The sequence below is a fragment of the Curcuma longa genome, chromosome 5 (assembly GCF_044706935.1).
Source record: "Curcuma longa cultivar G26 ecotype Majalengka, Jawa Barat chromosome 5, ITB_CL_G26_1.1, whole genome shotgun sequence".
Classification (NCBI taxonomy): Eukaryota; Viridiplantae; Streptophyta; class Magnoliopsida; order Zingiberales; family Zingiberaceae; genus Curcuma; species Curcuma longa.
This window is the reverse complement of record NC_133865.1, coordinates 14,015,874-14,086,100: the sequence shown is the minus strand read 5'-3', so window position 1 is coordinate 14,086,100 and position 70,227 is coordinate 14,015,874. Positions and strand designations below refer to the sequence as shown.

Sequence of the window (70,227 nt, the reverse complement as noted above, 5' to 3'; positions counted from 1 at the left end):
TATCTATGAGCATGTAAAGATGTGTTTTGGAGGAGTGGGAGCTCCACTTGTAGAGTTGTGAAGGTTTGTGGCTGAGGTTGAAGGTTTCGATGGAGGTCAAAAGGTTATGGCTCTATACTTCCTGAGGGGCACGGCAGTGAATATGAAAGTAAAAGACGATTTCACTTGTCTTAAACGATTTAGTATCGTCGATCGTACAGTGAGATACAGATAAATAAATCTACAGGTACGTAATAAATCCAAGGAGGGAGTACATCTCGTAACTATCAACTCTGCGATTCGAAGATGTGGTAGCGAATAAGGACATTATCCACAAGGTCACAAATAAAATAATAGAAAATATATATTTTCTCACCTGTGAATTCACTGTAGAAATATTTTTTCTTCTTTTATTTTCTCACCTCTATTTTTCCTTCCCTGCCATTAGCCTTAGGAGATAACCCTAGCTAATTCTAACGAATAAAATTATATTCCATTGGTTAGAGAAAGCTAAGGCTCCCTACTACTTTCTACTATTGAGTTCCTCTCGATCCTATTCCTATTGAATTATTTCTTGTTAGCAACTTCCATGATATACCCTAGCTCTACTAGAAATAACATCATCAACTGTGGACCTTTCCCAATAAGAGAAGACAACATGATCCTCAATGAAGAAGAAAAATGAAGGCCAGAACTAACTACTCATGCCTTACCTAACACTAGACAAATTCGTGTCAATAAGTTGGTAAAATTGAAGAGACCTTTTGGTTGAAACATGGAAGAAGGGAACATAGCTGAGCATATATGGACTATAAAAAGGACATAAACAATGCTACTTGTCTAATAATTCAATCACAACATATCAAGCACGAATCTTATACAAGTTAACAAATTCAAATCAATCCAATCATAAAACAATCCAACAACTTAACAAATTCATGTATCTGAAACAATCGAATCAGATTACAACTTAAACCAACACAACAACTTAACAATTTCAATATCTTAAATCAATCCAGTAACATATCAAGCATAACAAATGAATACATTCAATATATCAAATATCTCAAGTTAAACTAATTAAATCACAATACAAACACAAATATCAAATATCTGAATACAAAGATAACATATCAAATATCTTAATACAATGATAGTTTATCAATGTCTAAATACAATCAAACCTATGAAATATATAAAATATCCAACTAGAAGTATCCAATCCTGTAAAAAATATAATCAGATAGGTTAGTATTAAATCAAGGATATGAATCAATTTTGAAAATCCATGTTCATGAGTGATACTTAAATAAAAAAATAAAAATTTACAAATGTTAACATACCTCTCATGTAGCTACTGATCAGGGTCTTGATGGTTGTAAGAGTCCTAAGTCTCTTGTGAGTCAAAGCCATGTGGCGGCTGTGGCGTTTGACTTATGCCAACCATGAATTCGTGCATCTCCCACGCAATGTTCTCGTATCACAACTCGACTTGGTGAGACTCTTGAAATGCTGTCTCTAATGTGGAGAGTCAATTCTTTAATTCTTGATTTTCTTGCTCTAGAGTTTCTACTTGAGTAGATGCAGGGGCGGCTCAAGCTTACGGGTGGCCCTAGGCGAATTTATTTTTAAAAATAATTGTTATTATTTTAAAAAATTTTCAAAGGCCTTGTAGAACAGCTGGATCAAACACGAAATTTCCTAAATCAATAAATCAGGGAAATGATAATACTGGAAGAATAAAGCAAAAGAAAAAAAATTTACCTGATCTGACGCTGATCCGACGCAGGAACCAGGCGCAAAATCGCATTCAGGAACCAGGGCGCAAAATCGCAATCAGGGAAATGGCCAAATGGGGCGGCGACTCCGCGAGACGGCGATTGGCCGACGCAGGAACCAGGCGCAAAATCACAATCAGGAAAAAATCGCAATCAGGGAAATGGCCAAATGGGGCGGCGACTCCGCGAGACGGCGACTGGCGAGACGGCGACTGGCGAGACTCTGCGACTGGCGAGACGGCGACTGGCGAGAAATGGGCTACCGGATCCGACGGCCGACGCCCAACCTTTCGGCTTTCGCTCGCTGCTTCGCGAGAAATGGGGCGGCTAGCCGGCGGTGCTTCGCGAGAAAGGGGGCGGCGAGCCGGCGCTACTTCGCGAGAAATGGGGCGGCGACGGCAAGCCGGCGGTGCTTCGCGAGAAAAAGGGGGCGGCGAGCCGGCGCTGCTTCGCGAGAAATAGGGCGGCGACGGCGAGCCGGCGGTGCTTCGCGAGAACTGAGGCGGCAAGCCGGCACTGCTTCGCGATCGCGAGAAATGGGGAGATCGAAGTCGCGGTGGTTTCGCCAGTCGCGAGAACAGGGGAGATGAAGAGGCGATCGGGATTCGGGCGGGTTTTGAAGAGGAGAATGCGAAGGGACAGCGGATGCGGATCGGGATTTTCCGGGTTAAATCCAATAATCCTACCCTCCTTTAACCCTAAATATCCTAACCAGTGGGCCCCAATTAAAATTGGGCCCTAGGCACAGGCCTTACCGGCCTATGCCTAGAGCCGGGCCTGAGTAGATGATCCACTAGGACGACCCCTAGCTTTAAGGGTCATCACAGTCATAAACGACTCTCGCCTAGGACCCTAGACCATAGTGAGTGTAGCTCTTCTTCCTCCCACCGACCATATCATAATAAATCTCATTTACCTAGTCGGTGGAGAGAGCCTGCATCTCACCTCCCTCTTTATCAGGTTGAGACATCTGTGCAACTCTAGTAGTCATTTGAGTCTATTTAAAAATAAATTCATATAAAATATAAAATTAAAAAAGCTAATCATTTTTAACAGTTAAATAAATTTAAAATTTAAAAACTTACATTTAATGTCTGCGATCGAGGATCGATAAATATGTTATCCTTAGACTTGTGTGTCTTAGTAAAAATCTTCCAATAAGTAGGGGGTCACTATAGCTTATGCTCCTGAAGATTAAAAAATATAATTAAATCAAATTAAATTATTGATAATTAAATAATTCTAATATAAACATATTAATTGTAAACTCACCAAGTCCATGGTATGCTCGACGATGGAATGGAATCCAGTTGTATGCTTTGTGGATTTGGTGCTAGGGCTAGCCAGCTCGATGTTTTTGTTAGCTTGAGCTGTCGCTGAATTTGACTACCATCTTTTTGCAACCCAGATGACTTGTCATACATCCCAAACATCAACTGGGATAAAAGATGATCTTGCACCCTTTCGTTTGCATTTGTAGAGCAGATCCTTGTATAATTTGACACAGGCATTATTAAATGCCTCCTCGTGCCCTAGCTCCCAAGTATACTTTTTCTGTAAAAAAATAATTTAAAAATTAGTATAAATAAATAAAACTCTTGATAATAAAAATGACTTACCAAAAACTCATGGTAGTAAAAGTCTCGCATGCCTCGTCAACCGTGGTGTGAATTATTAATATCCTAATGCACATCTGTATTATTAGTGCACTATGTCTGAGTGTATTATTGGTGTGTAGCGCACAATGTTTAGCGCACTATATCAGTGTGTATTATTGGTACGATCACCAGCTGTAAGGGTGATCTGGTCACTGTATCAGGATTCCTTCTTATCTGTCAAATGTGTATTATTGATCACCAGCTGTAAAGATGATCTGGTCACTGTATCAGAATTTCTTCTTATCACGGAGAATATGTGATGATGGGGCCCAATGTGCACCCAGCATATCTCCCTATATAAGGAGAATCAGTGAACCCCTTACAGAGCACGATCAAGCGACCCTTAAACTCTATTTGGGGACTTGTAAAATTCAGCAAGCTAATAGAATCCATGAGTTTTCCATCTTTTCTCCTTATTTCTCTTAGCTTCCCCTTTCCATCCTCTTTTTGCTTGAACAACTTGGCATCAGAGCTTGTTTCCAAAAGATGATAGCTTAACCCCTCCAAGGTAGGATACGCAAGAGGAAAGGTAATAAGGATAGTTTGTTAATCTTTAAGTTGTTGGTATCATGCAAACTAGGGGAAGCAAAAGAACAGGTCTTAACTTGGCAGCATAGGCAAGGAGGCCTGGTAAGCCCAAGGGCACACCTGTGTGAGCTAACCCTGCTAAAGGTTAATGAACTACTTGAAAACCCTAAATCTTAAGTATCCTTGCCCACTTAAATGACCAGTTACGTTGTTACCAAAGGAACAAAATCTTACTGAGACGCCCTTCTAGCCACTGAAGCCCTTGATCCCCCATCTGTTGGTTTTGCCAAACCTAGTGAATATATTTCCACATCTGCTACTGCAATCTTGAAACAAAATAATACCCAGATACAACTTCTTGTGTCAATTGTTGAAACATTAGAAGACATTAAGACTGACTTAAAAACCATTTTAGAGGTTCAAAGAAAAGAAAAATCCCCTTTAGGTATTCCTGACGAGTTAATAAACAAATTAAAGGGGTTGTCATTAGGTCCTACTGAAAAACCAAAAGAAAGTAGGGGTAAACTTCGTGTATTCAAAGGCCCTTATATAATTTTGAAAGAAGAACAGGATAAACTAAAGAATGGCATCTGGAACTATTCAAGAACATCAACCACCATCACAAACCCCTCTCTTCGAGGATCAAATCCGGGAGTACAGATGCAACTAGCGACGGCTCCATAATACCCAACAAGCCATGAGGAGGTTGGGTAGACGACTTACAGGAGGAACAGATCCCACTTATACCCTGGAGTAGCAAATTGATCCTCAGGTGTAGTTATAACTTTCTATGCAGGAACATGCTTCTATAGTACCAGCTGAGGTACTCTACCACTCAATGAGGGACAATGTGCATCACCGTGTGTACATACATAGATCAGAAGAAGCATTACTTTGTGCTGATAATAATCAGCAAGATAGAATGTTCATTCAACAAGAAAGTCACAACCATCTACAACGCAGTAGAATGCAATATATACATATTGGTATTCTACAAGTACGTATTCAAATACTACATCGACAAGCAGAAGGTACTATGACTCTTATTGTTTTCAGGGATAATCGATGGCTGGTTGATAAGTCAATACTTGCGACTATGGAAGTTGATCTTACTCATAGAAGTCAGTTAGTCTATATTATTCCTGATATTATGATGACCATTGGTGACTTTTTCAGGAATATTCAAATCTCGGTGCTAACCCGAGGATATGAGCAATGGAGGAACAGTGAAGCAAATCTCTTAATCACAAGAGGATTGGTGGGAAGACTGTCTAACACTCCAAATGTAGATTTTGCCTACGAAATACAGGGAGTAGTTGATTACCTAGAAAGCCATAGAGTTCGTACTTTACTAGGATGAAGGTACTCTACAACAGCATTACAGAGGCTTGATTGGGTTATTAGACCCACTAGAATTGAAATCCCAATGCAATCCACTGAAGTGAATTCAATAAATTTACTTGAAGGCAATATAGCCTTAAGTTTTCAAAATTATGTTGCAGCTCGAACCCTAGAACCCTCTATTTTCAACCAACGAGATGAAGAAATTCAAGAGGATGTACCCAGGTTATCACATTCTCTTGTAGTATTTCTTGAAATAAATAAACCTTCTAATTCTTTGCAACTTGTAACACCCGGATTATTTCTCCCTATTTTTAAGATTTTTAATTAGATTTAAAATTATAATAAAAGTCCTTTAGTTAAATGATAGAAGGGAGTTTGATAAAATCAAATAGAAGGAAAAGATTCGTCTCGTGAAGACGAATCAAACAAAATTGGTTTTGGTCAAATCGGAGGTTGTTTGGTTAGTAAACCATATGAACCAAGATTTAACCCGGGTTGCTACAGTAAACCATAGGTTTCGGTTTGATTGCTCCGGTTCGGCCAAATTCGTCCGGTTCAGCCAAATCCCAGCTTCTATTTCCTCCGCCGCCCTATTCTTCTGCACAGACACCGACTCCTTCCTCACGCAGACCCCGCCCACGTCCGCCGCGCCCGTTTCTGCCGGCGAGAAACTCGGAACGGACCGAGGAAGAGGGCTTTAAAGGAGAAGGAAACCCTAGCCGAAGCCGCTGCCACCAGGACGCCCTTCGCCGCCCGCCGCGTGGAGAAGCAGAGCAGCCGCCGCCTTCTCCCTCCTTCTTCCGTCGTCGACCTTGCGGTTTCCCCTCTGCCTAACGCCGGGCCGCCACGAGAAGAACCCCAAGCCACTGCCTGTTGTGGAGAAGATGTCGAACGTCGCCGAACCGTGACCTCCGATCGCCGCCTCTGTTCCACGCCCGCTTCTGCCTGTTCTTGTGGAGAAGACGAACAGCCATGAGCCGCTCCGCCGCTGCCTGCGTTCAGCCACCGCTCCGCCGCTGCCTTCGTCGACCCGAACTTCGCTTTCCCCCTCCGCGCGAACGAAGCAACTAGCAAGCTAAGTAAATTAATTAGTTTAAGTAATTAGTTAATTAATTGATAGTTAATCAGATGATTAATTGAGTTAATTGGATAAGTTTGATTAATTAAGATTATTAGATAATCAATTGACTAGCTTATCAAGTAAGGTTTGATTTTATAATGGATAGTTGATAACTCACTTAGTTTAATTAGAGGATTGATCTGTTTAAGTACATATTAATTAGTAATTAATGGGTTGATCAGTAATTAATTAGTAATAAGTAGTTTTTATGAATTTATTGATTAATTGGTTTAAATAGCAAGTATATGGTTAAGTTAGATAATGAATAGTAGTTAGTTAATTAGGGTTAATCAAGTTAATATTGAGGCTTTATCAGTTTAATTAGATAAATTGAAAATGATTAGTTAGATTGAGATAGGATTAACTCTTTACCCGGTTGAGTGATAAGACCAGGATAATTTTGTCATTACGGTTAAGTTATAGTTATGGTTTTTGCTAGGTCACGAGGAGAAAGCACTAAGAGCACTTCGGATAATATCTTCGATTTCACAAACTCTAGCGCTAATAACCTTTTTGCTAATAACCTTTTTGAGTAAATAAGGTAAGTGCATCTCTCACCTGCAGTATGAGTAGTTCCGTTGTTTTATGTTTTTCCATAGTATGATTTTATTAAAGTATATGCATGATTTTTGTTAAAGCATATGTAAATGGTAGAATTGCATGATATAAGAAGTATAAGAAAGGTATTTTACTTTTAAGAGGCGGGTATCGGGCACAAGGTTCGCCCATAAGAAATGCAAGGCATAAAGGATTCCGGGCACAAGGTTCGCCCACAAGGAAGGAATCCAGGGCACAAGGTTCGCCCACAATGAATTCCGGGCACAAGGTTCGCCCACAAGGAAAGGAATTCAAGGCACAAGGTTCGCCTATATAAGAGATGTCTACATTGATACCTCGCTGGGCCCAAAGAAGGATGTTTATTTATTTTCACTTATATATAGTATAAGTTTTCCCCCATCATTTACCAGCATTTTCTTTCATATAATAGCATATGTTATGACGAAGTTTTCTATGATTTTTGTGAGTTAGATGATGTACTTACTAAGCATTGCTTATAGTTTGCATTCCTCATATTGCAGATAAATGAAAGGAAAAGTTTTAGGAAAGAGGAGGCAGCTGGAAAAGTGTTTGATGTGTGGTGTCGGCGGAACCGCGGAATAAGATCAAGAATTATATAAATGTTTACTTTACGTCTAAGAAGTTTATTTTTATTTCTTTTGCTTCCGCATGCTAGAAAAAAAAATTGATCTGAGTTATTTTCATTTAATAAGTAAAAGTAATGAGAAAGTTTAAGTACGTAACATCTCCCTATTAGTAAGAAAGAGGGGGGTGTTACAGTTTTCGACAATCAGAGGTTGTAAGAAAATATCTATCTTCTCTTTCGGATTCGTTGGACCTAGAATAAGCATAGTTAGAAACATAAATTCGTCTTTCATGCACATCCATGGTGGTAAATTATAGAGTGTTAATATAACTGGCCAAGATGAATATTGCTGTCCTGACTGACCAAATGATTGAAATCCATTTGCAGAAAGTCCCAATCTCACATTATATGGTTCCATCGCAAAGGTAGGAAATATCGTATCAAGATGCTTCCATGCAGAGGAGCCACAAGGATGACACATTATATCTCCTTCATGCACATGCTCATGATCATGTGGAAAGCTGTGGCGGTAGATGCATACACGCGTTGAAGTCTAGCAGTTAAGGAAAAATAATACATAATCTTCCATGCAATATTTTTTTCTTCCCTAGTATGCGACTACGATGCTTATAACGAGGTGACTATAGATTTTGCATTCAATCAATTCACTATTTTCATTCCAATATATCATGCAGTTGTTTATACACCAATCAATCTTCTCTACAGGCAAACCTAAACCTCTCATCAATTTCTTTGTACTGTTTCTGAAACAACTCTGATATCAATTAACAAATGTCATCATAACATTGTTTTGAGAAATGATGATCTGCCTTGATGTTTAATAACCTTGCAGTAGCTGATAGTTGAGAATGACCAGATTGAATACTTTCCCACACTCTCTTTTCACTAGCTTTTAACATGTCATATAATTGCTGAATTTTAGATGTTGGTATTTCATCTACATTGGATGGATCAATTACATTTATCGTGTCATAAATCATTGATTGCATCACATTCTCATTAGATATTGATTCCCCTAAAGCAGTTGTATCAGATGAAGAAACAATTGAAGTTCCAATTAGATCAAACATATAAGGCTCCCTATGACAATATCAATTGTAGTAGTTTGGAACAAAATAATTTCTACATATATGTACTTTCATGGTATCCTCATCACAAAAAGCTTTATTTCTACATTTACAATGATTACATGGACAACGTAACTCTATACTATTCATGCATTCTGGATGACTCTTAGCAAAGTTCACAACTCTTCAACTTCAACATAAAATTCAGCTCGGATAAATCTATTTTTCAATCTATTATACATCCAAGCTTTATTCATATACATTGTAACCTTGTGCAATAATAAATTTTCATTGAATACAAATAATATGTTAAACTAAACATGCATTGAATAATATGTAAAACTAAACACGCATTAAAAATGTAAAAAATATATTTGATCAGTATTTTCAATTCATTCTAAGTAGCTATATAATTATTTACTATTGATATTTGATGTAAAAAAAATTTATTTTATTCATAAGTTCTGCTTTGGTATCATACTAATATCTATATATTCTAGATGCTTTGATATGCAGTTAAATACCATACGCTCCTTATCCTTTATTTCTTTTCCCGTGGTAGGGTACGCACTAGCATCCAAAAAAGATAGGTATTTTACAAAATCATATCTTTCTTGAGTTGGACTGTCATTGTTGCTAATATGATAAATTATGGAAATGAGCTAAAATAAGATTTATTATTATAGTTTCAAGTTATAGTTTCAGTTCTAAAAGAAAGAGTCAATATTGTAGATTCAAGATACAATTTCAGTTTCAATTCTAGTTTCAATATGTAATTATTAACTAGTCATTTATGTATATCATCTAAACTTCATGCAATAGTAAATCCTTGTGGTTATATAATATTACACTAGCAATAGTATTTGATAAACTTCAATATACACGGTTAAACAATGAATTAAGATGTCATTTTTGATAAAAAAAATAAAATAGAATGTATGTTTAATTATTTAAAAATAAAGAAGTGTCCTTATAATTTTTGTCCAATATTATTTAGTTTAAACATTTTAATTTTTTTTACATTCATAATAAATTGATTACTAATGATTGTGTACTATAAATCAATTAAAAATCTATATAATTTAAACCTAATTTCTTACACAATAATCATCCTAATAAAGACCTGATACAATTGTAGATTACAACTACCAAAAAAATACATGATAAATTTATATAATTTAAACCTAATCTCACCAATAATCATCCTGATTAATTTATCCAGAAAAAAAAATCTAATTTTCTATTTCCTTCTTGCTATAACTATAGATAAAATAAACTTGTATTTCTTTCTTACTACAAGAGGTGGCAAGCTCGACAGATCAACCCCGTGGCTGACCGATCCCTTTTCACTATAGGAGGCGACGAGCTCGACCGACCGACCCCGTTGTCATGTTGATCCCGTGGCCAGCCAACCCCATGATCGGCCGACCGCGAGACCATGGCCATGCCGAGAGGAAAGGCCGTCGACATCTAGAATTAGTAAAAATTAACAACTTCACACAGCCTAGAACTAGAAGAATCAGTTCCAGATGTCGACGGCCTTTTCTATCGGCACGGCCACGGTCTCGGGGTCAGAACTGGACCATCATTGTCTAGAACTGGATTCGTCTGGACCGTCGACGAATTCTTCTTTTAAAAAAAATTTCCCAGCATCGTTGCATGGATTCTTCACTCGACCATTGCTGTCACTTCTCAAATTGTTTCTTTGCACATCTTCGCAGTACCACTAGAAAAGCGCAGCTCACCTCTGTTCCACCCTCTCGTCTCACTACCGTTAAATTTAAAATAAAAAAAAAAAAAAAGGCAAAATGATCTAGGCAGGCAATATGCCATGAAACCACTTGCTGTTGAAAAATGTAAGAATTTTAACAGCGATTTGATAATGCAAGGAAAATAATAAACAAGTCAATTCTTATCTGCAATGCGGGTTCTGATTTAAAGAAATCGATCACTGAAACACAAATAGCTAAATTTAGAAACTAGATCTCGAAGGAACCATTGCCTTGAGACATGCTATCAACCTGACGGTTCAAGAACAATCATCGTATCAATTTCACAAAGTATGCTCCACGTCAGATGTAGCTGCACAAACAACCTGCGGTTTTATCTCACGGGAAAAAAAAAAGTTTAAGATTACGGAGTTCAATCATGCACGAAGGACTTTATCTTTGTTTACGTAATTAATAATCTGAAGGACCCCATTATCTGTAAATTGATGGTATCATGAGACTATTTCCAGCATCTTTTAGACTCAGGCTGTTGCGCCATTGCTCTTGTAATTCTGCGAATGAGCTTCAGTATGCCACATCATGAAAGTATGATCTTGATACGTGTAAAGGTTGATTGAATCACATACTTTTTCTCGAGTCAAAAGACCAATCTATCTTCTACTCCCGCTCATTGTAATTGAATTCAGGTTCCAGATCTAGTTTTCTCTTTAAATGTGTCCTATCAGCACTGCACATACGATGATATTTTTCAGCAACGTTTATTTCTAGAGTTTGTTTAAACACACAAAAAATAAGAGCAAAAAGAGAGTAAGCTTGCTTACTGCTTGAAGAAAAAAGAAATTCTTGTTTAAGATACGAACAAAATGTTTACGGGAAAAAATTATTACCTGTTCAAAGTGGGCCTGGGAGGTGGGCGAGAACCAAAAAGAACTCCTGCATCAATCGACATGGGCATACTTTCACTCTGACCACTGATTCCGTCCATATGTCTAGCCTCCTTAGCATGCTCGCTAGCCTTATCTAGCTGGTATACAGTCCCCTCCAATCCATCATGATTGACAGTGATCCTCCTCATCTTCCGTTGGGGAGATAAGACAACGGGACCATCCTGCGAATTGAACTCTGAGGTCTTGTGAGTTTGTGAGTCTCCCTTTGGGGGAGGCCTTGGAAGCAAAGATGGCTTAGTTGGCGCAGGTACTGATGCAAAGTACCTGTTTCAAACACGAGGGAGTAAAAGCTCAGTCACATTATATCTTTATTGTATCCTGCTCTAACAATTATACCACAAACACCTGTGCTCCAATGCCTGTTGTGCTGTTATTCTTGCCTTTGGATCATAAGTGAACATCTTTGCTAACAAATCCAAGGCATCATCACTAGCCATGGAGGCAAGGCCTCTTGGCAAAGGATGAAGTCCAGGAGGCGTGGTCTCTTGGCAAAGGAAGACTTAGCACGACGAAGCTGAGGAAAACGTCTCAAGCTAGTGCAAGGAAGGGCACGAGGCTTGTGGAAGGCGTTTGAAGGCTTGTGTCAAGGCTAAGGGCTGAAGAAGAAGCTGAAAAGGGAGTTTCAGCTTTATCAGTCGACTGACCAGTTCACCAGTCGACTGACTGACCAGTCGACTGATCATTTCACCAGTTGACTGATCAGTTTGCCAGTCGACTGATGATTGATCAGTAGCACACCGAAGCGGACAGAAAGATCAGTCGAGTGAGCAGTCAACTGATAGACTACCGTTGGATAACAACTGGCACATTAAATGCGTATTAAAGAGCCGTTTGAAGCCCATCAGTCGACTGGCATTAGGAGCAGTCGACTGATGCACGGAATTCTAGAAAAATACAGTTTGACGATTGGAGAAGGTGTGATTCATTCTTCTATCTTCTTGCACGAACTCCACTGTAAACTTGATTCCTCTTCCTCTAAACTTCACTATCAATCTTGTACAAGGAAGAGATCGATTTGTAAAGGTTTCTCCGCCTTCAAAGTGCTCTTTGAAAAGGAGAAGTTTCATAGTGGAAAGGTGCTTGCTGTGTGTGGATCCTTGGATTAGTCACCTCGTTGAGGTGGATAACAAGTAAATCGAACGGGTTAGCGATTGTTCTTTCTTTTGTATATTGTATTTTGCTTCCGCTAACTATCTTGCAGAGAAAGATCGAGAAATCGCTATTCACCCCCCTCTAGCAAACGCCTCGATCCCAACAATGATGTGTACGAGGCCCGACGTATCGTGTGCTCTGAGTGTCACGAGCAGATACTGATCAGATCCATAAATAGATCATTGGGCGGCTGTCAAAATAATTATTAAAGTACTTACGAGAAAATAATCATTTGTTTTGGTACATGGAGAAAGTGATATAGTTACACGCGGGTATACAGATACCAGCTACCAGACAGACAAGGATGTTTTCAAGTCTCGGTCTGGATACGAATTCACTTTAAATTATGGCGCAATAAGTTGAAAGTGTTTCAAATAAGATAACATTGCAGCTTGTGAAGTAGCAAACTAAGCAGTTTGGATCGGGAAGTTCATTACTGAACTTAGAATGGTTCTAACCATTGTTGAAGCTTTACTTGCTTGCTGCGACAACAATGGAGCAACACGCAAGCGATGAAACCTAGGTCTCATCGTCGATCCAAATACGTGCTTCGGCAAAATCAATAGATCAAAAGATCATCCATAGAAAAAAATAAAATCGAGAAGATTCCCATCGAAAGGAACCTTGTGGGTCCTTTAACTTCTACCTCAAAGTAATTTTGAGGAACAAATTGAGGCGATTAGTATTGAATACTAGAGCGATTGGCCTTAGGCTAAGTGGGAGTCTGCTAGATTTGAGAGGTGTCCTAAGGCAATCGCCTTACGGTTATACTATTTATTGGATAAATAGTAATTCACTATTTGAGTGCACATTCCATATGTATTTGATTGGATCTTAAATTCAAATACTGAATGTCTGCAATACGATTCATAGCGTGAGAGAATTTGTGATTGGATCACAACTTGTGGGCATATCTATATGTGTAATTATGAATGTATTAGAATTATCCCTAGTCAAGTAATTGATAAGCATGGACGTCATCGATTCTGTCGAGGTTAGCACGTTTTGAACTCCTTGGTTAGCCAAGAAGTTGATCTCACTATTGTCGACATTAGATCTTGAGAGTTAAACGTGGATGCTAGTTAAAGGTAATCAGTTCATTGGAGTGACTTGCTTTGAGACTTCATATGGTTCGATATATATATGTCAATGAAGATCTCAGTGTAGCTTAAGTGCGAGTTTCCTTTGACTTGCGGTATTTAAGTCACCTTGATCACAAAGGCTTATACTTTGACGTTTTAAGCAAGCATCTCCAAGGAGGTGTGAACCCGAGATGATTGGGTATAAGACGAAGTTCCCGAAGGTATTTGAATAGCCCACAGAAGATTCACCGCTCCTTCGGAAAGGAGACGTATACCTTGCGGCCGCTTGTCAAGATTGTTACTAAAAGTCTTTGGCCAAAGCATTACATGTTAAGAGTACGAGACTCTTGGACACATGTACAAGTAACTTGAATCCATAGGACAAGAAAGCAGCTTGGGCTGGGTATGACCTAGTCAGCCTAGTAGGGACCGACATATAAACTATGTCCTGAACCAAGCGGGTATAAGACGGTGAAAGGAATAAGACACGATTCAGTATAGCTGCTGAAAGGTTTAGAACTGTTCTGGAATCAATCGTTGATTTTTCGATCAATTGGGGATCATGATATACTACTAGGTGTCACTCATGATCGTTCCATAATTAATGGTTAATTACGGACGACCAACCAAGCCGGGAACCTATTGGGTCACATGCACAACAAGTTCTCCGAAGGACTTAAAACGAGTTTGAGAATTGAATTCTCAGAATGAGAGAAATAAAGTCTGGTTGAACCAGACAATGGAAAAAATGATGGAACTCGTCTTACGAAGACGAAACTAACGAAACTGATTTCGTTCAAATCAGAGCTCGTTTGGTTAGTGAACCAAATATTCAGTTTTAAACTGAATTGAACCAACTTGGTTTGGTTCGCGATGGAAGAGATTTTGGCAGAATGGATGTGATGAGGAGATTCGTCTTGCGAAGACGAATTGAACAAAACTAGTTTGGGTCAAATCGGAGATCGTTTGGTTATTGAATCAAACGAACAAAAAGTGAACCGATTCACTATAATGATCCGGTCCAATTCAACCCAAATTAGGGTTATTGAACCAAAGAAACCTAGGGTTTAATTAAGAAATACTAATGTTTTAATTAGAAAAACTGTTACTCCTCTTTTATAAATCATCGTGCGATTACCCTAGCCAAAAATTGTTCATCGTCTTCAAGCTCGCTAGGGGGTGCTGCCAAAACCTAATCTTTCGCCGCTTCTTGCCTCTGTTCATCCTCCCTGCTTGGGCACAGCGCTGAGGGCACGGCGCTGAGAGGACGGAGTTGTGGGCGTGGTGCTGTGGATCTACTCATACGGTGTGGCTTCCGACGATTCCTTGGCGGATTCCAGAAATCTCGCAGTGTGGCTTCCGACGATTCCTTGACGGCTTCCAGCGATTTCACGATAGGGATTTCGGCGATTTTGTGGTCGTCGGAGAGGAAGCTGCTTCCCTTGCTTGTGGTCGCCGGAGAGGAAGCTGCTGCCCTTGCTCGTGATCGCCAGAGAGGAGGCTGTTGCCTTTATTTATGGTTGCCGGAGAGGAGGTTGCTGCCCTTGCTCGTGGTCGCCGGAGAGGAGGCTGCTGCCCTTGCTCGTGGTCGCCGGAGAGGAGGCTGCAGACTTTGCTCGTTGTCGCCAGAGAGGAGGCTGCTGCCCTTGCTCATGGTCGTCGGAGAGGAGGCTACTGCCTTTGCTCGTGGTCACCGAAGAGCAGACTGCTGCTTTTGCTCCTTGTCATCGGAGAGAGTCACTGCCGGAGCAAACACGATGTGAAATGTTCACTGTGTTGTAATACAGAAATATCGTTGATGTTTTTCTTGTAAAGAGCTGTCTAGATGTGATCGGTCAATCCGAGTCATATAACAACCATGTGTAAATTTCTCGGAAGCTTGTAAAGTTTCCAGAAATTATTCCATCGTGATCGGAAAAGATTTTTGGTCATTTATCCATTATTGGCGGTCAAAGGTTGACCACCGAAAACTACACCGGGAATACAATTCTCGATGATAGTCAGAAAGCCTCGGAACGATCGTGACAAACGTTGTTGCGTGGTTTTCGAAAATGGCTTCTCTTGATTCGATTGTCATTGGTCATCAGCTAGTACCGAAGACGATGACGTAATTCGTAGCTTCCGAAGCTGTCCAAACGAGAGCTTGGCGTGGATCACCAGTAGAGGCGGGACTCCAACGAGGATCGCTCGATTGATTCAACACCGTTCAAACGTCATCCACGAGGTACGGTTTAGAATAATTTCTTATTCTGTAAATTTTAATTTTCTGTCATGCCTTGTACTTGTTATTTCCTATTTATGCATGCGTGTGTTGTGATAATAATTAGTTTTAATTATCTATAAATTTCTGCTGCGCACGTTTGAGAAACGTGAGAAAACGCGCATTGCACCGGGACAATCCCAACATAGGCAACCACCCAATCACACTACATCAACACTACACCTAATCCCTGAAATGTTGCATCGGAATAAAGTATGAATCCGTCCTCACTGGAAGGAATCACTAGAATCGGGGCACTCACTAACCGCTGCTTAAGCTTTTGGAAGCTAGTCTCACAAGCCTTTGACCAAACGAATTTCACCTTTTTTTGGTCGGACGAATCAGTGGTGTAGCAATATGAGAGAAACCCTCTACAAATCTCCGGTAATATCCAGCCAAACCAAGAAAACTATGAACCTTCTGAATTGTCTTTTGTTGCTCCCAACTAGTAATAGCCTCGATTTTCTGAGGGTCGACAAAAATACCTCTGCTAGATACAACATGTCTAAAAAATCCCACAGAAGATAATCAGAAAGCACACTTGCTGAATTTCGTATACAACTCACGACGTAATGTCTCTAATATAATACGAAGATGCTGCTCATGCTCCTCCTCTGATCGAGAATATATCAGAATGTTATCGATAAAGACTATAATGAATCGGTCCAAATACTCCAAGAAAATCTGATTCATCAGAACCGTAAACGTGGCTGGAGCATTGGTGAGTCCGAATGACATCACTAAAAACTCATAGTGTCTGTAACAAGTGCGGAAAGCTATCTTCTGTACATCCTCGTCTCTTTTTGACTAACAGCAAAAAGAATATAAGCACAAGGAGGTAAAAATAAATAAGAGGCAGGGCAAATTTCCAATAAGAAGCCGTATGTGTTAATGAAATTGATATTGGCACATGCTCCCCCTAAAACCCTACTTTCCCTACAACAAGCACCAACAATGAATTTGTGGCACCTAAGGTATAGGTCTTGAGCAATCCTATAGACCATAAAGATGCTCCTAGAGCATGCATCAAACAATAGAGGTTAAAGAATACGCAATTTAGCAAAAAAAAAAAAATCAAAATAGTAATTTTTCAGCCACATCAATCGACTGGTCTCTGAATTAGTCGACTGATGTCTGATAAATAGATTTTTAGACCCGAATTTTGAAAATTCATAAGTAATTCAATTTTCGTTGAAAAATCATGAAATTTCATACCGTCATTACTTAAGGCAGACATAACAAGGGAAAAATATTTTTAAAATATTTTGTCTATGAAAATAAGATTTTGATACAAAGTTTCAAAACTATGAAACTCTTAAGTTAACAAGAACTTTGTATCAGTATGCATGAGAGCTATGCGTTCCTTCAAATAGACATGTCTAGATTGCTTACATGGCATCATGAAATGTGTCTAAATCGTAGAATTCAATTATGATTTAATATATGTCTCAAAATGACAAGTCCAAAAAGGAAACGCCCCCTAAATCCATAACCTACTCTTATTCAAACACAAAAAATATCAACACATATATATTAAGGCAAATTGACTAAGAAGTAAAGTCATAACATAACAGGAAGAAATAAAGTCATACATCATACGAGTTCAAATCATCCTCACATAAATATCTATGTTCGAGACAAATAATAAATTTTCGTTTAAAGCACACAATCTCGACATAACACGAGTCTATCCCAAACTATGCATCATCATCAGTAGGAGGTGGAGGAGCCTTATATGACATGTGCATCCTCTGCATCATATCATACATCTACTGCTGCTGTTGATACGCCTCGTTCTGTCTCTGTGCAGCAGTTGTCCACTCCTGACGAAGGCCCTGAACCTCCCCAAAATAGCCTTGGAGATCCTGATGATAGGCCTGAACGCCCTGATAGTAGTCCTGAAACTCCTGGTGATAGGTCTGGACATAATCAATGCAAGCGCTTGCCAAAGTCATGAAATCTCTACTATACCATCCCCTCAAGGTGAGTGATACGCTCGTCTAGGCCACTGGCATGGGACGCATCAGCCGCAGGAGGAGGAGCAGCAGTAGGGGCAGCAGGTGCATCGGCAGCCTCATTCTCCTCAGACTCGGAAGAATCAGCCTCACGTGCAGCTCCACGTGCAACATCGCGAGTCCAAGCCATAGCACCATCATGGTATATAATTTTTGCCAGCTTCAAGTGTCTCAGGCCTAGCTGATCATAGTCCTTTGATAAAGGGCGAATGGTCTCTACTGAAATATCGACACCCCTAGATGCAAGGAACTGAGTAATGATTGACCAAATGGCATATAAATCTTGCTATGAGAAGGACCCGAGAAATAGAGGATGGATGAATAGACATGAAGGGCAATGTCGATATCTAGATATTGCTCTAAAGCATACATCATAACCAAATGTGGGATTCAAATCATTTTCTGGCCTCGTGTCACAATGGGAAGAATGCAATCCAGGATAATCCTATACCAGACATAATTATTTGCAGACCTACTAGTGGCATGAAAGATTTTTCGAAATAGATTTCTAGGGGTACCAAAGTAGTGCTGATGAATTAGGTCAATAGTAACATGGGCGAAAGAGCCAGTAATAGGTCCAACTACTTCAGGAAAACAAATGAATGGGTTCGTCGAAGGTCGTAATTGTAGAAAAGATCAGAGAATTTCAGGATTGAACTCAATTGAAACACCTCCTGCGGTGGACACATATTGGCTCTCAATTATGTCAACAGAACGAAGATTGACATAGAATTTCTTGCAAAGATCAAGGTTGATGTCACTTGTGCAAGTAACTAAGGAATCTAGTTGATAGAATGTGATGAGATCATATAAATGAGGTGTTTTTGCTTGAAAATATGATTTGTTAAGATATCGACAGTCCATGAGATGGAAATCGATCGTCTCAAACATATGTTGAGTGGCCTGAGAGTGAAATCGAGGTTCTTGTATTCCATGAAAATGAGAAGGATTAGGGTATTGGGAAGAATCCTCACCCCGTCAGGGATTGATTCTCCTAGGTGGGCGATTAGCAGTGTGTTTTTGCCTAACTTTAAAAAAAATACAATGCATGATTTTATGATGCAAAAATATGCAACAAAATAAAGGTTAGCTCAGAATAATGACAAAAGATGAAGAAATTAAGAGGAAATATGGTAGCAAAGTTACTTTCTTTCCATGATAGAGAACTAGTCCAAAACACCACTTCAAAACCTAGAAGATGATGAAATAGATGTAGGATTGTGTGGAAAAGGGCTTAGGTAAGCACTAGGATGCAAGAGATGACCAGAGGACACGAAAATAGGGAAGAGGCGATGAGATCGACAAAAGCCTAGGGTTAGCAGTCGACCAACGCATTGAATTTCTTTTATACAAAGACCGCCATCAGTCGACTGATGGTGGGCCAGTCGACTGGCATCAGTCGACTGAGGCCCTCAGCAGTCGACAGACCGATTGAATCAGAAATTCACAAATTTTTTAGTCGAGTGAATTCCTGCCGCAGTCGACTGGGACCAGTCGACTGATATCTGCACCAGTCGACTGGTGCCCTGAAACAGTTTTGTGCAGGTTTCTGATATGAACTTCAGAAATACTTTAAAAATTCTATAAAATTTAGAAAAATCTGAAATTTTACAAGCACATTTATTTTCACGTATATTATTAAAGAAAAATATAATTATGTGAAAAACTAATTATATTTCACAAGTTTGATCTAAACTCTAAAGTTTGGCATAAACTTGCACTTTTGTATTAATTACAAGCCATGTTATGAATTCATTGATGTTGCCAGTGCATATCACTGTGAGTATTTCATTAAAATGGTTTTGAATCATTTAAAATGTCCAACTATGATCGAGGGCAAGATGTCCATTAATTAAACATCTGCTTTTCCTATAGTTGGTCTATGATAAATAAATTGATACTTTTCATGCTTCATAAAGATGCTAACAAGCATAAGTGAGGTATGAGTATCATCCTAGCATCTCACCAATAATTCAAATGCATTAATACACAAATATGGTCTCCCTATGGTCTTGTAAGATGTTAAATTTGTGTTATAGGATCATGCAACACTAAAAATATTTATTCTACAAAGCACATACCTAATCCTCTAGTAAGGGCACGGTCAAGCCCTGGCTCTTCTCTGGAAACGAGGCACGACCGTGCCTCATTGGCACGACTTCAAGATGGAATTTATTGGGATTTGAGACACGATCGTGCCTGGTAGGCACGACCCCAAGCTTGCACGGCTCTAGTAGGGGGCACGACCGTGCCTATAAGGCACGACCCCTAGCAGCAGAAGCTCTGGTGGTGAGGCACGACCCCTCAGGATGATGAGACATGACTTTGTCTTGTCTTGCCTTCGTTTAATTCTCCGTTTCGCCTTTTTTTGATCCATTTCCGTCTTGCAAAAGCAAAAACACAAGAGTAGACCTTCGAACTAGGAAATGAAGAAAACACGCCTAATGCATAGATAAAGGATGCGATAAACTTAGGATAATGACATGAAATGTAGAAAGATGTACAATGAAAGCGTAAAAAACACATATATATCCTACGCGCATCACATATTCTCTTACTTGTATCTGATACAGTTGTCCTGGAGGCTGTTTCTGCTGCTGGGGTGCTCTATGCCTCGGTGGGACCCTCTGCTGTCGTGGCTGTGTAGATCGTCCTCCGGAGTGGTAGTGTCAGTGAGCTCCAGCTGAGCTCTCAGAGTGAAATCCCTGATCATATAACCAGGTTGCTTACAATAATAGTAGACAGTCTGATCTGATAGATAATCCGCTAAATGATGACTACCGGATCCACACCGAAAACACTTCCTCTCCATAACATCCTTCCCCTGATTCCGTTGTGATCCACTCAAAGATCCTGTAGATGGTCGTTTACTCTTCTGCCTTCTCAAAAAATCCCAACAACCTGATCCCTGAGCGTGCCTCTTCTGACCAGTCTTTTGACTAGTACTTTGTGCACTCACATTTTTTGACTTCTCTGTGTCTTTTTCCCGAGCCACTTGCTGTTGAGTCATTTCAATGAGTAAAACTCGGTCCAACGTCTCTCTATAAGAACTAACCAAAAAATCAGACATTCTAACCCAGATATAGGCAGTAAATCCTTGGGTGAACTGAAACATCCGATCACTATTTTGAGCTACTAAATGTGGGCAGAACCCGACAAGTCAAGAGAACTCCGCGTTATACTCCATGACAGAATGATCACCCAGCTTACAATTTAGAAACTAATGGCGCCGCACCAAATAGAAAGCCACTAAGAAGTACTGTGCCTCGAAAACCTCCTTGAATGATCACCATGATATATCCTGCTCTGTGAAAATCATCCTCTGTGTCTTCCACCACATGACAGCCTGATCACGGAGGTAGTAGATAGCTAATTCAGCTTTCTTTGTATCACTACAAGTGATATAGTCAAACTTTCCAACCAGGAACGCACCACCCATGGGCAGATCCCCCATGAAATAGGGTAAATCGATCGTTTACCGACTTTGTCAGCAACGATATCTGGCACTTATCCACAATATTACTAGTAGTAGTCGGCACCGGGTCCGTCAGCGGTATCTCCTGAACTTGAGAACCTTGTTGCACAATTGGAGGATTACGGGTCTACTCTCGACTATCGACAACATCCTCAGAACTCCCCAATTCCACTGGAGTAGCAGGTCGTCTTGGTGGCCGACTATGTCCTCGATTTTGTACAGGGGCCATAAGATAATTAAATAATACCTAATAACACAACTATTATTAATTTCTAGAATTGAATCAGATATAAAAGGTAAATTACAACCACTTGGAGAGATCATGTCGCTGTCCGTCCCATCTCATAGTCTGGATCAAGTAAATCGAAAATACGACAAAAAATCGTCCCAAATAACAATATGACCTCAACTTAGTATGCTCTAAAATCAAAATAATTGATATCAGATAGACCAAAAATCCAACGACAAATCCAGTAAACTAATTATAGACTTTAAAACCATGCTCTGATACCAAAACAATTATCACATCACAAGAAATGGTCGTCCGAAAAATTTCGGCTGCATCTCCCCTGTAACAATTCAACTTTCCTAAATACATTCTAACATAAAGGCCCACACAGTCGTTCAGCATTATAATGCATGAAGTTTAACTACTAAACTATGGGAAATGTGGACCACACGGCCACTCACTAATCCAAACACATGCATATCCATATAACAACACGTATAACTCGAAAAGCATCACAACGATAAACTCTACAAGTCTTCGAAAACATAAACAATGCAGTGCAATCATAACAATGATAACATCCATGAACATAAGTTCAAACTACAGATACACATATAAATCCGAAACCAACAATCCAATACTGTCCAAAAAAAACCATACGAAGTAAAAATAAAACACTCTTGCTATGAGATGATGGGGTAGACTAGCAGACCTCCATGCTTCAAACAACATCCTTATTTGCTACCTGGAGATAAAGAAAGGAAAATCGCAGGGTCTGGGTGGTGAGTATACAATGTAGGATCGATGTGACACAGCTAGAGGGGTGAATAGCATGTCATCGCTTTTCGAACTCGTTCGTTTTTCTATCAGAATACTAGCAGTGGAATATTAGAAAACACACAGGGGAAGCGTTCCGCAAGTATACGGAATGTCGTCAAGTAATAAAAAGATCGAATCCACAGGGACCGTGGAATTACTTACTAGATCTAGCACAATAAGGTGGAGAGAATATTGAGCATGAGTTGTGTGGGGGAGATGGGAGTGATCTAAAGTACTTTATCCTAGAAATCGGAGAAAGGGATCGACTGTGACACTTGTGGTGAAACGATCCTAGGACTTCGGACTCCTCAGAGTATGGATTGATTGACTTGGATCCTCTACCTTTCCTCAATAATTGTTCAATTGTAGGGATGTTAACCAATTTATCCAATTCAACCTCGTCAGGTATCCTCGAATTAATGCATTGGTGTTCTTACGTCACTCGTTGTCGGTTTGAAATGGTTCTAGAAGCCCGGTTCAAGGCATTCCCGTGTCACTCAGGCGCCCCGGAGTACTAAAAGAACCCTATCCCCTGTCACAGGATATCTTTTTACGGATCTCTCCCCAACAACGAATGACCGCTAACTATCCCTCATAAGAATTTAACTACGCATTAAGAAACCCCTCGGAACTCGCCCGGTTCAAGGCATTCCCCGTGTTACGAAGCGCCCCGGTGTACGGCCTAATGATTCCTCAATACATAATCAATTCCTACCCTCATGGATTCACACACACACAATTTATCATCAAGCACAAGCACAAATCCACAAAGCAATAGACAGTTATATCATAGAAAACGGTAGATTAATCAAATCCAAATACAATCATCCATTACATCTGATTCATCCTACATCCTAGAATCTAGGGAATCTACTCCATAGCGTGGAGGTTACAATCCATAGGAAGGAAAGAGTACATCTCAATCACAAGATAAAACAAAGAAATGCAGAAATGAGACTTATCTTCCTCCTTGGACTGCAATCTCGGCGTAGATGGGATGAGGATGGACTGGAGCAGTCGGATCGGTGGATGGATCGTCGAATCTCGCTCCGAAACAGGCGTCGGTGGCTCTAGAACAGCTCCGGTGGCTCTCCAAGGTCTCCCCCCTTTCCTAGGTCTCAATAAGGACCTATTTATAGTGCAGGTCACGAATGCAGCACGCCCCCGTGCACACGGCCGTGCCTGGGAGGCACGGCCCCGTGTGGGCGTCGGGCACAGGAGGAGGCACGGCCGTGCTTTGGGGGCACGGCCGAAGGCAGTCAAGCCTCTGTTCTGGGGCACGGCCGTGCCTCTGGGGCACGGTCCAGACTTGTCTCCCTTCTGTTTGAAGGCACGGCCGTGCCTGTGAGGCACGGCCTAAGCCTGTCTTCTCCTCATTTGCTGGACACGGCCGTGTGTTTGAGACACGGCCAGCTGCTTGGACCCTTCTGTTTTGGCACACGGCCGTGCCTGGTAGGCACGGCCAACAGCAGTGGCTTCCTTCTGGATGGAGACACGGCCGTGCCTGTGAGGCACGGCCATGACTTGGCTGGATTCTGTTTTGAAGCACGGCCGTGTCTGTGAGACACGGCCTCTGGCTGCTGCTGAGGGGAAGTGTTGGCACGGCCGTGCCTGTGAGGCACGGCCCAGGACTTGATGGTCTTCTGTTTGATGCACACGCCCGTGCCCTTTGAAGCACGGCCAGGAGGCTGAGAGACACGGCCGTGCCTATGAGGCACGGCCCTGTCTTGCCTTGTCTTCAATGGGTACTCCGTTTTACCCGTTTTTGCTCCATTTTCCACCCTGAAACATATAAAAGCACGAGCAGATCTCCGAACTAGGAAATGTAAGATATGTGCCTAAATGCATGAATATGGGATGCAATGTACACAAGAATTAAGCAATAAACTCAGAAAGATGTGCAAATAAAGCATAAATACATATATACATCCTACGCACATCACACCCCCAGACTTAAACCTTTGCTTGTCCTCAAGCAAAAACTTAGCGTCTAGATTTAGATAATCAATGCAAGCAAGTTATATATCCTAAGCACAGCAATCTAATCTTATCAAACATGAGTAATGGTAAGCATGAAACTCAAAATCATCAAAACAATGGCCTAGAAGTAGTTCTCCGTGCTAAGTGCAAAAAGTGACCTAAATCCATTTGGTATCAAAATCCTTACTTCTAGTCAAGTCGTCATGCTACCGAATTCCTAAGTGTTCCCGGCCTTAGACACTTACCTGCCACAGGCTTGGTTCATATCTTCCATTGCACAAGGTCTCAAAGGATTACCTCAAGTCAAGGGAATCAAATCATTTATTTCCCCAGTAACCGCTTTTCGGTCTCAAAGGGGTAAATGAAAAGTTTCCACTCTCGATACTGTTCAACCTCCTAGATTAGGTATAAGTGAAAGAGATCCTAAACCCAGGCCAAGGTTTGACTATTCAAGTTATCTTAGCTCACTTCCTACTTATGAAGTTAAGAAAAGATATAGTCCTAGGATATTAACTACAAGCACTAATCATCCTTATCTTAACAAATGCTACTGTTCTTGCAAGAGAGACAAGCATAAGATGACTTGGTGATTTTTGACATGATTATCTACCGTGCATAAAGCAAATACAAATGTGTGAATGCACAACCATTATCAAATACCTATGAAGAAGAAATAGATAGATTGACTTCTATAACATATATACCTGAGACAGAAGTCTCACTTCTTTTCTTCTTTACTTCCTCAAGGTAGAGTTTGCAGTTCCTCTTCCAATGTCCGGTCTCACCGCAGTGGAAGCAAGTTCCTTCCTTAGTCACCCCACCTTTGGCCTTTGATGTAGTAGAGTTGGCCTTGCCTTTAGCTTGGGTCTTACCCTTACCTTTGGGCTTCCATTTGCCTTTGTCTTTATTTACCATTAGTACGTTACTAGTCTTGGTCTTCTTGAAATTGAGTTCAGCAGTTCTGAACATGTTGAGCATCTTAGACAAAGGCTTATCAATTTCATTCATGTTATAGTTTATGACAAATTGACTATACCCTTCCAATAATGATTGCAGAATAAGGTCAGTGGTCAATTCTTGACCCAGTGGAAATCCTAATCTTTCAAAGTTCTCGACATACCAAATCATCTTGAGTACGTGAGTTCATACAGGAGTTCCTTCTTACATCTTGCATGCAAATAGGGCCTTAGACACCTCAAACCGCTCGTGCCTAGCTTGCCCTTGATATAGTTGTTTCAGGTGCTCAACCTATCATGTGCATCCATGTTCTCATATTGCTTCTAAAGCTTATAGTTCATGGTAGCAAGCATTAGGCATGATACATCTAATGCATCATCCTGATGCTTCTTGTAAGCATCTTTCTCCACACAAGTGGCGGTAGTAGCGGGTGCTTTAGGAAGAGGTTACTCTAGGACGTACAGTTTTCGTTCTTGCTTAAGGACGATCCTCAAATTTCTGCTCCGTTGAGCTTGTCCTTCTCAAAAACAGATCGCAAAGAGAGAGTATTTGACATGTTAGATGACACGATCTACAACAGTAAAATGCAAAAATAAATATCATATCTAGATCATTTAATTAGACCTTTAATTAAATGATGCTCCCACTGAATTATAGAGCTTTAGTAGAGGCTAATCATGGATATAGACAAACGTATTTTTTGCCCACACTACTAGCTCTTAACCCAATAGTTACAAATTCATATGGGATAAGATCCACATCATACCTCACCTTGAGTTAGCTTTGGCTAATCACCCAAGACTTAGTATGATTAGGTAGGCAATATTTTACCAATTACATCATATGCAACTCTTGGAAATAAAGGATCGAGATCCACATTATACATCATCTTGAGTTAGCTTTAGTTAATCGTCCAAGACTTAGTATAATTGTTCTCTTACCCAACCTTCCCAACTTTTGGGATATGCCTCTAAGTTTTTCTCAATCTAATTGAGGTAACTTAGTTAAGTCTCACCCAAAGTTTGATAACGAGACATAACAATTGTCCTCTCGCACTCTACCAATATAAAATATCACTTTGCTTTGGTAAACCCAACAACAAATGAGCGAGATAGTAATGAGTACCAAACTTTAATAGGCATATCGAGTTGACTTAATTAAAATAAAGTTATTATCTAACATGCATCACATACACACATAGTATATATCAACATATAAGCTTAAACGTAACATAGTTATGGCCCATATTCTACGATCCTCTCAAGCCAATGAGAAGATTGAATGGTTAACCTAGGGCTAACATCTTCTCCAAGTGCTTCCTTTAGTCATCATGTGTCATCGACATCCTTCTTGTAACTTCATCCTCCAATGGACTTTCCACTCCTAATTTTTAATTAAACTAAAATCAATCAATCTCTGAAGCATCGTGTCCTTTGTGAGTGACCCAATAGGTTCTCGTAATGTTGATAATGTGTCTAACCGCTTTAGACACATAAGCAATGAGCGGCATCTAGCAATGCATCATTGCTACCCAAGTGACGAGAAAGTCGAGATCCAACTAATCTTTCCGTGACTACTATAATTTATGACCTTATCCTTCTATCCTCGATATCTAGATTGATCAATGAGGCATAGACCGTATCATCCTCGATATTAATCTTTGTGTTTCTTGATCCCCAAGTAGACTCACTCAAGCAAATGAGTTCAATATCTCATATTGACTTATTTGAGCATAGTCATGCATTTCGTGGTCCTACTTTATTAAGAGACCGCAAGATATCACTTCTGTTATATAGGAGGGATGGATCTCATCTACATCACTTACATCCCTCTGTATAATTTGTTACATACCCAGTGATCGCCTTATAGTCCATCCTATTACAGGTGACGTTTAACAACACCAAAGTAGATAACTCCTTATGTAGGTAATCGTAGTGACTTCAGATCTAAGGACTATTCATACCAATAGTCACATAAGAAAATTTATGACATTCATATAACGATCCATGAAACTTTCTCATGACGGATCAATTCAGTATACATTCTCTAATGCATACACATGTGTCAACTCAATATCTCATATTCATAACTTGTTAGATCAAGTCATCCAGCTAACCCACATGCTAGTCTCAACGCATTAATATCGTCTCTGAATATTAATGCTGGACTAGAAATGATTAAGAGTAGTGTTCTCTACATCATCTCACTATCAATTCAAACAATTGATATGATGTAGATTAGAACTAGCTACCCAAGGACATTATTATACTTAGTTATTTGGCACAAACAAAAAGTAAATATAATAACCAAAAACCCTTGCCATTATTAATAATAGAATATGATACAAAGTCCCTAGTCAATCATCACATAATTGGCTCTAGGGCTATTACTAACATTTAGTTTATAGATTTCTTGCTTTTCAACTACTATATACCTAGATTAATGCAGTCCCATAGTTCAAAATACCTTATCAATTGTACTTACATAGTGGTTCCTTGATAATAAGTCATCCACCATTGATGTCCGTTGTTGTGTCCATGGGAATGCATTGAGAGCATTGCAAAGAAGATCCCAGTTTTATATTTGTCTCTAATAGTAATGAGCACATGAATATACTCTCTGTATCTTACATGCATTTGAACTGCTTTTTCTCCTTCCTACATCCTAAAGGTACTAGTGTCCAAAGTAAATCCCTCTTTGCATACTTCGCCTCTGTTGTCTATTCATGCATTTCCACTAATCTTTCACATAATTTTTTAGTGTTTTAGTGCTTTCCAATTTTGTTCATCCCTTGCTCAGAAAGTACATTCTCCAATGCTTTTGGATCTGAGGCAAGCTTTTCTTTCTTCTTGGTTAACCAATACAAAGACAATAATTTTTCATTATTATGTAAAGGATGTTTATACCCTTTTGCCTCCAAATTTGTGATGCCGACGTTGATTCTAAAATAGATGAGCATCTTCCTCTTCCCTAAGATAAAGTTGCCCTCAAGCTTTTGTGCTGAAAAATTAGCTTTAGTCAGTTTTTTCATCAGCGGTTAATCCTTTAAGAAATTCCTTACTTTGATGCCCCTTATTAGAACCAATAAGGATGAAGGTTGGATGGCTAGGGGGTTAATAGCACTTGACTTGCGAATAGAATTGTTTACTCTTTGGTACGACTTTAGCAAGGTCTATCCACAACGAAAAGTAAAGGACATGGATACAAATACTAACATGATAGGTTACGAACTTCGGAATCCTTGTTCCTATTCCATAGTCTGTCACTCTCCAAGAGTCACTCCTAAATGCCCACTAACTTTCTCCTTTCCAAATGCTTTCAGAGATGGAGAAACCCTTCTTACAATAAATGAGCACCAGTGATAGCAAATAAGAAGCATAACAAATAAAGCTTAGAATTACAATGAGAGAGCTTACAGATGTAAGAAGTTAAACACAACTAACCTCTCCTTCATTCTCCTTTTACAATGTTCAAGTTATCTTTAGCATCGATTTTCTATTCTGCAGACAATTAGTCGACTGTTTTTGCGATCACTACAATCTCCAATTAGTCAACGGATCTCTATCTCTAAGTCAACTTCACACATCATTAGTTAATTGCTCTCCAAGACAACTGCTTTAGTCAACTTGACTCCATTTCAGTTAACTATTTTATAACTCCTAGATCATATGATCCAGCTTATTTGTGTTAGATCAAATGTCATCTTCTGACTTTCAAACAAAACCATTAGTTAACTGTTGGCTAAATCCAACCCAATTGATTGTCCAATCAACTCGGCCACAAACAAGAACATTTTGTTCTTTGGCCGATCAGCTTGCGTCAACTATTTAATCGACTCAACCACCATTTAACTAAATTCATCCTTCAGTTGACAAAGTCGTTAACTACATCCATTTAAATGGTTGAGTTTTTTCCTAAGTCAAGAGTTATCCTAACCCAAGTTGCAAATATCTCAATTTTCACAACTTCTTAAGAGTTTAACTTTGCAATTTGGCATTCTCCCATGAAACAATCTCCCATCAGTAAGCCCCTCAAATGCATCAATCTTCGGATCGTTCCACATATCATCCTTCACTCTTCACCTACATAATTTGCTTCCTTCCGATTTTTGTCAATGTTATCCCAAAGCATCCTTCTTCAATTTCTAAGTCAAACATAGGTTTAATCAAGTCAAATCTAATTGGATCAAGCAATCAATATAAGTTATGGTTAGATTATGTATCTTTGTTTCTCAAAAAAAAAAACTAGCAATAAATATAACTTTAAACTAATTATTAATAAAAATTCGAATGGTTTTGGTTTTGGGTGTTTATATTAAAACTTAAAACCTTACCAACACAATTTGAATTCTTATTGGTGTTCATATGCAAGTAAGATTATCGTGTATCGAATAAGAGCATTAGTTCTTGCAGGATTGTGCAAAAATTAATCTCATCACTTCCTATGGCTCATATTAAATAATGCTTCTAGAATGTCGAGTATTGTAATTAATTTCCTCACATGATTTGTTCTGTCAACTTGTTAATAATTGGGAGTTGAGCTTGGACTGGCATATTTAAAGCTAGAATATATGTAGGTATAAAGTCAACATATCTTTTAATATCTCCAACTTTATTGTCAACTCCTCTTTATTTTAGCTACTGGTGCAATTTATGCATCACTTCTTCCTCCCTTCTCTTTTTATTGTTTCATAGAGAATTGGAAATATAGGATGTCAGGAAAAGAATCCTTTTTTTATCGAAGTTGTCCATTGGTGCTTCTCTTGCCTTCCCTCCCCTCTAATCCTCATGCTGCCAAATAAAATTGAAAGATAAGACATGGGAAGGTTGATTCGAATGGTACTGAATCAAAATAGGATTACCTCAATCAGTCCATCAAAACAACTAATGCAGTGACACTCATGCATGCATAAAATATTTATCTTACTAAAAATTATTAGCATGTATAAAATAAGATATATTTATCAACACATTCAAATAAAATAGAATGTCAAATATACAATATAAAACACATAAATAATTAATAAACTACCTAGAATAGTTGACGTATATGATGCATATTATTATGTTATTTATCACTTGAAAGAAAACATTTAAATTAACATTTACAAGTCACATGCTACCAAATAGAATAGCTTAAGGTTTTAAGCCAATTTAACCAAATCAAATAAACAAAAGATACATTTTTTATTTTTAGCTATATTTATTAGCTATATATGCCATATGTGATCATTATGTGGTACACTTCTAAATCCACCAAGAGGCCACATTTTAAATCCATGTCCAATATAAAGTATCTTGTATCTCCTCAGGTGACAAAGAAACACAATGAGTTGGTTCTATGTCCAGCCAACAAAGACTATATTATCCATGCAACATATATGACAAAAATGTTAGTAAAAGCCCAAACACCTGGATTATCAAAAAACAATATTATTAAAAGCCCTCTAGGCGCCTTTAGTACTCGAGGCGACATGAGTCTAACTAGGAATAAGAAAAGCATGTGTGCAACAAGCGCAAGGTGCAACAAAGGCATGCTCAATATAGAATCGTTATCTCTCTAGATATGTTTGACATGTTACATGCATGATTTTGGTAGCTAATTTAATCTAGGTTATTCCTCTTTGATCCTTGCAAGCAAAAAAAGTAAAATAATAATAATAATAAATAAAGGATGAGATATCTAAGGGCTCTAAACTTTTTTTATGCAAATGGTAATTGCATATTTGAATTTCTGGTATCCTATAGTTATGTCTAGTAAGATTGATTCTGAAACTTTTAAATGATATTATATGATATTAATGGACAGTTATAATATTATAATCTCTAACTATGTAATTCAAGTTTTTAGTTTAAATGACTTCAAGTAGTACATTACTATGACAATATGATGTTGAACTTATTCTAGGTTAGCTTAGTTACTAACAGAGAATTTTAACTTTTAAGTGTTACATCAAATTTACTCTATAGCTGTACTTAATTATTTTCCATATGTAAATCATATATGGTATTTTGAAATTATGCATCTTTTTTCTGCCTACTCCCTATGACCTCATAGCTCTTAGTTGTGCTTAGCATCTCCTAAAACAGTGGTCAATATCCTTAAGATTGGGTGGTGGAGAGTTTACAAAAAAAAAAAATGCTTCCATTAGAATCAAGAATCCTAAAAAACTCATGGCAAGTAGATTGTTGGCAGCCCTATAAGTTTGTTATTGGTGTATAATGGCATTAGATTTGGTTTCAGTGATGTAGGATGACTAGAAGAGAAGACAATAAAAGAATTGCTGATCCAGGAGAGAGAGAATGAATGAATGACCTAGAACTAAGGTTTCAGGATTCATATGTTTCTTGGAAGAGAGTTCAACCAGGATTGTAGAAAGTATGAGCGCTTGAGAGGAACTTAAGAAGTTGAAAAAGTAAGGTAAGTCGAAGGCGGTTGAAGTGGTTGGAAAATGAAAAATAGATAAAGAAAAAGTGAAGCCATGAGTATTGGGTTATTCTACTGCTTCTATTGATTGATACTGAGCATTAAGTATTGGTGATAAAAGATGAGCTTGAGTGTGGCATGGATGATCCTAAAGAGAGAGCAAAGAAAGAATGAATGAATGACCCAATACTAAGTTTTCAGCATTTGCATGTTTAATTCTAGGAAGAGTTTTATAACTTAAATCCAAGAGTATGAGAGCTTAAGAGGAATGTTAAGTAGGGGAAGTGGATCAAGTAGAAGGTATATTTAGGTGGAAGTGGTTGGAAAATGAAAAATTAACAATAAATAGCAATCAGCTTGTTACCCTACTGTTTCTATTGATCCATATTGAGCATTGAGTGCTAGCGATATAAAGATGAGCTTCAGTGGGTGAAACAAGGTACTTTTGCACTTGCAGCCCAAATTGATCTGGACACTTGATCCGTTTGATCTGTAGCACATGTATCGAGTAAGGTTGAGACTCCAAACCATGCAAATTAGTTCCTTTGGTTTATTGAAATTTGCATTGGTAGACATATAAGTACTATGAGTTAAATTTTACTTATTTGGATATAATCTTAAGTTTTAATTTTGAAGGTTCGGTGCTTATGTGCTTACTCAAGATGCAGATCTAGGTTAATTGAAGTGCTTGAGCTATACCCTATTTTTAGTTAACGTAATCAGGCTCTCGCCTGAGAAATTTTTTATGACTAGTTATGTTCACTGCTATTTCTTTCTAAACATCAATATCACAATTGTTTCAAGTGTATATTTGGTTCCAGTGTTATCAATGCAGGGTCTTGTTTCCATGTGGTTTAGACAATTTTTTTGTTTTTGCTTCCCTTATCTTTTTGTTTACACAGGTTAAATAGAAACAGGATCTAACCTTCCCTATTTTTTCCAAGTATGTTAAGTACTGAGTCAGTTAATGTCTATAACAAAATGTAAATGATTGTATTCGTTCATCTTCGTTGGAAAGAAAAATAGCCCTAATGAGATATATCTCACAAAGCAAATTAACTATCTTATATCTGTCAACACATTAGTACCTCAAAGAAAAAAAGCATTTAATGTATTAGGCAATATCAAAAAAGAAGCTAGTCAAACCTGCATGAAAGGTCGCCTAAGGAGCAGTTCAGCAAATATACAACCTGCAGCCCACACATCTACCCCTGATCCATATTGTTTGGCCCCATACAACAGCTCAGGTGCTCTATACCAACGAGCAAAAACCTACAAAATAAAAGAAATAGTTACTAGTAAATTGATCTATCTTTCAAGAATTTAGACAGTGATAATTGATTAGTACATACAATGAATTAGCAATGATCTCTGAAGTGAACAAGTTTCTACACCAACCTAACACATTTAGCTGGAACTAACCAACAGAAATCTAATAATTTCTTTCTCATGTTGCAGCTCCTATAAATTATGATGGATGTAACAATGTGATATCCTTGCACTTTTCCATTGCAAAAGAGCTAACACCATCTCAAAATGTTAATAGTTGGTTTAAGCAGTATATAACATGGATTAGCATTGATGTTATAAAGTGAACAACTTTTTACACCTATGCACAATACATTCCTGGAACTAACCAAGAGAAATCTAATTATTTCTCTTTCTGGAAGTTGCAGCTCCTATAAATAATGATGAATGTAACAATATTGATACCCTTACAGTCGTCCGTACCAAAGGGCTAACATCATTTCAAAACGTTAACAGTTGGTTTTATTACTTTCAGTCGTTACTATGCCTTTAAGAAGCCACCAGTCATGCAGCCATGGTTTCATTTCGTTCCATGCCAACATGAAAGAAATGTTTGACTCTGCCCTTTCTACACGTGAGAATCTTCAATGCCCCTGCTATGTGAGCAGAATAGTGGTGGGAGGTCAGTCGCGAGCATCTTACTTCCTCACAAGAATCTTCCTCGAGGCATCATTGCTGCTGGGTCTTCCTCATGAGCATCTTTTGTGCGAGCGTCTTCTGTGCAACTACAGCTAGTGCAGATCCAAGCAGACAAAGTAAGGGCTGCAACCACTCCTTTCATTAGTTGCAACCTGCTTCTCCCTCTCCCTCTCCCTCTTTTTTTGCTACTGCTGCTGCCCTTCCTCAACTCCTCATGGCTCTTTCCTCTTCCTCATTGGTGCCACCAGCATCGTGTCAGGACACCAGTACAGTACATATATAATTTTGTTCAGATTGGAGATTGAAATCCTAGCTTGGAATGAAATTTCAAACCTTACATGCAAACAATAAGAATGTGATTAACAATTCAGCAACTTCATATCTACCTCAGCCATTGTGCAAGTCAAAGCTTAAAATCTCAGCTTTGGAACCAGTTTTGGTCCCTGATCAGAACAGTTCAATATTGGTGCTAATCTATGCAGCACATGATTTAGGTCGACACAAGTCAGTCAGTTATGCCGTGAGCTGTAGTGGTGAAGGAAAGACGAAGAATAATATTATAATGGGAATAAAAGGATGAAGAAAAAGAGAAAAGTCTACAACCCTCAGTTAACTTTCTTGTTGCATGATCCAACCTTTGCACACATTAGAAGGATCAGTATTAACTCTCATGTGATTAGCACAAACAAGAGAACATCACCTGCCCAGGACAACTTCTCTCACACCTCTCAAACCTGAACATCAAGGACGATCAACAATACCTTTATCTTGTTTCTCTACCCCAACTCCTTGACCTGAAACCATTGATCCACTATCTGAAACCATTAAACCACTACCAATATGTCCACAATCTTCAGTTTCCTTTGCCGCTTCATGACCCAACTTCCTCACATTAGAAAGGATCACTATCATTTCTCATGAGACTTTGAAGCCAGGGTTAGACATAAAAGTAGTTGATAAGAGGCGGTGTAAGCATATGAGCAACACATCACAATTTGGTGGTTTTAGGCAAGTAAAAAAAAATGATCCTGCATAGTATGGAGCAATATGTATTCTGCTCGCTTAGTTGGTGACATAGGAGGTGCATGTTGTGGGCACCACCACAAATGTTAAAGGCAATTTTATCATAATATGTGAAGGAGCGTTGATAATTTGAACATGTAAGGCTCATTAGATCTTCTGAGACAGGTGTGATTGCCTGATAGAAACTTCAAACTCGTTTGTCTCATTTTCATTAGACCCAAGTTCCATTTGTTTATGGGCTATTTACAATTAAATTTAAAGACAGTATCCTTCGCATTTTCCAATAGAGGTGATATTTTGTTACACATGATAATCGAACTTGGTACTTGGTAGCACATGTAAAAGGTAGGATTTCATGGTTCCTACTCAAAAGCAGAAATAAAGACAAACCTACAGAATAATATGGAAATATTAATGTGAAAATAATACCAAATTCTTTCATCATATCAGCATTTTAGGTTCGACAGTGATCAAAAGCCTTTGTACAAATGAGTAATGTGACCTGATCTGACACAAGCCACTGCATATAAACTACAAATGTCTGTCAAGTACCCTATCTGAATAGGAATTCCATACTAAATATATTATAAACCTGGTGAGTGAGCCTGCGGTCTGGACTTCCGAAAGTGCGTGCTAGACCAAAGTCTGCAAGTTTAAGCTGTCCATCAGAAGCAATAAGCAGGTTGTTGGGTTTCATATCCCTGATGCATCAGAATTGTTGGATTAGATTTTTATACATGAAAATGGAAGGCACCAAGAAGGCAAAATACCTGTGCACAACCCATTTTCTATGGCAGCAGGCAAGTCCTTTTAGTATCATCTGAAGATATGATTTTATGTCAGCTGGAGACAGGACAATGTTTCTATCACGAATAACAGCTTCCAAGTCACTCTCCATGAACTCAAATACAAGGTGCAAGTTACCCTTGTGAGGGAAAGCATCAATTAACTCAATGATATTAGGATCTTTAATCTCTTTAAGCAATTTAATCTCCCTAAGTGCGGTGAAGTTTACACCTTCCTTATACTTTCCTAGACGAATCTTCTTAATTGCAACTGTTTGACCGGTCTGTAAAAATCAATGAGTGTTAGTTCACTACATTCTTACTGATACATTTTAACATAGAACAGACTCATATAAAATCGTACACTCTAACAAAGCTAAAACTATAGTTCTGAATGTTAAACCCTTTGTTTTTGAATACTCATGTATGTATATCAATCAACATCCTCTTGTCTCCAACTGAATTTTTGTGCTATAAAATGATGATTTTTTTGAACATGTAGTTCCTTAACAATACATAGGAGCAACATTGATCATCAAAACAAGAACTTCGAAGAAATATGTGTTTACCATCATACAATAATTGGCAAACAAAAAGAAACTGAAACTGATCTGTTTTAAATCCACATCTATAGTCTTGATAACGGTAATTTTATATAGCTTATGAATAAGAAGTTTATCCAAAAAATACATGAGCCGTTCAGAAAAGAAAGACAAAAAGCACTAGATGATACATGTTTTTCTCTTGCCTTAACTACTCTATGGCGCCTCATCTCATCTTAGTGGATGCTTAGGCACATAAGGTGTGATGACAACAATGATTTACTGTAATCAGTTGAAAACTTTAGGATGAGAAATTAGGACATTCAATCAGTGAAGCAAGCAACAGATAATAAAGTTTGTGAAAACAAGTTGCAGCTAGCAAGAAGGAGATGGAGAGGAAGAGAAAGTGGTGAATTCGAGTCCATAGTACAAATATTCACCCCATCCAGTGGAAAGTGGTGAATTTCCAATTTGCTTAGCTTCCAGACATCTCTTTAGGCTCATTCACTACCCATTTAATATAACTTTACTTGTGAAAGAATGTCTGCACCCTTCTTTAAATTTTAGAGTATGTTCTTTGCAACTCTCTAGCAAGGCTGCTTCACGTTATGATATCATGTTTCCTCCAAAAAGTGAGAAAACTCTAAATGGATTGTGGTATGTGTTCATATAGAGAAGGCATATCCTTACACTGAAAATGTGCATACAGTAAGAAAAGAGATCTATGATAGCAAAAAATACAAATAGCTGTCTTAGAAAAATCTCTGCTTTAAGCGCCCAAATTAAACCTTGCATTTGAAAAATGACCTTGCACAGCCCTATTTCACCATCTCTCTAATCCTCACTTCAAGAAATCGAAAAGTTTTAAAATACACATCTAGAGGCCAAAAAAATACTAAGTCATCATGCATTGAAATTCCTTTAAAAACTCATGTTTTGATGTTTGGGTAATATAATTATGGAGATTTGCAATCTCTTATTTATGTATTTAGACTCAACTAAGAAATTTTCAGCAACACATCAGGAAAAATCATTTTAGGTGGACAAAGAAAAGCAAAGGGACCTAATGAAGGCCTATAGCCCTGAACTGGAAAGAATTTGGAGACTCGAGGTCTTGCAAACCTAGAAGACAACCTACCATTCAAGGTGCTATTTGAGAAATGAAAATTTGTCTCACTTTCAAAAAGGCAGGCCTGCAGGTTCAGCTTTATGTACAAAAGACTTCTACCAAAAATAATAAGTTCATATCAATAACTTGGATTATTTAGTTAAGCATAGAGGCTAACATGGGTTGTAATCTCTTTTGCATAATAATTGTAAAATAATATGGAATATTGCTTTATTACAAGAGATAAGCCCCTATTTATACACGAATATAAGGACCTATTCTAGGAGAATTATTCTATAAAAAAGAAAAACAGAATATTCATCTCTAACAAAATATTTATCCCTAACAAAATATTTATCCCTAAATATTCTAACACTCCCCCTTAAGCTGGAGAATATAAATCATATGTACCTAGCTTGTTACATATGTAGTCAATTCGAAGACCTCTCAATGACTTGGTGAATATATCTGCTAGTTGATCCTGTGAGTTAACAAAACTAGTAGATATTTCACCAGATATGACTTTTTCTCTGGCAAAATGACAGCCAACTTCAATATGCTTTGTCCTCTCATGAAAAACTGGATTCGAGGCGATATGCATAGCGGCTTGATTGTCACATATAAGTGACATTTGTGTAACCTCTCCAAATCTTAGCTCTTGAAGCAATTGTTTGAGCCATATAAGCTCTTGACTGGCTATGGCCATAGCTCGATATTCTGCCTCTGCACTGGATCTTGACATAACATTCTGCTTTTTGCTTTTCCAAGAAATAAAGTTATCTCCGACAAATATACAAAAACCAAAAGTAGATTCCTATCAATGGGAGATCCTGCCCAATCTGCATCAGAATAGCCCACGACTCGAGTATGTCCTTTGTCTCTGTACAAAAGACTCTTTCCTGGAGCACCTCTGATATATCAGATAGTGCGTGTCACAGCATCCCAATGTTCCTTGCATGGAGAGTTGAGAAACTGACTTACTACACTTACTGCAAAAGAAATATCCGGACGAGTAACAGTAAGGTAGCTTAATCTCCCTACTAATCGTCTGTATCATTCAGAATCTGGAAGAGACTCCCCCTGATTTGGCATGAGCTTGACATTAAGATCCATAGGTGTGTCAACTGTCTTTGAGTTTAACATGTCTGTTTCTTCTAGAATATCCAGTGCATACTTCCTTTGGGATATGATAATCTCATGTTTGGACTGTGCTACCTCTATCCCCAAAAAATATTTAAGTTTGTCGAGATCTTTTGTCTGAAAATGTTTGAAAAGATGTTGTTTCACCTGTGAAATCCTGATCTGTTGAAGGAGCGACAAAACTCTGGACGATCTGCGTAGCACGGGAAGGTCGACCATGTAGACTCCAACATTTATCAATCATGTGTCCTGGTCGGTGGCAATGATCACACCAAGGACGTCCTTTGTCACCCTTACGAGGTGGAAGTCTGTTGTTGTTTCAAGAGACCAAAGTTGATGAGTAGAGAAGCGTACCGAAGACCTGTTTCGCCATCCAAAGCATTCACGCGCTACAGGAATACCGCCGATGAAGCAGCAAAACCAAAGGACAGATTGGGAATCGCGATTGGGAGGGATCGCGATTGGGAGAGATGCTTCTGGCCGCCGATGAAGCAGCATAACCGCAGGATAGATGCGCTCGGTCCTCTGTCGACGGTGAGACAGAGGTGTGATTCAGTCGATGTCGCGATCCAAAGGAAGGAGAGGAAGGCTCCTTCGCGTGGCGCCGTGCTCCAAACGCTGAAATCAGAGGCGCTTGGTCGACGGCGAGACAGAAGCGCAGGATGAGGAAGGAGACGCCGCGATTCGGAGGAAAGAGAGGAAAGCTCCTTCACACGTGGCGGCGGAAAAATAAATAAATAAATAAATAAACCTAATCCTGCTTTGATATCATATAAAATAATATGGAATCTTGCTTTATTACTATTCATACACGAATATAGGGACCTATTCTAGGAGAATTATTCTATAAAAAAGAAAAATAGAATATTCATCCCTAACATAATATTTATCCCTAAATATTCTAACAATAATAATAAACCTATTTTTTACTACATATCGCAGTGAAACCCTCCTCTCACTTCACCATCACCACTCTCCCTCTCATGTGTCCTCTGTTGCTAGATCACTCTCATAAGCTGCAAGTTTGCCACACCCCTTTAACTGTTCTCCAGTCCTGATTTATCTGGGGAAAAAAGTCCCTGTTAAACAAAAGAAGTTGTCAGTAGAAAGGGTAAAAATGTTGTTGATAATGAGTTAAGTGAGATCTTGGCACCTCGTGACCATCCTGGACTGAATATAGCAATAAGAGAAGCCTCCCAATGGGTGAACAGGAGGGAACATGGAACTGATAAAGGGGAACTTAGAAACACAGTCAGAACTAGCTCAAGTGGTATCACGAGTTGCTCTTCCAGCAGGGCGAATGAGAGACACCAAACTAATCTTTGTTCTTCTTCCTAGATTTCCTCCTAGTTCCTTAAAACCAATATCAAACTCAACGTTTGCTCTTCCAGCAGGGTGAATGAGAGACACCAAACTAATCTTTGTTCTTCTTCATACAGTTCCTCTTTGTTCCTTATGGATATCTAAATCTTAGGAACATCAAATCCCTTTGCTACACTCTTACCCATAATAACATTCTCCACCAGGAACCTTAAATCAGAAAGTTCTATTAAAACCAATATCAAACTCAACATTTTTAATTATCTCCTTTGGGCACAAGCATTCAATAACCTGGTTGGCTCTCATGGAAACAACAACCATATCACATCTAACATCTGGATAAGAAAGATGCAGCTTATTCAGCATAGGGAAGATTCTTATTGTCTTTATAAGACTTCTCAATAGCTTTAAACCAAACATAAGCAGAATGTCTATTTCAAATATCAGACAGACATGTTTTTTAATCAAGATGGTATTTTTTTCAATTAAATAATATTTGGTTCCCAGTGAGGTAAATGGGAAGAGTTCACTATATAGCATCTAAAGTGCCAACAACAGAAGTTCCATGTGGTCAAATTTTTGTCTGTCCATGATGATTCCCATACAGCCGATGAGATCACAGATTTTAAATGCCTTGACCTGAGTGCTTCATATGTCCCATGCACCTTACTGCAGCTTCCTTATCTCAATATAAATCAATAGTTAGGTGATATAATTGATGTGGTCCCATAGCCATAATTCAGACCCACCATGTGTCCATTGTGATCACACCTTCTGTCTATCAGCTGCTTGGGCAGGTTTGGATGACCATCTATTGTACAAGTAGCCACCACTTGCAAGTAGGTACAATTTCAACTTCTTGATTATCCATGAAGATCATTGTTAATCAAGAATAGTATGAGCAATCAGGCCACACTTTAGAATGCCTCTAATTCACCCAAATTTATTATCACTCTCTCAACTTCAAGTATTGTTTCTATGTTAAAATCAAGGACTGTGGTTGCTTGATTTTGGAGAGCAACTGCAAGTAGATTTCTATTATTCATCTTTTAATTCTAAAATCTATCTGGATTGCTGATAGTTCTCATATCTCTCAATACCCTTCTATGTATACATCTTCTACCAGACTATGTAGACTATCCTTATGGGGATCTAAGAAGTCCTTAGTGACATGGAAAAGCTTTATGTTACCCTAAAGAGGAAGGTGGATTGGATTTCCGGAATACCAATTGCTAGAATCAAGCTTTACTCACAAAAACTCTATGGAACATACATGCCAAGAAGGACTCCCTCTAGACACAATGGATTAACAGCATCTACCTAAAGGATTGGTCTATTTAGGAATGGGAGTCAAAGAAAGGGGACTCCCCTCTACTCAAATGGATTGCAGAAATTAGAAACCATCGCATGGGTGCTTCTGGAAACGAAGCTGCCTCAATTCAATTACTAACCAATGGGAGGAAAGGAAACGGTTTTCATATGGCAAAAGCATATGAATTCTACATGCCAAAGAAAAGGAGAATTACATATATGACAAACATATGGAGCCCTTAGCTAGTCCCCAAACATGTGTTTATCTTATGACTGGGAGAAAAGGACCAATTGATCACACAGAACAGAATCCTATTTCTGCAGATGGACGGCCAGTGCGAGCTGTGTGAGGAGGACTTGGAAACAAGAGACCACCTATTCTTCGAGTGTGAATTCAACAGCAACATATGGAATCATTTAAAGGGCTGGATGGATAAAAAGGTGTATGAGGATGTTAAAGAGTGCACTCAAATGGATGAAAAAGGAAACCAACAGCACCTCATGGCAGAACAAAGCAAAAAGGATAGCATTGGTTTGTACAGTTTATCAAATATGGAACGTGTGCAACAAAGCAATCTTTGAAGTAGTTCATATATCAAAGAAAAGCATCATACACAAGATACAAACATAGGTTATAAAGTTTTGTTTATGTTATACTTTGAGTCCCAAAGAGTTTTTGAAAAGGGTTAGCTGGCTCAAACTGAGTGGGTCTTTTCTTTTTAATAGTTTGATATGTTACTGATAGAGTCAGGAGATAGAAAGATGTAATTTGAACCTGGGCTAGCCCAAGCATTGTACATGTAATTTTCTTGTGAAATTAAAGTTTACATTTCCTGATCTGCTACATACTTATCACATTTTCTTTACTATTAAGTCTTTATTATATATGTTTTTTTATAATTCTTAGATATGGATGACAAACATGGCCCTAAATCCACTTGTTACATTTTTCTCAGACACAATTGTACTCAAAAAGGTTACTAGTGTCACACTAATCCTACTTTGCACCTGTCTCTACTGATGCCACAATCTTTGAGATTATACCTTATTTCCTAGATTTTGCTACCTACAATGGACAGCATATCATGTTGTTTTTTTCAAAAGCTTAAATCTCTTCTTCTGCAAGTTTGTCTTGTCTTTTTCAGTTGAAGATTTTTAGTTGCACCACAAAGCCCTAAAAATCCCTACTATAAATGAGCTACAAATGAACGTATGCCCAATCATCACAAGAACACAGGAGCTTGTTTCCTTGTTACACGGTGTGCATCCTATTGTGGTTGGACTATAGAGTTAAAAAATTGAGCACAATTCCACTATATATCCTATTGTTAATTATGTTTTCTTCAAAACTTTAAGCCACTTTTTCTGCAAGTTGGTTTCATCTTTATTATTTATCTTTATCATTTGTAAAGATTCCTAAGTTATACCATCAAACCCTCAAAGATTCTCACTATAAATGAGAGAATGTGTGCCCTTTCATCAAATCATCCTTTGTTTATTGGTGTGTATTCTATTATTTTTGTTGGATGAATGGTTGTCAAAATCAGTATTGGTATCACAGTCAAATGGTCAACCTAAATATTAATCATCTCGAGTGGATTAGCAAAATAAGAATTGTTAAGAAAAAACTAAAAAGAATAGTTTCATCTAATAAGATAACAAATTGTTTTCAATCATAATGAGGGTGTATGTTGTATTTACCAAATATTAATTTAACATAAATATTAGAAGAAATAAAGTTAGATTAGAAATACATAATACACTATCATAATATTATAATGTTATATTATTATCAATATCACAATATTGTTATTATTCAATTAAATTATATTTTAGAACTATTAAGTAGTAGAAATATATATTTTCTCTCAATCAATAGTATCATTTCTCAATCAATAGTATTATCTCTCAATCAACATTGAACAAAGAAGAAAGTTGGTCTACTTAGTGGTACAATGCATGCAACAAGAACCTCATTGAAATCCATGGTAAGGAGGCGAGGGTTTTGAGCTACACAAGAACAACTAGGAATAAGGAAGTTAGGGTTTTGAGCTACAATTCACAAGGGAAAATAGGACTATCTCTCTCCTAGATGTCTCAGCTTGTATTCTAGCTAAAGATTGGGAAAGAGTTGACTAAACTAGTCAGCAAATGTCTTAGCTTGTATTCTAGCGAAAGATTGGGAAAGAGTTGACCAAATTGGTCAGCAAATGTCTTAGCTTGTATTCTAACAAAAGATTGGGAAAGAGTAGACTAAACTGGCCAACTTTGCCAAAACCAATTAACCTTGACAAAACGTTAGCATATTCCTTTAGCTCTCAATCAACAACAACTAAATTTTTATCTCACTAAGTGGGGTCGGTTATGGATTCTCCTACGCCATTGGACTCAATCTCCTACTATATCGTCATCTATATTTAAATAAATTTTATTTTATTTTACTATTGCAAACCAAGTCTTTTTTAGTCTCCTTTTTCCTTGATTTATGTGTGTATTTGTCATGGTCTTACATCGCCTAACTTTAGACATTTATCAGTTGCTTAAGTACATGTCAATATGATCTTAAATGCGTCTATTGGATTTTTCCCTCAGTGCAACTCGGCTTTCTCTCTAATAGTCTCATCTCGTATCTTGTATATTCTCATATATTCGCACATCCACCTTGACATCCTTATATTTGTAACTCTCATTTTTTGCTCGTGTGTTTGGTTCATTATCTAACATTCAACTCCATAAAACATAGCAGGTCTAACTGTCATTTTGTTAATATTCCCTTTAACCTTTAGAGAAACCTTACGATCACAAAGAGCACCTAACACCCTCATCCATTTCAACCATCCTCCATTTCAACCAACCTACTTATATTCAATGTAAAGTATCTCCATTAACCACTCCATCGTTTTGTAAAAACGATCCTAAATAATTAAAACTTTCAATTATAAATAACTCATCATCTCATGTGTTAACAATTGTCTTTCTATGTTTACTACTATTAAACTTAAATTTCATATATTATGTTTTTACTTTACAAAGAACTTTTACTCCAATATCTTCTACCAAGATTCAAGCTTCGTATTTACTTTTCCACATGTCTCATCGACCTCTTTCAATTCTTGATCAATTTGATTTATATTTTAGTAGAATCAAACTCATTTTCAAGTAATTTCTTTGAATCTCCATTTTGTTTTACTAGACCATTGATCTATTAAGATGGTTGATTCTCAAGAAAAATAAAATCACCTTTGCGATACCAATTCAAGAAAAATCAAATCACCTTTGTCGATACCAATCCAACTCAGGTAACCCATCGATTTGGACAACCATATGTAAAACTATGGCATATGGAGCAAGAATTAGGATACATGCACAACAGGAAGACACTTTAACTCCATTAATGATGGTTAAACTAAGAAATAGGACAGTGAACCTTTAAAACCTATAGGATAGGATTGTCAGTGTTGTTACTGTTTAACCCTTTTGAAATGTTGACATCTTGAGAAGGTTGAGCTTAGGACATTATACTGAATATCCTACACCAAGCATATCAGATTACATACTATTGATCAATTGGTAATGTCTTAAGTTGACTATTCAGCAACTACTGTGCATCACCATAAACCTAGATAGATCTAAATTCTGAATCTGTTTGTGATAGATTCCTGAAAGTGTAAAGATAACATTATTCCAAAACTAAATTAAATTATGATAAAAAAGAAACTGCAACCTGCTATCTGAAACAATTTCCAAGGATTGACCCAATAAAATAATGGTAATAAATTCATAGTTGAAAATAGAAATAGAAATTTCCATTTATTGTATCAAGTAGTCAAAGTCAGAACTCGGGCTATTTAGTATTTATACCTTCAGCATTCTCATATCAGTGTGAGCTGTGAATGATCAATTCAACTCAAGTTGCAAAGATAAAAAAAATTCCAGAAAAGTTACTAACATATCAAAACAAAAGATATGAAATCTACATGGTATTATTGTGATGGATTACCTATTTTCTCCAGGAGAAAAGGATCGTATGTACACTAAAACATCTAACTAAAGTGATTGGACAGTCAGTAACAGGCTACGTACTAATCTAAGTCACCTACACTTACTGAGGAAACAGAGAGCGTAATAACTTAGAAATGCAAACAAAAACTACCACAAAGTTTGGCGAGCAAGAAAGATTGTCATTTGAGCCTAAATAGCAATTAACATTGGTTTTAAACCCTCAACGAAAGGACCAAAGATTCAGACCTTGACCGCCACAGATCGGCGACCTAATTTAGAAAAGGAACAATCAGAGGGCATGCCTTGGTGTCGATGGCCTTGAAGACGACCCCGTATGTGCCTTCCCCGAGCACCTCGCGCTTGAGGTAGCGGTCAGCGACGCGCTTCGAGAGTGCGGCATCCTCCTCGCAGGGGGAGGCCCCGCCGGCATCCGGGGCCTGAAGCATCGTATTCGTCGCCTAGGCCGATGCCGATGCCGATGCCGCCGTGTTCGCAGCTATACGACGGTCGATTCTATCAGGTGAAACGGATGCGACGACCGTACGAAAGGCGATGCGAGCAGAAGAGAGTGGAGACGGTCTGAGGTCTCTTGCAGCGCTACTTGGAATCAGGAAAGGAAAGGTGAGGAAAAGGGAGGCGGTCGCCACTCTCAGCGCTCCCTGTGAACGATGCCCCTCTTTTCTATCAACGGGCTGATTTCTTCGACCAAGCTCCCTCAAGGATTCATAAATGCACTGATTTTCTTGTAAGATATCCGACCAAAAATATTTTTATTAGATGAAATTTTAGAAGAAAAATATGATAAGAATAAAAGTAAAATATTTTATATTTTACATACTTTTTAATAATGGTCACTTCTTCTGCAAAAAGGTAGATTCCCCACCTTAGCGGTCTCATACGATCAGTCCAGGTATTACCTAGATTCGAACTCTTACCCTCTTCTGTAAATCTGTTGCGTCGTAACCAACTCACCTATGAGGGACCCACACGGTCGGCCCAGGTATTGCCTGGATTCGAACCCTTACCTTCTTCTGTAAGTCTGCTGCGTCGTAACCAACTCACCTATGCCTCAGGGGCTTTTATAATGGTCACTTCAATTCTATTGTACCGTAAATACTAAATATTTATGTTGTTCGATAGTGATTATCTTTCAAGTCAATAAACTCAATTTTACCGGGCTACATTCCACGTTAACAGATTTGATACAAGTGGCCACACTTCACTTCTTGAGTTGGCTCAAATTCTTAAGTGATTGGCAGGATCTCATACTCTCGAGTCCCCAATATGACTCAGCATCTTGAGTTTCATCAACAAACTCAAGTACTCGATATCATGAGTTCTACAGGCCGAGCACCTAATACAACTCAACATCCTGAATCACCTTCATAGTTCAACATTCTAAGTATTTCATGTAGCTCAAAGAGATTGAGCTCCTCGGCTCGACCTCTCGAACTGCTCCAATAGCTACACCCTCCAAAACGTCCCATGCAATTTGCTGCCGAGTCTCTCAAGTACTCCACTCGCCCCTCCAAAGCTCCGTGTTGAACTCTCTCCCTCCAAACATTTTGAGCTTCCTTAAGCCCTTTACGTGGACATATGATCCCTAAGGCTGCGTTTGGTTTAAGAAATACAGAAATACATAGACAGTAGAGACAGGGACGCATTTACAATGGTCTCTGTATCGTGTTTGATTTTGGTAATACAGAAACAGTGGCTGAGGCGCGCAGGGCTCTGTTTTTTGTTGGATTCCGGTCGGATTTCCGCCACAATCCGGTCGGAATCCGGCACCGACCGGAGCGCCGGCGAACTGCGTGTCCAACGCGCCCGGCCCGACGGCCGACAGTGACCGGACGGCGACGTGACGATGCCGGAAGCGGAGATGAGTAGAAATTCTGTCTCCGTCTCCATTTCAGTGTCCCCAGTTTGATAGTGGACAGAAATTCTGTCTGAGACGGAGACAAAAATCCTATTTCTGTCTCTGTCTCTCAAAATCAAACGGGGGCGGAGACAGAAATTCTATTTCTGTCTCTGTATTTGTGTCCCTGTCTCTGAAATCAAACGCAGCCTAAGGAAACCACAAGCTCAAGTCATAAGGAAGTATGGTCCTTACCTCCTGGTAAGGATGGATTGTGACTTGACATTGACCCACAAGGCATAGTCTTGATCAGTAGATATAGATTATAACTTATATGGAATTTACAAGTATGAATTGTGATTGCTCATGACCGTCCCTGGGGCATAGCTGAGTTGGTTACAACGGAATAAAATTGCTGAAGTGGACAAAGGTCGAATCTCAACGAAGCCGAGGTAATACCTTCCTCCATGATCGTGAGATCGACCGTATGGGGGCACTAGAGTGGTGAATTCTACTTTTTACTGAAATGATTGATCATGACCCATATAAAGCTAGACCATATTTGGTCAAGACCTCCTAATACTCAGTTATGTCGTAACCCATGGGTCCTAAGTCTTATAGGCCCTAGGGTTCATGAAATCAATCATATAAAAGAATTAAAACTAGTAACAACAATATGGGGATCTCAACCTAGTATTTCTTCTTCCTTGCATTCATTTTTACTCTCTATTATTTTCATCAACTTCCAGCTCTAGAGATTAACTTAGCATCAGAGGAGTTTGTTAGACAACTCTAGCGCACTCTAACATGTGTTACTCGACGTGGATGCATCTTCATCCATGGAGGAAGCTTCTACATCGGCATCCAATGAGGAGGAAGGTTTTGAGGTGTATCATTTTAGCATTGTTTATAGGAAAACGATTACATCGAACTAGGTCGTCAAGGATAGTAAGCACATGAAGAACAATTCAAAGGAGCTTGAATCGTATATTGGCTAGCAATGTGAGCCTCCAACTAACACTCTAGAAATGGCATTTGGACCCATCACCCTAGGGCAGCTTATCACTATGATAGTGGAGGAGGTTCTCTAGTGATACACACCCCTACCTTCTTTTGAAACCCACACAGATGAGTTAGAGCCCAAGCTAAACAACCTTAGGAATCCATAGTGTAAGATCATACTCACGGTAGAGGAGGGTGAATGGCATGGTTATTAATTTTAAGAGTTGATAGTAATTAAAACAGATAAAGCAATCAATCAATTAGAGTTTACGGCAGCAGTATAAAAATTAAGTAACTTTACAATGAAATAAAAACTAACTTAAACTTGCAACGAAAAGATTAACTATACTTGTTTAATATATGCAAAGTAATAAATACTAAATTAATATTTAATTAAACAAGTACTAAATCAACTTGCAATGGAATTAATATTAAATCAATTTGTAAAAAGATAATTTTTAAATATACTTGCAATGAGACAAACTAAGTAAACATGTAATGCAATAAACTAAGTAAACTTACAATGCAATAATCATATAATAAATTTGTAAAATAATGATCCCTTTAAAATATCTTTTTTTCAGAAAGCTTTTTGGAGGTGGAAAACATCTAACAAGAACCAAATATATTAAGCACAATATAACAAAGTAAGGCAACAATAGAAATGAAAATTACAAGTATGATGTTGTTACGTTGATTAAGCTTGAAGAACACTTGGATGTAGTGTGCCATTAGAATCACGAGGAAGGATTCGAGGATTGAGAATTGTATGTGTTGAAACAGTTGCCTCGACCCTCCTTTTATAGAGTCGTGTTGAATGTTGATGTGACACTTATTCGGTTGCCTTGAAACCTTTTCGGTCTTCTGGACTCTATTGATATGGTGACAAACTTGATCTACTTTGACTCTGAATTAAGATGACTCAATGGCCTTGATAACCAACACTTTGATGGATCAATCTGTGCTCATACTTGACACTTTACTCTTCTTGTGTGCTTAAGATCACATTCATGACATATTTTATGTGCAAGAATTAAGCTGGAGCTCTATTTCAATTTCTCTACATTCATGGCATTAATTCATAAAATATGAACTTGATTTTGTAGGGAATGAAGATAAACCATGGGCTAAGGCTCGAATCAAACCAATTGAACCCAATGCTATGGTCAAGGAAAGGTTGGTTCAATTGAGAATGGTTCACATGAGAGTTGGTTCAAGTATTAAAGGGGTTAATCAAGGAAGAGATCTAGTTCAATTGGATGTGGTTCAACTTGAATGGGCTTGGTTCAATGCTTGAACCAGTTCCTTGAAGCTTTTTCCAAAATTGATTCACAAAGGAAACCAAGGGTCGATCCCTAATCTGTTAGTGTTATCCCTTAGAGCCAATTTTGAAATAATTGATAAAAAAATTTTTATATCATATTTCATTAATAAAAGATAAAGTTTATAGTTATTATATTTACTTCACATCTATACTAGATAAATAAGTATAATAATATTCTACGGTAATATGTTCTAGTCTACAGCGTGGCTCCTATCCCCCAGGGTTAGTACGTCCAAGGCCTATGCACGAGAAGGTGCTCATCCACTAATGGTTTCCTTTTAGAAATTTTTTCGAAGACGGAGAAATACGTCTTACAGTCCAATAATAACAATAAAGTGCAATATTAAAGTAAAATAGAAAATAGAAATAACTAATCATGTAGGTCGTTCTGGAAGTCCTCGAGCATAGCACACCCTTCCTGGAGCTTCCTCGGTCACACAAGTTTGACTCCGTTCACATTCAGCAACACCGCAAGGTAAAAGATTGGTTGAAGAAGAGTTGTCTCGGTGCTCCACATTGAGGCTCCTTATATAGACGCTTCCGGGAGCCTGGATTCTTATCCCGGTGCCCCGATCCGATCTGATCTTTTGGGTCTTTATCGAGGTCGATTCTTATTGATCCGAGTGCCTGGACCATCCAGGGGTGCTTGAACCATCCGAGTCCTTAGAGTAACATCTAGGCACTCAAATCCAGTCAACTCGACTTTAACCGGAGTTGACTACGGGATTGGTTCAGCTACTTTAGTTTGCTCCTCTTATGCTTCTTTAATCTTGCTTCTAGCTCCTGATTCCTACAAGATTAGCATATAAACAAACAAACAATCTAAGCCTACCGGTAGTCTCTCTGACCTACTAGACTTACCTAAGTCTTACCCTGTATGTCTAACCTACTAAGCTTACCCATGCCTAACTTCTAGTTAGGATTAGTCACTTCCATAGGTAGAATTTCTACCTATAAACATCATCACCTATGACTTGTTTGGACTTTTTCTTACATAACCTCCAATTAGGACTAGTCACTACATATGTAGACTTCCCACCTGATAAGCATCCAATCACCCTTAACCTGCTTGGACTTCCCACCTGACAAACATCCAGTCACCCTTGACTTGTCTAGGACTTTTCCTTATCTAACCTCCACTTATGACTTCCTGCATAGCTTCACTCACCAGGATTTCTCCTAGCATTCAATTAGGACTTTCTCTGTCTAGCCTTCAACTAGGACTTTCCTTGCTTGGTCAACCTGACTAGGACTTCTCACTAGTTTTTTAGTCAAATTGATCTGACTAGACTTCACTCACATCCAAATATTAGGTTCTGTTTGGTTCAACCCTTGGTCAAATTGATTAGACATAGATATATGACAAACATCAAAACTCTGAGGATAGACTAATACTCCTTGTACTAACAATTTATAGCCTAAATTTATTTAGATGACATAATTTTTTGTTCAACCAATATAAAATTTTTTTTAAAAAAATTATAACATTAATAGAAGGTGAATTTTAAATAAGTATAGTAGGAGAGTTGAATTTTTTTTTTAGAGTTACAAATAAAACACACAAAAGAGGATAATTATGTATTTTAAAATAAATACACTAAAGAATTAATAAAAAAAATTTGGTATAAAAAATACTAAAGAAATTAATGTACCCATCACAATAAATGTTAAAATTGATAATGATCCAGAAAAAAATTAGTTAACTTAAAATATTATATGAGTATGATAGGTAACTTATTGAAATTAACTATAAGCAATCCTAATATTATATTTGTAGTTGGTATGTATGCAAGATATCAGTCTTGTGAAAAAAAAAAAGCATACTTAATAAGTGTAAAAAGAATACTTAGGTATATTAAAGGTACACTAAATATAGGAATTTGGTACCCTAGGACCAACAACTTTGACTTGGTAGGATATTCTGACTCAAACTATGCTAATTGTAAACTAGACAGAAAAAAATAAGTGATAGTTGTCAACTTTTAGGGTAAAGTTGAGTCAACTAGTATAGTATAAAATAATATTGTGTTGCATTATTGATAATTAGATTTGAGACATGCTAATTTAGAGTTATATCTTAGTGTTTTGATCCTCTTTTGTATCTGAAATTGTATTTCTAGTATATTTTATTAGCTTGAATTTCGTTGTGGTTTTCATCTTAATTCCTATTAATTTGAGGTAATTCATGATTATTTTATTTTACAAGAATTTAGGGTGAGGACAACAACTTGAGGAGGAAAACATCAGATTCAATTTAATCGTGATCTGATTCCATCCTAGAATTGCAATCAAGCCAAAATTTCATATGGGAGAAGCTCAATTACAAGGATTTTAAATCAAGCCAAAAATCCAATTCAAAAAGCTCAAGAAAAAAAAATCCAATTTGAAAAAAATTGGTTCGATTCAACATGATCCGATTCTGCAGTTCGGTTCAACTCGGCTTGGTTCAATAGAGTTTAAAAGGGGAAAATCGGTTCACGAAGACACAACTCGTGCTAGCTAGGTCAACCCTGTTAGTGCAAGAAGTACTAGATCTTGCCTACAGTTTTGATGTTTGACAATACACCTAGGTCTGGTTGTTGTTCACGGTTGGCGACCTGTTAGCCACTGTCGGAGCTTTCTTTCCACAACTAGTGGCTTATGAAATCGTTGGAGCTTGGGCGACTTGTGAAGTTGCTGCCGGGGAAACCATCAACCACTATCAGAGCTTGTCTTTCGTCTGTGTGTTTGTCGGGAGCTTGTGTAGCGATCGAAGTTTGATCCATCTTTGTCAAAAAGATTTCGGCTATTTGCCCCTTTATCGATGGTCAAAGGTTGATAACCGAAAACTACGTCGGGAATACAATTGCCAGTGATAATTAGAATGCCTCTGAAAATTTATCATGACAAGTGTTATTGCGTATTTTTCTATATTAGAGTTTTCTCTCATATTGGTCATTGTTGATCATTAGCTAGTACCGAAGACGGTGACGCAACTTGTGTCTTTGGAAAGCCATCTAGATGAGAGTTTAGTGTAGATCACTAGTAGAGGCAAAGCTTTGATAGAGCCACTCGATTGATATCAATTTCATTGCACGACATCCATCAGGTATACCTAGAATAATTATTATTCTTTAAAAATTTAAAATTTCAATTACGTTACATGTATTCTGTATGCGTGTGTTGCGAGTGTTATAATAATTAGATATAGTTATTATCTTTTTTTCGTTGCACACATTTGTGAAATGTGCAAACACGCACAACGCAGCAGGTTCAAACCTAACACGGACTTTCCCTGCCTAGCCTCCAACTAGAACTTCCCCTGCTTAACCTCCAACTAAGACTTCTCCTACCTAGTCTCCAACTAGGATTTTTTATCTGGTCCAACTGACTATGACTTCTTGCTAATTTTCTAGTCAACTCTGATTTGATTAGACTTCACTCACATTCAAAATCAGGTCCTGTTTGGATCAAGCCTTGGTCAAACTAACCAGATTTAGGTATATTATCAAATATCGAAACCCTAGAAGTAGATTGATGCTCCCTGCACCAACATAAAGATGGTACACAGCCATAATTGGGGCCACGGGTAGATAGTGTATCATGTTGTCCTTAGGCTTTCGTCTCTAATTTGTGCTCAAAAGCTAAAATCTAGCTTTCATCTCTAATTTGTGCTCAAAAGCTAAAATCTCCACCTCCTATCAATAAAAGGCACAAACCATAGTCATTTGAACTAAAATGATGAAATCAATGTAAATGCTAAAAGTTTATGCAAATATGCTCTTGTAATATAGTAAATGCATATAAAATAGAATCGAAAATATGAATATAAATCACTGTTAGTGCAGGAAGCACTAGCAGGTCAAACCTATGTTTTGATTATGGAACTAGGATCAAGTTAAGTATGTGGTTTGGCTAACCAGGTTGAAATGAGTTTACAGAGAACAGGTAAAGTCCTAGTGTGGCTAGGCAAGAAGACTTGGCAGAGTCAACGTGCACCAGGCAAGATCTGGACTTGGGTCAGGAGGACCAAGTTGCAGATGAAATGGACTTGGTCAGGAGGACCAAGTTGCAGAGAAGAATGGACTGATCAGGAGGATCAGTTGCGTTCAAGTCCTGGGGGGCAACGACAGAGCCGAGCAAAAGTCCAACAGGTCAGGAGGACTTGGTTGGCATCAGGTAAATTCTCCCGAGGGGAGTGGGTGAGGACGCGTTCCTACAAGGAACAGTAGGCGCCGGTCTAACCCAGGATCTCACCGGAGATCCGAAGTTAAGACTCGAAGCCGGTTCGGTGAACCGACTTGTTCTTTAACTATTATATTTCGAGCTAACTTGTGGTGCAGGAAAGAAAAGCTCGACGAAAGCTAACTCCGGTCGAAAAACTCTGTTTTTCGGGTCTGGAGTCGACTCAGATAGGTTCTGGAGTCGACTCCAGCCTAATCAGCCTAAATCCGGAAGTCTGCGCGTCAAAGTCGTCGCCAACGGGACTGGAGTCGACTCAGACGGCCTTCTGAGTCGACCCAGGTCAAAAAGTTATCGCCACCGCCGCCACCGCGACTGGAGTCGACCCAGGAGCCGAACCAGAGTCGACTCAGGAGGGATAAGCGACGAAGCGGATTAAACTTTATCTGCCACGTCGGCTGGAGTCGACCCAGATGGCGATCTGAGTCGACTCAGGTCGACTATATAAGGCAGTCGCGAGCAGCAGCCGAGACACAACTTTCTCTCGCAATCAAACGCCTTCCCCGCGACCGTTAAGCTTCCAAACTTCGACGTCGGTGCTGAGCCTGCTTCAAGCTACTTCAACGAACACCGAGACGCCGAATTCACACTCCGGGGAGCGCAAAAAGTCGGTAACAAAAATTGTATTTACATTCCGATAATTTGCGTTGTAATCGAGTTTTGTGTAATTGTTTTTCGATATACTTGCTACCGTAAGGAGCAAGTATCTTAGTGGATTGCCCAAAGTAAATAGTCAAAGACCGTGGGCCTTGGAGTAGCAGCGTTGCGCTGTGAACCAAGTAAAAACAAACCGAGTCATTTACTTTTGTGCATTTAATTAATCGTTTCCGTTTCCGCACTCGAACTGTTTTATCGAAAAAATCGAAAAGCGTGCAAACACGCTATTCACCCCCCCTCTAGTGTGTTTTCCGATCCTACAGTCACCCTGACTCCAGAGGACACAACCTCCTTGACTCAATCACCCTGACTCCAAAGGTATGATATGATAAGAAGAGGAAATCATATGTGGTAGAGTCAAGTCAATAGTCAAGTTTAGGTGGAGATTAAAAGTCAAAATTCGATGAAAGTCAAAGAGCCAATCTTGACCTCATTAGCTTGACTTGAGAAACTTTGACTCCTCCATTTTCCGATGCGGCCACAACCAATTCCAGAGGATAGCCTCCTCAACTCCTTCATCCACTCGGTCATCTCGACTCTAGAGGATACAACCACCTTGACTACTTCATCAACTCGACTTCCTCAATTCCAAAGGACACAACCTCCTCGACTCCTTCATCAACTTAGTCACCCCAACTCTAAAGAACATAGCCTCTTCACTCCTTCATCAACTCGACCACTCAATTCCAGAGGGCACAATCTCCTCAACTCCTTCATCAACTCGGTCACCCCGGTTCCAAAGGACACAATCTCCTCAATTCCTTCATCGACTCGGTCACCCTGACTCTAGAGGGCACAACCTTCTTGACTCCTTCATTGACTCAGTCACCCTGATTCCGATGCTGTCACTACCAATTTCAGAGGATAGTCTCCTCAACTCCTTCATCCACTCAATCACCTCGACTACAGAGGATACAACCTCCTTGACTCTTTCATCAACTCGACTACCCCGATTAATCCAAAGGACAAAGCCTCCTCGACTCCTTCATCTACTCAGTCACCCCAACTCCAAAGGACACAGTCTCCTCAACTCTTCATCAATTCGACTACTTCAATATCAGTTTATTGTTTCCGTTTCTGAAATTCTGAACTTTCTATTTTCTGTTGCTGCAGTTTAAGACTCTGAATTTTGATTGTTAAATTGATCACATTCTTGCATTCCTATTACTTAATCTCTAGCTAATGTTGGTTGTCCTAATTTGTTTAAGGTGTTTCCTAAGTTTTGTTTTAAACTTTCTTGCGCTGAATTGCTTGAACTGAAACTGAATTTTTGTTACTGAAACTCACGGTTTCGTGCCAAACAGCACTGTTCCGTGCCAAGTTATTCATCAGTGGGTTAGGTTTTTACAGTTTAAGTTTTCAACCTTGATGTTGGTAAATTGAATTTGAGCAGCTAGTTGTTTAGCCGAGTTTAACCCTTTTTGCATTAGGATTTGTCATTTCAGATAACTTGAATTTGAGGTTACTGTTGCGTGCCAACCTAAATCTTTAGTTTAGCTAGGTCAAGAACTCTCAATGCATTTTTGGATTTAGCCATCAAGTTCCATTAAATTGAATTGAATTGTTTAATTTTTCTTGCATCAATAGCATTGAAATCCAATTAGATTGCACTTAGGTTTAGATAGTTAGGTTTCTTCTAGTTTTAGTTTATTTTTGCATTTCGGATTAGGAGGTAATTTGATTTAAATTGCATTTCGTTAAACTAACGCATTTCATTCATTTGCTTGCCATTTTCATTTTCATTTCATTCAAAACCCCAAAACCCCCCCTTTATATTCGAAAAACCCAAAAAGAACGACACACCCAAGCTTGAATTAGACGATTCTCTACTAGTCCTTGGAAAAACACGACTCGAGGCCCCTATACTTCATTTATTTGAATTTATTATGGGTTTTCGATAAATTTACAAATTCTAATTTGAAGCCCTATCGTGACACCTAGTTAAGGGCTTTGTCAGCACTCCAGAAGCATCCCTCGGTTTCTCGAATCCATCTAAAACACTAAACCAATTTTCAATATCATTCATAAGATAGTACTCCATCTTACCTTTCCAATAGATAAAATCATTGCCGTCGAAGTAGGGAGGTCGTGCAGTGTTGTAACCCTTTTGAAACGCCATTGATATGTTTCTCGATTGAACGTTGATTCTTACAAAAAGAACCTCGCTCTGATATCACTTGTTGGGACCGATGCGTTCGCTAAAGGGGGGGTGAATAGCGATTCTTCGAGTTTTCTATGAAATCGTTAGCGGAAGTAAAATAACACACGAAAATAAAGCACAATCGCTAACCTGATTTGTTTACTTGGTATCCACCTCAACGAGGTGACTAGTCCAAGGATCCACACACACAGACGACCTTTTCTACTATGAAAAACCTCTTTTTCAAAGAACACTTTGAAGATGGAGAAACCTTCACACAATCAGTCTCTTCCTTTCACAAGATATAAGTGAAGTTTGAGGAAGAAGAGTAGAGTTTTACAAAGTCAGAGTTTTGCTAGAAAGATGAGAAAAATGAATTATTTTTTTACTTCTATTTTTATGTATTTTTGTACATCAATCGACTACTCCAAGGGTCAGCCGACTGATGGGCTTCAACGGCTCTTTAATCTACATTTAATTAGCCAGCTGTCACCCCAACGGTCGTCTATCAGTCGACTGCACCATCACTAGTCGACTGATGGACTCGACTGATCTCTCTGTTTGATCACCAGTCGACTGATGAACAGTACCAGTCGACTGATTCTTCTGAAACCTCTGTGTGTGCTTCTGATCAACCACCAGTCGACTGCATCAACAGTGTCAGTGGACTGATCAAGCTGAAACTCCCCTTTCAGCTTCTTCTTCAGCCCTTAGCCTTGACCCAAACCTTCAAATGTCTTCCACAAGCCTCGTGCCCTTCCTTATACTAGCTTGAGACGTTTTCCTCAGCTTCGTTGTGCTATGTCTTCCTTTGCCAAGCGGCCGCGCCTCCGAGACTTCATCCTTTGCCAAGGCCTCCGAGACTTCATCCTTTGTCAAGAGGTCGCACCTCCAAGACTTCACCAACTGCCAAGACTCCATTCCTGGACTTTCCTGTAGACTCAAACCACATAAGTTAGATCACCAGCATTGCAACTCATTTTAGTCAAATATTAAAATCCAAATCACTTGGAGTAAGATTGCACCAACACAAGCTACTATCTTCTAATAGTTAGCCAAAATCTAAGTTGGATATGTGCCTAAGAGGAAATTCTTTTTGTTTAAATATTTTTTATTATTATAACATGCTTGGACTCGCACTTATTTTTTCACGTGATTAAATTTTTTTTCAAAAATCAAAGTTTACTATTTTTTTTATTATGTCAAAGGGGAAGAGAGATAAATAATTCAAAGTTAAATTCTAAATATTTTTTAGAATAACTCCCGATCAATCTTGTTAAATATTTTTCAAAGTAATTTTGAGTATTATTCAAATGGTTAAGTCTTGCAAAAAAAATTTCAAATAGTTAAGTCATGAAAATTTTTTCAAATGGTTAAGTCTTGAAATTTTTTTTTAAATAGTTAAGTATTGAAAATTTTTTCAAATGGTTAAGTCTTGAAAATTTTATTTTTTTAAAGTATATTTTGGTTAATATAATGAAAAATATAATATGTCAATGTTAATTTTTATAAATTAATTTAATTATTATAAAATATTTGTCAAATCTAAATAGGACATAAATGATTTGTATCAAGTTGATCAAAATTAAACCATATCAAGTTCAAAGGGAGAGAAGAAAGAGATATAATTTTAAAATTATTATTCTTCTTTCAAGCAAAATATAAGTTCAGGGGGAGACCTGAATTGAGGGGGAGTTAAGGACTTTAAATCATTAATACTTGTGATGACTTGCCTTATTTTTTACAAGTTGCAATGTCTTCTTTTATATTATTACAAATATTTTTTATTTAATTTGAAACCTAAGTTGCCATAATAATAAAAAAGAGGAGATTGTTGATATAGAGAGCACCAGATAATCGAATTTAAGTTTTGATAATGACAAAGAGTTCAAGTTAAGTGTGTGAAGTTATTTGATGAGTTAAACTGAGTGTGCAGGTAGCATAGGAAAGCCCTAATTACGAGTAGGCACAGGAAAGCCCTGGTTGCAGTTAGGCGGTGAAAGTCCTAGCTGGAGGATAGACAAGAAGACCTAATCTGGAGGATTAGGTGGAAGACTTGGCTTAGAGGACTGGGCAAGGAAGTCCTGGTCAGGAGAACTAGGTAGGAAGTCTTGGTGGATCAAGTGCACCAGGCGGAAGTCTAGGCGGGTTTGGAGGACTTGACGTCTAGCGGTGAAAGTTCTAGGGGCCAAGGATCGAGGCTATGTAAAAGTCTAACAAGTCTGGAGGACTTGGTTGGCACAAGGTAAATTCTCTGAGTGGAGTGGGTGAGAACGCATTCCCGGTAAGGGGAACAATAGGCGTCGATCTGACCTAGGATTCACTAGAAACTTGAAGTCAAGACCAAATAGTTTGTTCACTTTCCTGTTACTTTTGTGTTTTGTACTAACTTATAATGCAAGAAAAGATGGGCTGAAACTTTATATTCTAAGCCCCCTTATCTCGATCGAGGCGACCGGACATCCAGATCTCGATCGAGGCGACCGGACATCCAGGCGCCCGGATTGGTTCCAAGCGATTGGACATCAATGGAATAGGCCAGTGAGGTAGTGAGATAGCAAAGTCTCAATGGTCGGGACACCTCAGCCTCTAGGCGCCCGGATCTGGATAAGATGTTGCGGAGTCAAGGTTGATCTGGACCTCCACGTCAGCATACAAGCATTCGAAATGGATGCAGGCGCCTAGAAGTGTTGAGTCAGCAACGTCGAAAGTGGATCAACGTACAATGTAAAGGCGCCCGAAAAGGCTTCCAGATGCCCTGATCACTCAATAAAAGCAACCTCGAGGGGGAACCCTAGAAGCATCTGATTATGACTTTTTAACGACCGTCTACACAAAGATAGTTCATCCAAAATGCTATCGCCACGTCGAGGAGCTGCAACGAAGCTTGCGCATCTATACTCTATCGGTATAATTTTTAGTGCTATACCGTTTTGTACTTAAATTCTAGATCGATATACTTGTTACCGATCTTACGTATTTGTAAAGCGCTTAACTCTCTTTCGTAAGAGGGGAGTTACTTAGTAGATTGCCCGTTGAAAATGATCTTTGATCGTGGGCCTTGGAGTAGCAGCCTATGGTTGTGAACCAAGTAAAACTCCTATGTACTTGTGTTATTCTCTACTGCATATTCTGTTTCACGTACACAAGTTTTATGGATTTGTCGAAAATTATGAAAATGCCTAAAAGCACTATTCAACCCCTCCCCCCCCCCCCCCCCCCCCCCCCCCCCCCCCCCCCCCCCTCTAGCGCTCCTAACAGTCCTACATAATGGGCATTTTGGGTGTTTCAATCTTGATTGACGATTATCAAAAGTCTAACTCATTATTGGTAAAAAATAAAATAAAATATATTATATTAGCATGCATTATTTTGCACAATATGATTATTGAAGATAAAGGGGGAGAGGGGAGTCACATGACAAATTGGTATGACAATAAAGGTGACAAACTCACACAACTAGTCCAGGGCTCAAATCAAGAATTTCATATTATCTCCGAATAAGTTCTGAACTATGTGAACATATTAAATTAATAAAAAAAAATTTCTCCCGACCTAGCCCAACATGTCACCTAAACAAGTCACTTAAATCATGCCTGACCTGACTGTGCTTGGCCCGATACAACAGTTAAACAAATGGCTTAACTAAGTTGTGTCAAGTTTGATCAGCCTATTTTGCCAGCTTATCAAAATATATCTCCATATTAAGCACCCAAGTTATCCAAAAAAAAAGTCTTTTGAAAATAATATTAATAATATTTGTATTCTATAATTTTTAGAGAACAACACGAGATCCATTTCACATATGTAAGTTTCAAAATTCTAACAACACAGTATTTTTGCATTATACCTTCCTTTGTTTCCATATTCAAATGTTTATTTTATCCATTTAAAATTTTATTATTTTCACATTGTCGAATTCAAATATAAGGGCATATAAATATATTGAGAAAGCTTACAGAAGGACATTGATTTTAGATTTAGAACATTCTGAAGTGCACTTTAAATCAAAACTGATATATTCTTGTAAGTCCTTAATGTATTAATGCATTTAGATTTAAATTCGACAATGTAAATTGAGAGCAATATATATTTGAACTTATAAAAATTTAATAAAATTTATCATATGCTCATTATAAAACTAGAACAATGATATTTATTAATCAACATCATCAATGAATTCTTAGGACTTTCATGATTTGAAAAATTTTAAACTTTTAAATTTGTGAATGGTATAGGTCATCAATTGGTTTTAGATAAAATTGGTTGATGAACTTAGAAAATTTTGAATCACTTCAAATCAAAATCAATATAATTCTGAAAGTCTCCTTAATGTATTCATACCCTTAGATCTAAATTCGACCACGTAAATTGAGAACAGTAAAATTTTAAACTTGCAAAGATTTGATAAAATTTATTATTAGCTCGTTATAAGATCTAGGATAATAATACTCACTAACTAACATCACCAATGAGTTACTAGGACTCCTAATTCAAAAAATACCAAATTTTTAAATTTTTGAATGGTGTTAATCCATCAATCAATTTTATCCGAAACTAATAGATATCCTTAGAGAACTAAATAAAATTGACTGATAGATCATTTCAAATTAAAATTAATATACTCTTATAAAAAATCTACTTAATTTATTCATACCTTTATATCTAAATTCGATAGCATAAATTAAAATTAACAAATTTTTAAATCGATTAAGAAAAATTTAAATGCGAAAAGAAAAAAAAATTAGACATAGGGTATAATATGAAAGTGCTGCGTTTTAAAAATTTTAAAACTTAGATAGGTAAAATGAATAATTCATGAAATGAATAATATAAATAGGTGAAATCCATCAACTCAATAATCTTGTACATTCGACTCTACGATCATTTGTGAGAAAGTAAATCAAGAAGTTACAATTGACCACAACGGATGAAGATATTACCTCGATTTCGTCAAGATTCAATCCTTGCCCACTTCAACAAATCTGCTCTATCATAACCAATTCAATTATATCCCGACGGCATAAAATGAATAATACTAAATCTTACTCACACAGTTCAATAAAATATCTATAATACTTTAATCAAATGGTATATTGTATACAAATCCCCTCAAGATTCGATCCTTGCACATTTCAACAAATCTATTCCGTCGTAACCAACTCAACTATACCCCAACGGCATGAAATGAATAATACTGCGTTCAATAAAATACCTATAATACTTTAGTCAAGTGGTAAATTGGTATACAAATCCCCTATGATCGATTATTCCATGTTCACTCATTTTTCGTATCCTTTTAGTCCGTAATTAACCTGTCTAATCAAATTTAACTCAAATTGATACACAGTATATTACGTACATGTATTTTTTAACTAGATATAATGGTTAATACGATAGAACACATAATAAAAATCAATTCGATAATATCATATATTTATTAACTTATATAAAATTGGATTTAAAAAAAAGGATCGGATGTACATGTAAAAGACATACCAAGTACAAGAGCATTCCGCTCCATACAAGAAAACTTCGTGTTACAGAACTTCACCGTCCCCACTAGGCATTACATGTGATCATCCGTAACTCGGACATATGGATGATAAAATGGTTAACTGGCTACCTCGACAGTGTTTAGGGGATATGGATTTCAGAAGCATTCCTCTGTCTTCTTCCTGGCTCGGACAGTTTCCTCCAGACCATCTGCCAGCAATAGTACATAGTTATAGCTCCAACGCAGCAAAGAAGAGGAACACCTATAATGCAACCGCCTGGTGCAAGATTTATGAGCGTCTGCAATAGCAATAGCAAGGAGATGTAGATAAGAATGTGATAGTGGTGTATAAAATATACATACTGTCTTATGGATTGTCATGATAGCTTTTGCTATCGAAGAACTTCAGTTGAATGAATATGAATATATGGAGATTCAGGAACAAGTATGCTTTGTCTCTAACCCTTATAACTCAAAAGTATTGCAGATGCATGGTAATTTGATAGAAAGGTTGAAGAAGCAGGGATTTATTGGGAAAGACTCATTACTACACTGGGCTAAGAATAAGGTTGTATGCAAACTGGACCTGATCAACCCAAACATTACTATACAAGATAAGCCTCTCTCACACATAACCCCTGCATTAAAAGCTATTTTTGAAAAACATGTTAATCAGTTACTGAAGTTGAAGGTGATCAGACCTAGTAAAAGCAGGCATCGAACTATGGCTATGATTGTCCAATCTGGAACCTCAGTGGAACCTGAAACTGGCAAAGAAGTATGTCCTATATGGGAGCAAAGCTGGGGAAAATTCGAGGAGCATATAATACAGAGCAATGGACACTTCCATCAGCACAGCAACAAACAGGTGCGATGCTGGTGTTACCTACAAATATAAGTCTTTATAATGACGAAATTTCCAGATGGAAGTCTATAACTACAAATGTGGTGGATTCGAAGATTTGGACTGATATTAATTCAAAAATTTACTCCAAATTTGATTTGAAATCAGGTTTTCATCAAATTGCAATGGATCCGGATTCTGTGGAGTGGACAGCATTTATCTGCCCGCAAGGATTATTTGAATGGCAGATAATGCCATTCGGATTGAAAAATGCACCAGCCATATTTCAAAGAAAGATGGACCATGTATTCAAAGGTACTGATGAATTTATTGCAGTATACATTGATGATGTTCTTGTCTTTTCTCAAACTGAATCAGAACATATCAAGCATTTAGAAATCATGCAATTTATGTCAAGAGCATGGGTTAGTCTTATCTCCAACCAAGTGCAAGATAGTAGTACCAAGAATAGAATTTTTAGGAGCTAAAATTGGGGAAGGAAAGCTTAGGCTTCAACCTCATATAATCAAAAAGATTACTGAAGTAAAAGATGATCAGCTCAAAGAAAAGAAAGGACTTAGGTCTTGGCTAGAATATTGAATTATGCTAGAACCTATATACCAAACTTAAGTTCTAAACTGGGTCCTCTTTATGAGAAAACTTTAATACATGGTGATAAAAGAATGAAGGCATCAGATTGGGAGTTAGTCAGACAGATTAAGGAGCAAGTGAAAAGTCTGCCTGATCTTGACATACCACCAGAAGGTGCATATATTATACTCGAGACGGACGGATCAATGACTGGATGGGGAGGAGTCTGTAAATGGAAGAAGAATAAGTATGATCCCAGAAGTTCTGAAAAAATGTGCATATGCACATGACAAATTTCCAGTGGTTAAATCAGTAATAGATGCTGAAATAGTTGCGGCAATGGAAACTATGACAGCCTTAAAGATTCATTTTCTTGATAAAGAAGAAAATACGCTTAGAACAGATTGTTAAGCGATAATTTCCTTCCATAATAAGACTGCAAGAAATAAACTCTCAAGGGTTAGATGGCTGGCTTTTACTGATTTCATCACCGGAACGGGGGTAAAGGTACACTTTGAACACATAGATAGAAAATTAAATGTATTCGCTGACACTTTACCCAGGCTAATTATGGAGCCAGAGGTGATAGCAGAATCCTCATCAATTGCTCAGCAAGAGGAAGCATCGGCGTCTACCAAGTAGTATCCGTTAATCAACTCTCCTTGTGATATAAGCAAAGAAATTAAAGTATTATTTTGCTTAACCACTGCTTTTAGCATATCAATAGTTGATGAATAATCACTTGGTTTAGCAAAACCTTTTGCAGGAGCCTCAATAGTATCTGTTGATTTTAATGCTTTCAAGTAATTACTATTCTCTAAGCATCATCCACCAATCAATCTTTTAACTTCCTGCAAAACACCTTCTGCTTTTCTAACACTTTACCTTAATTCCTCAATCAACTTTACTACCTCTTCTTCTATTAATTTTGGCTGCTTAGAAATTTCAATGGCCAAGTTTCTTACTTCAGCCTTAGTGAGAGGTTTATTTGACACAAAATCCTTTTCCAGACTTTTTACAGAAGTCTGTAGCTGAGCTACTTCCTTCTGAAGTTTTCTATTTTCTTCTTCAAGGAAACAGAAATGTTTGAGGGTTACTTTTGAAAGAAGACACACTTTGTTATGGATTACACCAAGGTTAAACAAGAACTTTAGAGGTTGTACAGCTTTTGATCAATACTAAGTTTCTCAATGGTTATCGATAATGCACCTTCCAAGAATTTCCTGTTTATTATCTATGGCAAAAAATTTAGGATTCTTTTTCTACTGAATTAGGACAATAAATGGACAACTGTTGGATATGTCACAGATAGGCCAGACATGCTGTTAATGAAGAGAATCTGTAAGCACAACCTCATATTTGTCAACACTTTGAACAACATAAAACCGACACCTAATGCATGAACAGTGACAAACTTCCATGGTATTGTGTTATGGCATCTTGATTAATGAATGCATCTGGTTCTTGAGAACCTAGCTATGTTCTTACGAAAACCTACAAACCCCCATTGATAGATGCTAGAATTCATAGAGGTTTGAGATGGAGTCTGTTGAGTGTATAACGTATCTAGCCTACTAACCACCAATACTATTCACCCGTTTCATTACTAAATGGTTCTGATGAAGGAAATGGAAGTTATGGTTTGGGATATCAATTGTAAATCAGCTGTTTTTTTTTTTCAGATTTATAATTTGTCTTGGTTCCTTGAAATGAATCCCACACGGATAAACCTTATAACTTCTTTACAATTATCGAGTTAAAGTTATATTTTGTCATCATCATCAAGTCATATTAATCTCAACTATATCTAAGATGAATAATCAGAAACAATGTATTTTTGAAAAATTATGTATACTGTGAATGAAATAACAATTACTAACTCGAAACAGCAGAGATTAGGAAATATCATCTGACAATAACTTTAGTCTGGAGAAAATGTAAGAAATTAAATAACATCCAATTTCTCATGCGGTCAGATTCTCACCATGAAAGCAGCAAGAATATGAACGGCAGGAACCATTACTTGGTCGACTTTCCTCCCATCAGCATATCCATTGAACGCAATAATCATGGAAAAAGTATGAATAATCACAAATACAAGGGAAATAATTGCTGCAGAATAACAAAGGACTAATCAAATACAGAAAAGAAAAGCAAAGTTAAATAGAAGATAAGTATTAATATTAACTGCAATCACTGTCAAATCTCTAAAACCTTACTGCTGAAGAATATTCCACAATTTCTACCGTTGAGGTTTTCCAACTTTCATTTAACTACACGTTATAAGACTTCTAACTATAGTTCTAAAACCTACAAAGGAAGAACCTATAACAAGGTAATTAGCATTGAGATCCTACCTAAGAACCAGCCTAAGAACAAAATCGTTCATCAGATCCTACAATTTAATTAAATTATTCTAAAATAACAGTTGGCAATTATAATTTATTGTGTGCCGTACAGATGTTCAACATGTAGTATTACTATGAGCATTTTAACCACTATCATTCCATTATAATATAGTATAAACAAATATCTGAAAAATAAAATACAATTTTAAAATGCTTCTTCTTTATATAGCAATAAATAACGTCTCTAATGAATGATAAGTATAAAATAGTTGATAATAATAATTAAAAATAATTCTTCTAATTGTTCAAAGGAATCTTATTATATAATTGAAGACATTATGTAATCATATGACATGGAAAAATTGATTTGCAATATATACTGTTATTCTTTAAATTTTAAAATGTATAATTGGATTGAATGTATATATATTTTATCTAATAAAGGTTGTTGGGGGCCAAGATTTTACATAGGAACAGTAAGTAGTCGTACATATCATAGGTTCATAAAATCATACCCTAATTTAGATTCTATCGATAATCTAACTCGGAACAGTTTGGAAACATATGATCATAAGCTCCTAAAGTTTTGATCATAATTTTAGCTACCATGGCCTACACTGGAGGAAGCCAAAACATTAAACTGAGAACTTATGCTTGCTTGTGACAATGGCACCCATAAGTAGTTGGTCCACTTAAATGGATGTCAATGGTAGTAGCTTAGTACTTTCTCAAATTCTTATGAAAAATTAAACCGAAATTGCATGTTTTTATTTATTTGAAAAGGCATAGGGAAAGAAAACATGACAAAATTCGATAAGATACAAACTCTACAAAGGTGCTTCCAAGGGCAAAACACCATGCAAAAGATATTTCAGAAAATAATACAAACTCCATTCAGGACCTTGTTCTAATTCTTTTTTTGCTATCTTCATGTTATGAATTTTCTTTACAAAGGAGTATGCTAAATTTACCAAGAAAACAGTACGAATAGTATTCACTGAGGATTTGTTTTTAAAACAAATTGCTTGAATGATGTCTCCAAACATGAGGGGGACTTGCCCAACGTATTGAACCTTGTGTCGAACATATTATTTTCCTTCCCTTAATACTACTTCCAATAGGTCTGATATTTAATCACTTGAAATGGTTGACTAAATTCTAAGTTATGGTTTTTTATCTATCTCACAGGAACATTCAAGGTGAGGTGCAACACTGCTATAGGAAAATGATGGATCGCAAACCAATCATGAATAGTCCTGTTCAGGTTTTCTAAATGAGCAATGATATATTACATGAAAAATGTAGCATGAAACTTAACATGACACACTCCATGCAATGGGTGCCACATCCATGCAGTGAGACCCACATCCATGCAGTTGAGTGTGTCATATTGAGTTTCATACTACATTTTTCATGTAGCGTATCATTTTTCTTTCTAAATAAATGCTTTGAAAATCAACACCTAAGTCAGAAAAATTTTAAAATCTTGTTAAATCAGAAAAAAGGAAAAATAGTACTAACACAGACACAAATAATGTCTATTTGGATATAATACACACCATCAAATAAAAATGAATGACTGACCTGAAACAAGGAAAAATGGAATCCTTGAGCACCTATCAACAAAGTATGTCGCTGGTCCAAATGCAGGAGTCAAAAGACTAACACAGAAGAAAACAGCATGAGCCACACCATGCCCTAAACCACCAGCTGAATGAGAAATGAAATACCCTCAGTGGATATCCTACCTACAGACTCAGTCAATCTAAATACAATAGATGAAATTTCTTAAAAGCTTACCCAAAGCAATTTGCATCTTATCAGTCCAAGAAAGGCAAGATCTGAATTTTTCTTCAGCAAAAGCATTTAATATGACTTCCAACCTCCTGGTTAAGTTTAAATAAGTAAATTAGATCAAAACACTACGATGTATGATCTAAAAGTCAAATCCTTGTAGAAATATTTAGTGTGATAAGTGGCAACGACTACAAAATGCAACTAGTTATACATCCATGCATGGTTTCACATACTTGTAAAGCTTCCAAAACATAAGCCTTGTAGCTTCTTGAAAACCAACAGATGTGAATATTAAAATGACATATGGCCACCAAGCTGCGGAATTCAGAGGAAGAAAGACTCTCCATGCACCTGATAGGACTATCAAACTTACGAGCCAAAATAGCAAGCTGCAATCAAAAATTACCATCCGGAAATCAGGATACTTTATAGGATAGTTAAAACATGGTGTTAAACAAAAATTGTCTTTGCAGATTCTTCATGCAAGTTTCCTTAAGATTCCATTGCATTGTAACTAATTTCAAAAGATAGAAACCTAAGCACGAAAAGAACATATACATGTATCAAAATAGAAGTCCTATAAAAACAGCTAAATTTGAGGATAAACAGCTGAATTTTCTACAGGAGCCATAGGCTCTACACAGAAGCTATAAAGATGAGACTGAAGTTTGAGGATAAAACCAAGGTTTAAAATATCGAGCCATCTCGGAGTTTCGGTCCCGGACCGGAACGATACAATTTCGGTATCGTATCGTACCGTGCCACTATAGTTTTGATATTTTTAAAATATAAAATATATTAATTAAAATAAAAAATTTAATCTAAATATTTAAAAATAAAAAATAAACTTTTTTGATAATTTTATAGGTTTTAATAAAGCCTATTTAAATTATCTCGAATTATAATTTTGAACTATAGCTAGAATTGATTATTAAAACCTAATTAAATCCTAAGTTTTAAAAAACGAAAAAAAAAGAAAAATCGCGCGATTACGCATGGCCCGCGCACGGAGTGTCGCCGGGCCCCGATGGCATCGCCGACCCCGGGCAGGGCCTCCGGCGGCGTCGCTGGGCTCAGGTGGCGTCGCCGAGGCCTCGCGACGCCTCCGGAGGCATCGCCGAGCCCGGGCGACGCCTCCGGAGACGTTCCCTAGCCGAAATTCCTGTGCCGGCGCGGTGCCGGTGCCTAGGCGGAACGAAATTTTTCGCCCGTATCCCCCGATACGGCACGAAATTTCAATCCTTGGATAAAACAATGGAAGGCTGATGGATAAAAAACAGGTTTAACTACCTAATAAAAACCAATTCATTGCAAGTTACAATAGAAATCCTCAGCTTATTCCTTCAGCACTATGCTTGTGGATGACGATTTCATTACATATTTTATAATGAACAAAATTCTGATCTTGCACAGTTCCAATTATTAACCATCAATTTATCCTCCTTGTAAGATGCTTCATGGAAGAATTTGAACATGTTTAAAAGTAGAAAGAAAACCAAACTCTCTTTCTGCTTCCTCTGTCTTTAATCAAAATCTGGTTATGGTTGTTATAATAATAATATAATAATAATTGTTAAAGACCAATCCGGTATCGAATCCGATAAAATAATATCAGAGACGACATATCTGTCATACTTTCATTAGTTAATAAAATACATAGAAGAACTATTTAAGATAATTAACCAAATTCTTTCCCTTAACATGGTATCAAATCCCATACCAATCTCTTCTACCTTCCATTCCGTGCGTTGGTACTATTTTGTTCAATTGATAAGCAAATCTTCCCTGGAGAACAGAATTGCACAAACTTTTCTTGTTTAGCAACACATGAGAATGCCCAAACTCGCCAAAGACTGCATCTCCCATTCACGCTCAGCACAACCCCGGACAACGCATTGATTTTGTTCATCCCTTAAATTCCCTCGTCCATTGCCCCACTACCGTCTTGATGTGGATGAATCCAAGTTTCCAGCTATTCCCGCCGCCACCTTGACAAGGGTGAGCTCGCTACTGACTGGCTTGACAATGCCAAGGGAACCCAAGTCCTTGGATGCCCCCATTGCCACCACCCTCTTAAGACAATCCACGGCGTGTGCCTCCCGCAGCCCTCGCCCACATGCTCACTCATCAAAGACCATTACATCCGAACATCTCCTGAGTTGAACATCATGAGTCCCCATCCACCTCTCATGAAGCCTTTACCTTAATCCAACTCATCACTACACTCGTCCAGCACTGCCGATTGGGAATCAGTGGATCTTCGCCAAACAAAGACAGTTTCTGGTATATTTGAAGTGGTGGATCTTCTCAATAGAGACAAGTGACTTTCCACTGACCAAACATACTATATCCTTTACCCAAGGGAGCACTCTTCTGGCATTCCAAATTGGCAGATTTAGCAGCAAGTTTGCACTGCCCACTGATGTTTTAGCTGCAAGTTTGCTCCACTGAGCAGAGGTTCAGCATTAGTTACAGGAGGCACACTGTTCCTTGTTCAGATTGGGTAGTGGTGGATCTTCCCCAAACTATCACAATTTCTAGTACATATGGCGTGGTGGATCATGTCAACTGAGTGGCGTAACTTTCCACTTCCTGCCTGTCCAAGCATACCATATCCTTCAACCAAGCCATCACCTAAGAAGCCTTCTTCTGACACTACAAATTAGCAGCTTCAGTTACAAGTTTGCTCTACCCAACTGAGCAGCGTAGAGTATGTATGTTCCTTGTTGAACAATCAAGCTACATATAAACTTCGATGAAATTAATGAAGTAAAGGATAATTATCACACAAAGTGAAAATAAACCTCACATAGAAATTAGCAAAGAAGAAATTTGATTAATCAACACTTGATTATTTACATCACTTTTATAGATTCACTATTGAAAAAACTAGGAGATCAATAATGGCTTGAGAACATATATTTCGAATAAACTCTTACCATATACTGTGCTAAATATACCTATCAAACTCAAGTAAATTATTCCTTTTAAATTAAGTTAACAAACTCCAACAACTAAATTAGAAAATTTATCAAAATTAATTACAAATTTAAAAGTCTAAT

The 70,227-nt window shown here is 37.9% G+C and overlaps 3 protein-coding genes and 1 pseudogene across 3 annotated transcripts in view; 1 reads left to right on the top strand and 3 right to left on the bottom strand.

Annotated features, from left to right (window-relative positions):
• The first annotated feature begins 4,733 nt into the window (after positions 1–4,733).
• LOC141829928 (uncharacterized) lies at positions 4,734–5,988 on the top strand (annotated as a pseudogene).
• Positions 5,989–10,466: 4,478 nt separating this feature from the next.
• LOC141829299 (cyclin-dependent kinase D-1-like) lies at positions 10,467–11,753 on the bottom strand. The gene is made up of 3 exons (XM_074716743.1): positions 11,662–11,753; positions 11,257–11,580; positions 10,467–11,096 (listed from the first exon to the last, which is right to left on the bottom strand). The coding sequence occupies exons 1-3, from the start codon at positions 11,751–11,753 to the stop codon at positions 11,027–11,029; spliced, it is 486 nt and encodes a 161-aa protein (XP_074572844.1). The 3' UTR covers positions 10,467–11,026.
• A 14,022-nt stretch (positions 11,754–25,775) lies between these two features.
• Positions 25,776–45,547, bottom strand: LOC141829927 (cyclin-dependent kinase D-1-like). Its single transcript, XM_074717401.1, has 5 exons — positions 45,192–45,547; positions 35,452–35,750; positions 35,274–35,382; positions 32,858–32,983; positions 25,776–25,856 (listed from the first exon to the last, which is right to left on the bottom strand). Exons 1-5 carry the CDS (start codon positions 45,333–45,335, stop codon positions 25,776–25,778), a joined length of 759 nt encoding a protein of 252 aa, XP_074573502.1. The 5' UTR covers positions 45,336–45,547.
• A 16,001-nt stretch (positions 45,548–61,548) lies between these two features.
• The window catches only part of LOC141829614 (gamma-secretase subunit APH1-like), a 23,722-nt gene continuing 15,043 nt past the window's right edge, over positions 61,549–70,227 (bottom strand). The window contains exons 2-6 of the mRNA XM_074717128.1: positions 67,399–67,554; positions 67,169–67,254; positions 66,953–67,078; positions 65,005–65,132; positions 61,549–61,884 (exon numbers count right to left, since the gene is read on the bottom strand). Of these exons, the coding sequence (XP_074573229.1) occupies positions 61,726–61,884; positions 65,005–65,132; positions 66,953–67,078; positions 67,169–67,254; positions 67,399–67,554 (655 nt within the window). The 3' untranslated portion in view covers positions 61,549–61,725. The remainder of the gene's footprint in view (positions 61,885–65,004; positions 65,133–66,952; positions 67,079–67,168; positions 67,255–67,398; positions 67,555–70,227) is intronic.

Bases quoted from the DNA above. Each gene is read 5' to 3' on its own strand.
- LOC141829927 (XM_074717401.1), bottom strand. From the start codon at position 45,335: ATGCTTCAGGCCCCGGATGCCGGCGGGGCCTCCCCCTGCGAGGAGGAT. The intron at 32,984-35,273 runs GTTTATAATATA...TTTATTTTGTAG, and splicing joins ACCGCAGGCTCACTCACCAG to GTTTTTGCTCGTTGGTATAG. The intron at 25,857-32,857 runs GTTTGACTAGCT...TTACTGTTGTAG, and splicing joins TTAGGCGACCTTTCATGCAG to ATCGTGTCATCTAACATGTC.
- LOC141829299 (XM_074716743.1), bottom strand. From the start codon at position 11,753: ATGGCTAGTGATGATGCCTTGGATTTGTTAGCAAAGATGTTCACTTAT. The intron at 11,581-11,661 runs GTGTTTGTGGTA...TGTTTGAAACAG, and splicing joins CAACAGGCATTGGAGCACAG to GTACTTTGCATCAGTACCTG. The intron at 11,097-11,256 runs GTAATAATTTTT...TCGTATGTGCAG, and splicing joins CCCAGGCCCACTTTGAACAG to TGCTGATAGGACACATTTAA.